Raw genomic sequence first — 72,089 nt, forward strand, 5'->3', positions numbered from 1 at the left:
CCTTTGGGCTGAATAACCGGGTGAGGGTTACCCAACTTAGCGAGCCGATTGCCTTTTACCGCCTTTTCATCATTTGGTACCAACTTTATATCTCTTTTTTTTTCTCAACCAGCCATCATGCAAGTGAATCCGAATTATGCCAGACTGTATCAATAAACTACTCGAGAAGTACTTCTCAGGAGACAAGTACTATGGTGCAAATCTACACGTTAGACTCGTATCTCTTTCAGGGAACCAAGGGTGCTTAAACAAACCTCTTGTCACATTATTCCGCACTTCCTGTCCTCAAACAATCCTCGCTTCATCTCTATATACTATTCCCGATCGCTCTTTAGGATCAAAACTTCTTCAACAAAAATTTAAAATTTCGGTAAAAATTTGGGCAGAATTCACTTTATGGTTTCACATCATACCAATAACATAAAACTAACATAAAAATAAAATGCACAGAGAAGAGCCTCCCCCAAACTTGAACTAAACATTGACCTCAATGTTTCAGAACGAGTTCGAGAGAGGTGACTCACAGAGGGTAATGCACTCTCATGATCACTTCCAAGCTTTCACCAGAGACGTCCTCTTTTATTTCCTGAAAATAAAATAAACAAACAGAGAAATTAATTATTAAAACCGTGGGTTGCCTCCCACGAAGCGCTTCGTTTAACGTCGCATGGCTCGACGGTCCATTACCCTTTATTATGGAGGGTATTTCCTTTTCCAAACATTGTTGCTTGTCACTTTCGCAACCACTAACTCATGAAGACGAAAAGCATTCACCGCTTTTCTCTTTAATTTACTTCCCACATTCTTCTTCTTTCCTTGCTCTTTCTCCTCCACCTTCTTCTTGACTTCCTTAGCTTTCTTAAGATTTTTGACAACTACATAAGATGGTTCCACCCGGGAGGCTATGCTTGACACTTTTTCTTGGAGCTGTTTAGACTTCTTGTTCTTTTCCTCACTTTCTGTCATACCATCAGAAGTTTGATCATTCACAACCGCCCTCTGTCTTTTGACTCCTAACATCTTCAACGTTACTTTTTCATCAAAAGATTTCAGCGTCAGCGTTCCTTTTTCAATGTCGAGGTTGCAGCGGCCTGTCGACAAAAATGGCCTCCCAAGAAGGATAGGAGTTTCTTCGTCTTCCGGAATGTCCATGATGTGGAAGTCAACAGGGAATACAAATTTATCAACTTCCACTAGTACATCTTCAGCTACCCCATATGATTTCTTAACGGTGTGATCGGCGAACCTTAACTGGGTCTTACTTTCACTAATCTTTTCCAACTCAAGCTTTTTGAAAATGGACAAAGGCATTAAACTCACACTAGACCCAGAATCGAGGAGTACCTTCTTAAATGCTATATTCTTGATAGTGCATGGTATCGCCACTGCCCCAGGGTCTTTCCTCTTTATTGGGATCTTCCTTGCTGTTGAGACTATACCACACTTTTCCGTTGCAATTTTTGGTTCTCCTCCTAGTGATCTCTTTTTCCCCAACACCTCCTTCATAAATTTCTTGTACAAAGGCATGTGCTCAAGTGCTTCAAAGAATGGTAGATTTACCTCTAACTTTTTGAACAATTTAGTAAACTTCTCAAAGTCTTTCTCTCTTGAACCCTTCTTTGTCACTCTGGAGGGGAAGGGCAGTTTTATCACAGGTTCAGCGTCTTTCTTATTTTTTTCTTCAATTGGTTTAACCGGCGGTACCACAACTTCTGGCTTTTTTGGATTCTCTCTTATTTCCAAATCCACCTCTATTACCATGGGGTCATCTATTTCCTCTTTTTCTTTTTCCTTTTCAGATTCTGCTACTCTCCTCCTTCTTGTAGTAACCGCATTAATCTTCTCCTGGTCTTTCGGATTTTTCACAGTTGAGCTCGGAAGGGTACCTTGTGCCTGTAGAGTGAGATGCTGTGCTATCTGCCCCACTTGAACTTCCAGATTTTTAATTGAGGCCGAAGTGTTTCTGTGGTTGTTTCTTGTTTCTTCTTGGAACGGAGAACACTGCCCAACTAATCTTTCAATTGCCACTTCCCACTCTGCCTTCTGGGTACCTTGTTGTTGTTGATCTTTCCAAGCAAAATTTGGATGATTCTTCCACCCTGGATTATAGGTGTTAGAATACGGGTTGTTTTGCCTTAGGAATTTGATTTCTTCAATCTGCTTGGGAGTAGCAAAACAGTACACCGTTTGGTGCGGGCCATTACAGATTTCACAGCTGACAGGTTGAGCTTGTTGAACTTGAGCCACCTGTTGTTTACCTATATTCATAGCCTTCAATTTCTTTTCAACTTCTGCGGCTATCGCATCTTCAACCCGAGTTTTAGAAGTCTCCAGCTTGAGATCAATGATTCCTTCCGGTTTGCTAGCACACCTGTCATACAATTCCAAATGCTCATTTGCAGCTATTGCTTCAATGATTTTGATGATTCCTGAGGCTGTTGTGAAATTTGTCGAGCCTCCAGCTGCTGTATCAATTAACTGCTTTGTTTTGATTCTGAGCCCATTGACAAATACTTGCATCTGTTCAGTCTTGTCCATGTTGTGAGTGGGACATGCCACTAGAATTCTTTTGAATCTTTTGTAGGCATCTCCTAAGGGCTCACCCTCCTGCTGCTTGAAATTCAGAATGTCATACCTCTTCCTTATAAATACCGAAGCGGGAAAATACTCATTTAAGAAAGCTTTTTCCATCTCTTCCCATGATGTAATGCTGCCCGCTGGAAGGGAATAAAACCACTCTTCTGCTTCTTCTGCCAAGGTGAATGGAAACATTCTCAGCTTCTTGGCCTCTTCTGTATGACCTTCGATTTTTAAAGTTGTACTCATGGTCAGAAACCTCTGTAAGTGCTTGTTTGCATCTTCATTAACCTTTCCGGTGAAAGGCTTTCTTTCGAGCTGAGTGATGGTGCTTGGGTGCAATTGAAAATTAGGAACATTCACCGGTTGGTTGATAATTGTTTGTCTTCCCCCCGGTGTATTTGCAACTCCATAGTCTCCGAGGAGTCTCTCTGGTGGTGGTACCTCGCCCATGATCTCTTCTTCACTTTCGGTGTCTGAACCAGAATGAACTGTAATTACTTCTTCCTCAGATTCCAGCTTATGATGAGCTTGTCTGCGCCTTGCGTGAAAAGTCCTTTCAATTTCTGCGTCAAAAGGAAATTCTGCTGAGGCCTTGCCTCGCATAAACAGATTAGACAATTATTAGAATGAGGAACAAAAATAATATAAAAATATTTTTTTTTTTTTTTGAAAATAAAATTTTAGTCGCAGAGCAACAAAATTCTAATTGAAATAAAACTAAAAACTCTACAATTTTTGGCAGTCCCCGGCAACGGCGCCAAAAACTTGATCGGAAAAATAGCAAGTGTACTATTTTGCCTCTGTAGTAATAAAGGGAAAATTCCCCGAATATCGATCTCAAGGACTGCGTGATATTATAGAGTTAGTAGCACTTCAATTAAACAAAAAGCCTTGGAGTTTTGGTTTTTGTGATTACAAATTAAATTGCAAATAAACTTAAAAAGGTTGATTTGGCCAAATATGAGTAACATGCCAGGGTAGGTGTGTGCATTAACATGTAACAATTCTGAACCCTTATTTCATTAACAAAGTTCAACTTATCAATTACCGGTTCTTAAGGGTATTTGCTCCTAAGTCCTTAGTGGGCAAACTTTTGAACATTGAAATCCTAATCCCAAAGTCCTTCGAAATTAGTGATCAAATCAAATATTATTATAATCAAGAACACTCCAGTTACTATAGGGTATCCCTAGTCCTAGGTGATATCTACTATAATTTAATGGTATAAAAACCCTAACAATGGAGGTCAATCCTAATTGTCAGTCATAAATCAATCCAGTTGGTCCGACGAGGAAAGCATTAAAAACCTTATACCATTAAATTGACTGTAAAAGAGAAATATGTTATTGAAATTCGGAATTCAAAATCATCACAAATGTTAATCAGGGACACCCCCCTAGCATTGGGGGGTTTAGCTACTCATATCATCCAAAGAAATTACAAAGATATCAAATAAAGACATTACAATAGAGATGATGAACTTTGATCTTCAATGGCTTCCGCTCATGAGAGTTCTCTGTTCTTCTCCAATTGCATAGGCTTCTTCTCTCAATCCTCCAATTCTTCATGTGGCCAAAAAGATCCCCAATTCATCTTGAAAGCTCTCCTAAATAGTGCAGACTCACTTAAGTTGGTTGGAAATACCAAAAACACCCTTGCAGACAGACCACTGAACAAAATCATAAAATTCACTGAAATCAGCGTCAAACCCAACACGGGCCGTGTTGAGCAACACGGGCACCCGTGTTGGTCCCCTGGTATATTTATTTTTATTGATTGGTCCCAGACTTAGCAACACGGGCCGTGTTGAGCAACACGGGCACCCGTGTTGCACCACTGTTTTTCCTTTCTCTCAAACTTTGCTCCCAGCTCTCTTCCTGACACGGCCCGTGTTGGACAACACGGCCACCCGTGTCAGGCCTCCTGTAACATGTTTTCTGAACTTCCTCAAAACTTCCGAGTTTCGCACTGATTTACTCCGATTTCTCCATATGAACCTGAAAACATTAAAACACACAACCAAAGCATAAAATGACGAATAATAACATAAAGCACTAAATAAAATAACTTGAAGATACTTAAAAACAACGGTAAATATATGTGTGAAAACCACTGATCAATGCTTTTCATAACATGATTGGATGTGTTTCAGTGTTATGAATTGATGATGTGTTGGTTGCGTATTTGTTGAATTGTCTGAATATAATACAATTGGGTGATTAATATAACTATGATGTGTTGTTATTTATGATGCAATAATATTTGTTAATTGCGATGAGACTCACCCTTACATGTTGTCATTTTCAGATTGAGAATAACGACTTTTACGACTTGGTGAGGATTATCTCATTAGTCTGTGCGTTTAGTATAGCGTCGGTGTCATGCTCTGATATTGTAACACTGGGGAACGCTAGTCTAGACTCTGTAAGGATACTCTATTCTGTTGTTATTGTATTGACTTGTGGGATATCGCATAGATGATGTTATGCTTATCCGTATGATGAATATTTCGCTGTGTAGAAACATGATTATGATAATGTGATGATTTGTTCCTAAGTGTAGCATGACGAATGACTTATGAATAAAATGGTTTAAATTGAATTGTGTTACCCTTGTTTTTATGTTTCACTCTGAATTTTTATATAATTGTCGCGGGGTTTAGAAGGGTGTTACATGAAGCAATTAATTTCTATTGGTGGAAGACATGTTAGACTATTTTCTATAGATAAGTTTACATTGCATAATCATATATTTAGCTGATAGTTATTCAAATTGTCATTTTAGTTCTCTGCAATGCGATTCTGATTCTTTCTTTTCAGTCTTTGTGGTTAATGATTATTACTTCATAATTGCTATTTAGAACACACATAACTACACTTAGTTACAGTTAACTATGATATTGTTGCATTGTTCACTATTGATATCATTGTCATATGTTACTGGTCCAAATAATGTTTTGTTTGGTGTTAATCATTGTAGGTGAGGGTGCAACTCTTTTGCTTAATTCGTTGATATGTAATAAGTGATTTGTTTGTTATGTAGATTAATCAAACGGATTTCATGTTTTATTTTTTTGGCTTATGGAGTTTGTATCTTTTTTGTTTGCTTATTTTTTAGAATTAATATATGTTGCATCACTTTATGTTATTTAATATAATTAAATTATTATGATAATAGTTTATTTTATAATTAAATACTATCTCATTTTAAATTTATAAATGTTTCTAAATATATTTTATAAAGCATTAAATAAATTTATCCGTGCATGTCACTAGCACCATAATACTTAGTTTTTTTTATGAAGTGATCAAGCCTTATCAAATGAAAGATATGAACGAATTTATATGAACGAATTTTGAAGAGACCGGAAATAAAATACTCAATTTAGCGCTATGTTAAGCTGACTTAGAGTGGATTCATGTAGGAATGACTCTGTAAGTAGCCGGGTAACCGAATTTATGCGCCCAAACGTGTTCTAGAGCACTACAACCTAGAGCGGATGAGAGGATAAGATGAGAGAAAAAACGTTGGTACAGTAGTATAATCCTTTTCCTGATTATGTGGGTAGTGGAAAGAATATTTGCTTTTGTACTAATTGTACTATGCCACATATTCTTTTATCAGTCATTATCTTATAATTAGAGGCTTCGAATATAAATGGATGAAGCCTGAGTAGAGTTCAGAGTCAATCTTTAGAACTGAGATAGTGAGACATCAAAGTCTAATGATGATACAATGATCATGGCACGAGAGCTCATGAAATAGAAATTGTTCAATACTTGAACTACCTCTTGCTCATCTGGGGTAAGGTCATCAAAGTCAAAGCTAATGATGATATTTGGGTCACTCATCTAAGATAGTAGGGGTGTTCGCGGGACATTTTGGCTCAGTTTTGAGAGAATCTAATACCCGAACCGATTAAAATTAAATGGACTGGTTTGGATTGGATCTGCAAATTTTTGCGATAAAGCTCAAACCGAACCAAACCGAGAAATAACGAGTTGGATTTGATTGGATTGATAGGGTAGATAAAAAATGTAAAAATATTTGAATAAAATAACTTATTAACGGAAATTAATTTTTAATAATAATATAAAAAATGTAATATTAATAGTGTTCAATTGTAAATATTAAACAAACAATTTTTTCTTAATAGATTCAAAAATATCTAACATAAAGGCTTTTGAATCTATAACTAGTCACTTGAATTAATATGATAATGAATGTGTTTCATAGATCAATGCTCTCTTACCACATTACACTAACAATTGTCTAATAATAAATTAAAATAACATGGCTTGTCCTCATACGGCATTTCACTTTTTCTTCTTGAAGTTGAATGCTTGGTAGTAATTTTCATGATAATTAATTATGATTAGTTTGGATTGAGTTTGCAGGTAGAAAATTGAAAATTCGATGCCCTAACCAATTGTCATTGGATTTCATTAGTTTGGTTCGAATTTTGCCCGAACTAAAAAAATATCCAACCCAAACGCTATAGTTTGATTCAAATTCTGGTTTGGTTCGGGTTTACCCGAACTAGTGAACACCCCTATAAGATAGGGGAAATAAGGGATCCAATCGTGATCATGAGGCACAATCTCACCCCCTGACCCTCACAGAGTTATCTTTCTAGTCTGTGCAAGGCTTTGAGTGAGGCTTTATGGATTTTTTCTATTAGACCGCACAACAACACCAAGCCATTTTTACGCTAATTTTGTTGCCATAGAAAGATAAGAATACCCATACAATAGGAAAGACTCCCATTTGCCAACATAGAACTCTAAATTCCCTAGCGATACCCCATATGTTAGGCGTAATTTGGGAAGGAGTGGCTCTTGGAGTTGTTAGAAACTCGTCTTTAAACAACATGAAAGGTATAAAAACTCCTAAATCATGAATAATAGGAAGTTGCAGGATGAAGTAGGGGTGGGTGAAGCATCCAAAACGACCATATTGTACCTCTCCCCTTCATAACATATTTCAAAAATCACATTGTCCTCGTGTCCAGTGTTGGAATGACTAATTTTTCATCAAAAAGCAACGATCCTCTCCTCATTAGAATACAGAGACACAAGATCTTGGACGTTGAAACGCTCAACATCTATTTCGGCCATCGATTTCTAGTAAGAGCATGAATACCTATAAAATCACTATCCAAACTATTAGGGCTCTCACGCCTCCAGAGGTCTAATTCACGACTTTAGTGTGCATCCACTCCTTAAACATCCCAAAATCTAATAAATACTGTCAGGAATAGAGAGAGAAAATGAAGAACAAAATATACTTGCAATCACGGTAGAAAACTTCTGAAAAGAATGTATCATGCACCTATAAGAGCTCTTAACTAAATGAATGGAAGTTTGGAAGGAGATAATGAGGAAACGATTAAAGGAGGAAAGCTGGAATCTTTTTATAGGGAGGGGGTATAGTCGTAGGGATACCCTACTACATCCCACTAGGCATCTCAACAGTTAAAAGAAAAGGGAAAGACTCCCCATGTCAGAGATGCGCATAAGGAGTAAGGCCAAAATTAGATTCCCGATGAAAATCATCATTGATCACATTCAATGAAACACACATTTTCCCTCAACCAACATTTGATTTCCTTCAGTCAACTGGTATAGGATTTCTCTTAGCTGATTGACTTATCATGATTCACCTCATTGACACTTGGGGTTTGCCCAAGTTTATACTCACATGGCTCTCCTTGGGCTTGAGGGACTCGTTTAGTACATGGGAGGCTCGTCTTAGGCCTGCCTGAAGGACTAATCCATATTAGGTGAGGAAAGTAAGACTAAATCATTTTGCCCTTTCCAAGCCCTCATACTTGAGGGATTGTGTATTGGTATATTAACAAAGAGGCCATAAGGGGGCAAAGTGAGATGGGAAAGGAATAATGTATCACCTAAACAACTTCTTGGTCACCCGTTTATTAGTTCGATCCCATCATTTGGATGGGACGTCTATTTCTCAAATTGGTCGCCTTCCAAGAGAAATATGAAAGTGACATGTCTTAGTCTACAATAACGCAACGTGGGAGTCAAGGAGAAATCTATCTCGTTGTCTTGAATAATAGGAACTAACTGCCCCATTACCATGTTCTTGGGAGCGATTTCTGTTTGGCTCTCACATGAGATAAACCCCATTTCTCTTAATAACCAAACATGTTTTGGTTATTACTTAACTTTGCTAAAATTAATTATATACCTTTTTTCCTTAGATGAGCAAAGAGAAATATATTCACAAATCATGCAAGTTGTTTAATCCAAAGAAGGTGGTGTTTTTTTTCCTAATATGACTATGGTGGAACAGGTAAAACATTCATGTGGAACACCCTTTATGCTACACTTCATTCTAAAAGATGAATTATTTTAATTGTTGCATCAAGCAAAATTGCAAGTTTATTGTTACTAGGAGGTAGAACAACTCATTTTAAATTCATGATTCTAGTCCCAACTATTGAAACTTCCATTTGTATTATTGACAAGAAATCTAAACTTGTCGAGTTGTTGAAGTTAACAAATCTAATAATATGGGATTAAGCTCCTATGACACATAAGTTTTTCGTTGAAGCACTTGACGAAAGTTTGAAATATATAATGAGTGCTATAAAGAATTCTTCAAACAAGATATTTGGAGGAAATGTTTTTGTGTTTGGTGCTTATTTCAAACATATTCTCCTTGTTATACCAAGAGGTAGTAGAGTTGATATTGCCCATGCAACATTAGATGCTTCATACATTTGAGATCATTGAAAAGTCCTAAGGCTTACAAAAAATATGTGCCTACAAAGTGGTTGCACATCATCAATAACCGAGGAAACCCAAATTTTTTCATATTGGATACTAAATATTGGTAAGGGAAAAATATCTGAGCCAAATAATAGATATGTTGATTTTTCAATTCCAAAAGAGTTTTAATATGTGATTTTACTGATCCAATTAAAACAAGTATTATAAGTACATATCCAGATTTCATTAGCAACGACAAAAATCCTTATTACGTTCAAAGTAGGGCAATTCTAGCTTCATCTATTAAGGTTGTTGGTGATATAAATGATTATGTCACAACTCTTATATCAGGTATTTAGCCGCAATCTCACTAATAATTTTACTATCGTTATTATTGGAAAGACCTATATAATGTTGTTAATAAATTATTTTATTTTCTAAGAGATGAAAAGGAACATCTCAATAGTGATTCAGTTGACCAATCTAAATCTAATGACTTTGATGCTTTTGAATATTTAACATCTGAGTTCTTGAATTGTTTGAAAATTTCTAGGTGCCAAATCATTCAATCAAGTTGAAATTTGACATAACTATTATGTTGTTGTGAAATTTGGATCAATCTGGGGGTTATGTAATGGTACAAGGTTGCCGGTAACTAAACTTGCAAATCATGTAATTGAGGCAAAAATCATTTCTCAAAAAATATTGGGAATATCTATTATATTTCAAGGATGTATATGTTTCCTTAACAATAACCATGACCATTCAAGCTTGTAAGAAGACAATTTTCAATAATTGTCTCATTTGCCATGACCATTAACAAGTTGCAAGGACAAGGCTTAGACTATGTCGGATTATGCTTGTCAAAAGAGGTTTTTAGTCATGATCAACTATATGTTGAATTTTCTAGAGTAAAAAGCAAACAAAGGCTGAAAATCTTATTCACGATAGAAAAAACAATGTTTGGATACAACAAAAAATATTGTATTCAAATAGGTTTTTCACAATATCTAATAAGTAAAAATGTTGTATTCAAATAGGTTTTTCACAACATCTAATTAGCCTTTTGAAATTACTTCTTTGCTGCAAACATGTTTAATATTTATAGCATGTTTGACGAACATACAGTTAGAGTTTACATGCAACTAACATTATATATAACAGAATTTCCATTTCAGTACCAACCGAATAAATAACGATTACCGGGTCACAAAATGAGAAGATTTAAATAAATTACAAGGGCTTAAGCATATTGGCATTACATATTATATGCCATTACATTCATTTGCTCAACCACAAAAAAATTATACAGTTGCTTCTTTCACAAAATATGCCCTTCCACCTTTTCTTATAATACAACCCCTCCTCAATGGCTACGTTCAAACGCTTGGCAGTAATTTCATCTGCAGGAGGAACACGAACTATGAACACAACCCTGTCGCCACCTTTGATATGCCTGTTCCTAACATAATCAAACCATCCACGGCCGACATACCTTTCAACAACCTGGTTTCTTTTCACGTAGTAAAGCTGACAATACGTGGACAACCTGGTTTCTGCATCCTCAAACTTTATGCGCCTATGCCCGGTAAGGAAGCATATTTGAACAATGTCTTCGGGAATTTTCTGCAATACAGATTTACTTATATCAGTTCATTTAATTTCTGCCCATGTTGCTATGTATACTTTACAAACTACTTGCTAAGAAACATACCAGAAGTTTCTTCCTTTCAATCATCCTTGACGAAATCTTCATTTTCCAAACAACAAAGCTAGGTTTAACTACAGAATCTTCATTTGTCACCTCCTCAACACAACTTTCTTCCTCTTGCCCTCATTCAAATAACCAATTTCACACATTATTGATATCACATTTTACAGTTTTATTAGGTTTTCCTGAGTATGTAATGTCTATTTCTGGTAGCATCTCACTCATAACCACAACACACAAAGTTTTATACAAATTTTGCAACAACGAAAAATAACATTTACCTAAAATTGCTAACAAATTTTCTAATAAGCATGCATAGAATATGATACAGACAGGGTTACTAATCATCGTATATCACTTTGGACACATAACTTACCCTTATCTGATGTTACAAGAATTTGTTCACATGACTCATTCCCACTGCACATAATTTCTAAAACACGGTTGGCAACAAAACCTTATTCTATTTATCTATAATTTGCAAAGAACTAAACTATATTCACATTTAAGAAAATAACATATTCATCCCTTCCTCAACATACCTTTCTTCGTTATCTGACAAGGCATTTCTGTTTCCAGCCAACCCGTTGTTATGAACATTCATAACTTCGTCTCGACGAAATTCAACCTCCACAATCCCTTCGCAAGTTGCATCTCCATCTTCTTCCCCTACACCGACTTCCACGCTTTCGATATCATTCTGATTTCCTGGGTCCATATCTCCCGGAGTTACATCTTCTTCGACCTCGCCGAGAAACCTGCAAGATTGCAACAACTGAGTGTTAGCACCGAAACATTACAAGACGAAGAAAACTACATACATCGATTGATGAAGTAATCTCTATGCTCGAAGAACCTTCCACTTTCAGCCATGGTTCTCTCCGTTAGCTCTACGACTCCAACTTTGGCCGTATTCTTTCGCTTGGAACACAATAATTTCTAAACCCTAATTTCTCTCTCAGTCTGTTGTATACGTGCTCCACAATGCCCTTTCCAAATCGTGTGGGCCTGGGTTCCAAAATGGTCCCTTTTTGACTATGTATACATGGCCCAAAGTTCATTTTTGTTGTTTTTGCTAATTATCTTAATTTAATTCATTATCTCCATTTTTTTAATTGGAACCATAAATGTCTACTATTGATTTTAATTTATATTATTTTAAGTACATATTTGTTATTTCAATTAACAAATAATTTTTTTAACACTTTGACTTGATCTTATTTATCAACTACAATGATCCTTTGTTAAATTTTTTTTATTTAATATAAAGATCTATGTAATATAAATTAAAATAACCTATCTTATATAGATCATACATTATGTCGGTATTTTTATTATTTTTTTGTTATTTCCTGCAATCTATTTTATTCCATATTTTATTACAATTTTAATTTCACTTTCAAATATAGTCTAATATCTATTTTTTTTAACATCACACTTTTATTTCCATTCTGGTTTTCTTGTATAAAACAAACTCAGTCCAACCCGCAGCAAAACCCGTGCGGACGCACGGGTTTCCCACTAGTTTTATTTTTAACAAAAATATGAAAGATATTGTGATTGTAATTTATGGTGAAAGAGCGTACAAGCGAGAAGTAGAAAGGAAGACACTGGTTAGACAGGGAAAATGGTTGGTTGGACGGTGAAATTATTGAAGTGAAGTATGAAGTAAAGAAAAAACCAATATGATTGGTATGAAATGTAAAAGATTTTTCTTCAAAAAAATTTTAAAAAAAATGTATGAGAAAATTATTTTTTAAAGAGATAAAAAGACATAGTATAATAAATTAATATTTATATAATTCTTATAATTTATTAACGGATACAGATATCTGCGGGTATGAATATCATTAAATCCGTATCCATATCCATTGCTAAACAGACATTTAAATATCCATTTATTTTATTCACAAATATGGATGGGAATAGGCTATGTCGGCCTACATGGGCTACAACCTAGCTTATTTAAGGCCAGACATCTACTATCTACTATTGTCATACCCCAAAATTTGCCTTCCACATCTCATCCATAGTAATAAAAGGCTCAAGGGCTCCATCAGGGTATGCTCCTAGTCGAGAGCCTCCTAAAGCTAGGGTTTGAGGCTCTCTTGAGGAAATCAGCAAGACAAGATCCCTAATCAAGTTCTCCATGGCCCATGATGATCTAAGATAACTATGACAAAAGTCAAGACCCAACTCCAAAGGTTACTTGTTCAAACAGCTCAAAAGATTCACAGTCAACTGGTTTGACCTAAAAGTCAACCATAATCAAAGCACAGTCAAAACCTCTCAATTTTGGTCAACATCAAGTGTGTGAGAATATATCCATCATTTGATCAAAGGTTGATCATGATCCATCAATAGAAACTCAGAAATGAACAAATGCAAAAAGGTTCAAATTAGGGTTTCTTTAGGAGAAAGTCAACTCAACTTTGACTGGCCATAACTTTCACATGGAACATCATAAATTCCTCACTCAAAGCCTATTTGGAAGGAAATTGGATTCTCTTCAACTTTGTCTCTCACAAGCCAAGGCCAGAAATGCTTCATTTGGGAGATATGATACAAAAGATTACATGTCCTTTTCAAACATCAATCAAAAGCAGTTTTTTGTCAAAGGGCATATGATCAAGATAAAATCTCCAAATTAAAAATATGTTCCAAAGTGTCTTATAGAGGACATATTGAGGTTTTCAAAAAGTCCTAGAACTCATTCATAGCTTAAAAATTGAGTGAGATATGCCTTGTCAAAGTTGGGTAATTTTGGAGGCAAAATGTGAAATAAAAGGGGTTCAAATTGGAAATTTTTGCAAATGGGCCTATCATTTTATGACTTAATCTTGGTCCACAATCTATTCAAGTAATCCAAACCATGTCCTACGAATTATATCATTTTATTTGATTTTTATATAATTTTATTATGATTTAAAGTGATATAATTAAAAGAAAAAATCAAAGATTGGACTTAGGAAATTATATTGACCAATTCCAGTCACATTTATGACAAAAATGCAATATAAATTCGTGACTTATTAATTGGAAAAAGATTGGCACAAGATTGGACAAAAATAGAAGGTTTTGATAAAAGTTCCAAATCAAATCTTCTCAAAACTTCAAGATTGGATACAAGAGATTTTTGGACTTTCTTTTAAAACTAATTCACTCACTATAAGTAGAGGACATAGTACACACGAATAAGGGTTGATTTTTCTGGTCAGAGGCATAAGCGCAAGAACAAGAAAATCTTCAAGAAACTCAGATTCGGTTCTTGCAATTGAGAAGGTTTCAACTGTTAGAACAAGATTTGTTCTGATCAATATTCTTAGTTTTGATGATAACAATGTATATGAATTTTGTATGAGATAATGTGGTATTCTAATACTATGCAATTTCCATTTCAGGAATTATATAAAGAGTATGCACAAAATCAGCGCAAGAAGCACTGACTCAGAAGGTTCAGCATGCAACATCAGAACATGGTCTGGCAAGACATCAGAAGATGGTCAAGCAGAATCAGAACTGTGAATACAAGATTACACTCAAAGATGTTTTTGATTCATGGCAAACTCAATAAGCATTCAAACAACAAAGCGGGAGCAGAAAACTCAAAGAAAAGCAAGCATTGATCACTCATGACAGAACAGGTTGATCTATTATGCATATAGGTCGACTCAACACAAGCAAAACAAGAAGAATGCAGAAAAGCAGCAGTTAGGTCGACCTACTGTCAACCCAGGTCGACCTAAAATGGAGAAAAATCCATATACTTCTGCTAGGTCGACTCACACATCATCTAGGTCGACCTAAATTGAAGAAATTTACATATCAGTCTGCTAGGTCGACCTACACAACAACTAGGTCGACCTAATCTGAGAAAATGTCCCCAAAACACATCTGAAGTGAATTCTGGTCGACCTACTCCTTCAACAGGTCGACCTAACTGGGAGCAAAATTCTGCAAGCTCTGCTAGGTCGACCCAAGCACTACAATAGGTCGACCTAACTGATCAAGAATGCAAAAAATTCTGTTTCTCTCATCTCCAACTATTAAGCTATCATATATATTATCCAAGGTTCAATTATTACAATCAACACCAACGACTGAAAGATACACAAAGGCTTCTCATCTTCGTTCTTCGTCATCTCCAACACAATTACACATAATCATTCTTGCGTTGAGGGTTAGTGATCGAGTTCGATAACGTCCATGGAACGGAATTGAAGATTCCTAGTGGGTGAAGATTTGTGGGGTTTTTGGTGAATAAAATCTGCGGGTTTTGTCCTCCAAGATAGGTGTTTCTTGGGGGTTTTTATCAAGAGGTTTCATCGAGGATCCATCTGAGTGTGAAGATTGAAGAACAAGGGTTCAAGGCAATTCAAGACACTGCAGAAAAGGGATTAAGTGAAGCTCTTGGATAACCTTGATCTGACTCAAGATTAAGGGGGAAGAAGATTCAAAGGATCGACATAATTGGTTTATGGTTTATCGCTTTGTTATCTTCTTTGTATATACTACTTTCAACATTAATGAAAGATTTCCCAATTTCAGTTTGGAATTGGGGGCAGACGTAGTCGTAGCGAGGACGATCGACGAACTGCCTAAACAAATATCGTGTTCTTGTCGCTTTTACCTTTTCATTTACGTTCCGTTCATATTTGGTTATAATAGCAAATTGATCAACGATTCGAGTGTTAAGATTGTGAATTAAGGTTGTTAGAACAAGATTTGTTCTTATCAATTATCTTAGTTTTGATGATAACAATAATATGAATTTTGCTTAAGATAATATGGTACTCTAATCCAATGCAATTTCCCTTTCAGGAAATATATAAAGAGTACGCATAATTCAGCGCTCAGAAGATGTGTCTCAAATGGTTCAGCATGCAACATCAGAACATGGTCTGGCAAGACATCAGAAGATGGTCGAAGCAGAATCAGAACATGGGTCTATGGAAGCATCAGAAGAACGTGAGATCAGAAGCACTGAAAATCAGAAGATGGTATCACGCTCAGAAGCACTTCAAGGTCAGAAGATCAGAAGATGCTGTGCACCAAGCTGTTTGACTCTGATGATATTCAAACGTCGTATTCACAAACATCAGATCAGAAGGAAGTACACGTGGCAGACTACGCTGACTGACAAAAGGAACGTTAAAGCTACTAAAGGCTACGTCAGTAGACACAGCGTGAACAAGGCTCGAGGTAGTTGACAAAAGCGTATAACATTAAATGCAAAGCTGTACGGAACACGCAAAGCATTAAATGCATTCAACGGTCATCTTCTCAACGCCTATAAATATGAAGTTCTGATGAGAAGCAAGGTTAACGATTCTGCACAAAATCAACTTATATCAAACTTGCTGAAACGCTGTTCAAATCTAAACTCAGAATCTTCATCTTCATCAAAGCTCACTACATTGCTGTTGTAATATCTTAGTGAGATTAAGCTTAAACTGTAAGAGAAATATCACAGTTGTGATTATCGCTTTTAAGAAGCATTTGTAAACTCTTGAATAGATTACATTAATTTGTAAGGAACTAGAGTGATCAGTTGATCAGTATACTCTAGGAAGTCTTAGCAGTTGGCTGAGCAGGAAGTCTTGGCAGTTGGCTGAGCAGGAAGTCTTGGCAGTTGGCTGAGCAGAAAGTCTTAGGAGTGAACTAAGCCTAGAGTGATCGTGTTGATCAGTAGACTCTAGAAAAAGTCTTAGGAGTGAACTAAGCCTAGAGTGATCGTGTTGATCAGTAGACTCTAGAAAAAGTCTTAGGAGTGAACTAAGCAGTTGTTCCTGGAGTGATCAGGTTGTGATCAGAAGACTCTGGAAGACTTAGTTGCGGCTAAGTGGAAAACCATTGTAATCCGTGCGATTAGTGGATTAAATCCTCAGTTGAGGTAAATCATCTCTGCGGGGGTGGACTGGAGTAGCTTCGTTAACAGCGAACCAGGATAAAAATATTTGTGCATTTATTTTTATCGTCCAAGATTTAAAGTCACACTTATTCAATCCCCCCCTTTCTAAGTGTTTTTCTATCCTTCAAAGGTTTTATATAAACATCACAATCCATCACACATTGAACTACCATCAATTTGATCATTATCACCAAGTGTTTGTGTTTTTGCTTATTTCACTATTGCTGCATTGCAAACGTCGTTCATCATATAAGAAGTTAATTGATTTTCAATAGAGCGACGTATTGATTCTATAGTGTATTCTCTTATCGTTTATCTCAAGCTGGTTAGTGATTTTAACACATATACAATCGTTTCAATAGTGGTTCGGAATAGACGCGAGTCGATTCAGAATCACTTCCGCTTAAAGTTCAATTAATTCCGCAAAACTGTTTAAGATCTATTCACCCCCCCTCTAGATCCTAAGGCCAGCGTCTAACAAGTGGCATCAAGAGCTCTGGTTTATTCCGTGCTACGTGAAACACTTATTGGAAAGATGGCTTCCGGACCTAAAGGGGCTCACAATAGAGCTCCAGTTTTCAACGGTAAAAACTATGGCTATTGGAAGGATTGTATGTGTGTCCACATCAATGCAATTGATAGGAACATCTGGACAGCTATTGTCAATGGTCCCTTTCAGATCACCATGACAAATGCAGCTGGTGCAGTTGTTCCAAAACCAGAAAATACTTGGGATGCTGAAGATGAAAAGAGATATGCATACGATTGGAAAGCGAGAAACATTCTAATCTCAGCTCTAGGAGTTGATGAATACTATCGCGTTTCCCATTGTAGATCCGCTAAAGCTATGTGGGACACATTGCAAGTTGCCCACGAGGGAACGCATGATGTCAAACTAGCTAGGATCAATACGTTAACTCAAGAGTTCGAACTCTTCCACATGGAAGATGGTGAATCCATCGAAAACATGCAAAAGAGATTCGTTCACCTAAAAAATCGGTTAAATTCTCTTGATAGACCTGTTTCCAATGCAGTTGCTACTAACAAAATCTTAAGATGCTTGAACAGGGAATGGCAACCCAAGGTTACAGCAATAAAGGAAGCAAATGATCTAAACACCTTAGACATTACCACTCTCTTTGGCAAACTAGAGGAACATGAACAACACCTTAAATGCCTTGACATGCATGAGAAAAGGGCAAAGAAAGAAAAGAACATGGAGAAAGAGGTAGAGAAGAAGTCAATAGCTCTAAAAGCTTCAAGCTCCAAGACCTCAAGACAAGAGCTAAAGGATAGTGATACAAGTGATGACGAAGACTCCGATGATGAGGAAATGGGACTGTTTGTGCGAAGATACAACAAATATCTAAAGAAAAATGGAGCAAAACATTCTGACAAAGGCTTGATCAACTATAGAAAGCAATCAAACAAGTTCAAACAAGATGACGACAACAAAGGAAAAATCAAAGGCCTTTGCTTCAATTGTGGGAAAGTCGGTCACTACAAACCGGACTGTCCATACCTTAAGAAAGAAAAAGAGAAGAACCAAAGCAAAGGTCATAACAAATCTAAAAGAGCCTACATAGCATGGGAAAGTGATTCATCTAGTGAAAGCTCATCAAGCGATGAAGAAGAATCAGCAAACCTATGTTTCATGGCTCATCAACACAAGAAAAAGAAAGTTGTAAGTCATCTTAAACCTGAACTCGTAGATAAGGTATCTCATTCTCAACTAAAACTTGCTTTTGAAGAATTACATAGAGATGCAATTAAAGCTTTCAAACTTTTGGCCTCAAATAAGAAAATCTTTTCATATCTTGAATCAAAAGTTGAGAAAACCGAAAAGGATATGGAAGCTTTAAAACAATCTATGCTAGACATTCAAAAGGATAAAGTTGAAATAGATCCTACATCATGGTTTGGTTGTGAGACATGTCACATTTGGCAAAAAGAAGTAAGAGATCTAAAAGCCAAGTTAGACAAGGCTCTACAACCAAAAGTAACTTTTGCCGTTGATCCAAATAAGTTCAAAAGATCGTATACTCCTTTATATAGTAAATACACTTTTGTACCAAAAGTATCAACTAGCAAAACACCATATTCTCATCATATTACCTGTCATTATTGTTGCAAAAAGGGACATACCATTGAAAAATGCAAATTTAGGAGAATTTTAGTTCCTAAAGGAGTATTTAAATGGTTGCCTAAGTGCAACAACTTGTGTACTCACTACCAAGGACCCAATGAAAATTGGGGACCTCCCTCTCTAAATTAATTTTGCAGGAAAAGTGTCTTGACATTGCCGAAAGGTTGTGGTTCCTTGATAGCGGATGTTCAAGACACATGACGGGAGACCTATCTCTTTTCGTTGAGTTTCAAGCAAAGAAAAAGGGGTATGTCACCTATGGAGATAACAATCGGGGAGCCATACTTGGTAAAGGAAGTGTAGGTAACCCTTCTACCACTACTATAACTGATGTGCTGCTAGTAGAAGGTCTTAAACATAATCTTTTAAGTATAAGTCAATTGTGTGACAAAGATTTTAAAGTAATGTTTACAAATTCTGGCTGCACAATAGAACATACTAAGAAAAGAGACATTATGTTTAAGGGCTTAAGAGTAAACAACATCTACATGCTAAACTTGGATGAGGTATCTAAGTCTAGTACCAAGTGTCTAATTGCTCTGGGGGAAGATTCATGGCTTTGGCATAGACGTCTCGCCCACATAAATTTTGACTTACTTAAAAAAGTTGTCTCAAAAGATTTAGTAATCGGCTTACCTAAAATGAAGTTTTCAAAAGATCATCTATGTGATGCTTGTCAAAAGGGAAAGCAAACAAAAATCTCTTTTAAATCAAAGAACGTGGTTTCAACATCACGCCCTCTTGAACTACTTCACATGGATCTCTTTGGCCCTTCAAGGACTAAAAGCATAGGTGGAAACACCTATGGTTTTGTCATTGTCGATGATTACTCTAGATTTTGTTGGACAATCTTTCTACCTAGTAAGGATCAAACTTTTCCAGCTTTCACACAATTTGCAAGATTATGTCAAAACAAAATGAACAACAAAATAGTTGCAATTCGAAGTGATCACGGTGGAGAGTTTGAAAACATTCTTTTTGAAAAATACTGTGATAAACATGGAATTGAGCATAACTTTTCAGCTCCTAGAACACCTCAACAAAACGGAGTAGTTGAACATAAAAATCGGGTTCTAGAGGAGCTGGCAAGAACAATGCTGAATGAGGGTAATCTACCCAAGTATTTCTGGGCTGACGCGATTAGTACCGCATGTTATGTTTTGAATAGGATAATAATACGTCCTATACTGAACAAAACTCCCTATGAATTACTAAAAGGTAGAAAACCAAATGTATCTCATCTCCATGTATTCGGTTGCAAGTGTTTTGTCTTGAACAATGGTAAGGATAATCTTGGTAAATTCGATGCTAAAGCTGATGAGGGCATATTCCTTGGTTACTCACAATCTAGCAAAGCATATCGGGTATATAATAAGAGATTACTTATAGTAGAAGAGTCAGTACACGTGTCTTTTGATGAATCTTATACAAAAAATGTCGAGAAATGTCTTTCGTTTAATGGTGCAGGTCCATCCACTGAAGACATTGTCAAGGATAAGGAAGACGAGAATGAAAGTATTGTAAAGAAAGATGCTGAGAGAGAGAAAGATAAGTCTCATGATGAAAATGAAAAAGAAAGCATCTCAAACAATGAAGAACTTCCCAAGGCCTGGACAAATGTGAAAGACCATCCAATTGACAATATAATAGGAGACATCTCAAGGGGCGTTACAACACGCTCAAAGATAAGTAACTTCTGTCATCATTTTGCTTTTGTTTCACAAGTTGAGCCGAAAAAACGCTAAGGATGCATTACTTGATGAGCATTGGCTAATGGCCATGCAAGAAGAATTAAACCAATTTAAACGGAATGATGTTTGGGACTTAGTCCCTCATCCGGGAGATCATCAAGTAATAGGCACTAGATGGGTTTTTCGTAACAAACTTGATGAAAACGGCGTTATTACTAGAAACAAAGCTAGATTAGTTGCCCAAGGTTATAATCAAGAGGAAGGTATTGATTATGAAGAGACATACGCTCCTGTAGCACGTCTTGAAGCTATTCGTCTCTTACTTGCTTATGCTTGTTCTAAAGACTTCAAACTATTCCAAATGGATGTTAAAAGTGCCTTTCTAAATGGCTATATAAATGAAGAAGTCTATGTTGCTCAGCCACCCGGCTTTGAGAATTACATGTATCCAACTCATGTCTATAAGCTGAAACGTGCTCTATACGGTCTTAAACAAGCCCCTCGGGCTTGGTACGAACGTTTGAGCAAATTTCTCCTTAGTCAAGGGTACTCTAGGGGTAAAGTTGACACTACTCTCTTTATTAAAAGAAAAGATAAAGATATTCTCTTAGTCCAAATTTATGTAGATGATATTATATTTGGGTCGACTAATGCAAAACTTGTCAAAGATTTTTCTAAGCTTATGCAGAGTGAATTTGAGATGAGTCTCATGGGTGAGCTAAATTTCTTCCTTGGCCTACAAATCAAGCAACTCAGTCATGGAACGTTTGTGAATCAAACCAAATACTGTACGGAGCTGCTGAAAAGATTTGGAATGAGTGAAGCAAAGGAAATTGACACACCTATGGCAACAAATACTAATCTAGACAAAGATGAGAAAGGTAAAGAGGTTGACGTGAAATTATACCGAGGTATGATAGGTTCACTATTGTATCTTACTGCCTCAAGACCAGACATTATGTTTAGTGTGTGTATGTGTGCAAGATATCAATCTTGTCCAAAAGAATCTCACTTAAAAGCTGTCAAAAGAATTCTGCGATACTTACGTGGAACTACTACATATGGCCTATGGTATCCAAAGGGAAATGAGTGCCATTTGGTAGGATTCTCCGATTCAGATTTTGCTGGCTGCAAATCCGATAGAAAAAGCACCAGTGGAACATGTCATCTATTCTCAAATTCATTGATAAGTTGGCATAGCAAGAAACAAGTATTGGTTGCATTATCTACTGCTGAGGCAGAATATGTAGCGGCTGGGAGCTGCTGTGCTCAAATATTATGGCTCAAGCAACAACTTCTTGACTTTGGTATTAAGCTTGATCGCATACCTATCATGTGCGACAACACAAGTGCCATAAACTTGAGTAAAAATCCTGTCTTACACTCACGTACCAAGCATATTGAAATAAGACATCACTTTCTACGAGATCATGTAGAGAAAGGAGACGTTACATTTGAACATGTAGAAAGCAAGAAGCAACTAGCTGACATCTTCACCAAACCTCTAGCAACGGAGCAATACTTCAACATTCGTAGGGAATTAGGGATACTCGATATCTCTAATTTGGGCTAATTACGTTTGTTCTCTCTTAATATTATTCCTTTACTTTATATATATTTTTTTCTGCTAACATTTCTCTTAGCGTAAAGGTAGTTCATCATCAAGCCAGGCGTCATTCCACATTGACTAAAGGCTGCCACTAAAGTTGACACCTACATATTGAGAAAGCGGTAACGTAATTTTTGTTCACTTCCAAAAATATTATTGATACTATAATATGCTATCAATTAACATGCTTATAGTGACTTCATGCATATATCGCTCTTGCTCATATATGTGTCTTATCTTTAATACACCTTTAAACATATTTGACTCTCATGCTATCACTATCTACCTTTTATCTACTATACTATGAATGCTAGCATTTTATCTATGTTTCTCTCGTTACTCTTCTACTCTCTTGGTTTCTCTTTTTGATGTTGTCAAAGGGGGAGATAGATGCTGAGTGTACGGGGGAGCCATGTTGAGAGATAGATGCTGAGTGTACAGGGGAGCCATGTTGAGAGATAAATGCTGAATGTACGGGGGAGCTTTGTTGAGAGATAGATGCTGAGTTTGTTGAGTATTTGTCACTTACTACCAAAGCCTCGACTACTGGTTTGCCATCATCAAAAAGGGGGAGAATGTGAATACAAGATTACACTCAAAGATGTTTTTGATTCATGGCAAACTCAATAAGCATTCAAACAACAAAGCGGGAGCAGAAAACTCAAAGAAAAGCAAGCATTGATCACTCATGACAGAACAGGTTGATCTATTATGCATATAGGTCGACTCAACACAAGCAAAACAAGAAGAATGCAGAAAAGCAGCAGTTAGGTCGACCTACTGTCAACCCAGGTCGACCTAAAATGGAGAAAAATCCATATACTTCTGCTAGGTCGACTCACACATCATCTAGGTCGACCTAAATTGAAGAAATTTACATATCAGTCTGCTAGGTCGACCTACACAACAACTAGGTCGACCTAATCTGAGAAAATATCCCCAAAACGCATCTGAAGTGAATTCTGGTCGACCTACTCCTTCAACAGGTCGACCTAACTGGGAGCAAAATTCTGCAAGCTCTGCTAGGTCGACCCAAGCACTACAATAGGTCGACCTAACTGATCAAGAATGCAAAAAATTTTGTTTCTCTCATCTCCAACTATTAAGCTATCATATATATTATCCAAGGTTCAATTATTACAATCAACACCAACGACTGAAAGATACACAAAGGCTTCTCATCTTCGTTCTTCGTCATCTCCAACACAATTACACATAATCATTCTTGCGTTGAGGGTTAGTGATCGAGTTCGATAACGTCCATGGAACGGAATTGAAGATTCCTAGTGGGTGAAGATTTGTGGGGTTTTTGGTGAATAAAATCTGCGGGTTTTGTCCTCCAAGATAGGTGTTTCTTGGGGGTTTTTATCAAGAGGTTTCATCGAGGATCCATCTGAGTGTGAAGATTGAAGAACAAGGGTTCAAGGCAATTCAAGACACTGCAGAAAAGGGATTAAGTGAAGCTCTTGGATAACCTTGATCTGACTCAAGATTAAGGGGGAAGAAGATTCAAAGGATCGACATAATTGGTTTATGGTTTATCGCTTTGTTATCTTCTTTGTATATACTACTTTCAACATTAATGAAAGATTTCCCAATTTCAGTTTGGAATTGGGGGCAGACGTAGTCGTAGCGAGGACGATCGACGAACTGCCTAAACAAATATCGTGTTCTTGTCGCTTTTACCTTTTCATTTACGTTCCGTTCATATTTGGTTATAATAGCAAATTGATCAACGATTCGAGTGTTAAGATTGTGAATTAAGGTCTTATATAAACATCACAATCCATCACACATTGAACTACCATCAATTTGATCATTATCACCAAGTGTTTGTGTTTTTGCTTATTTCACTATTGCTGCATTGCAAAAGTCGTTCATCATATAAGAAGTTAATTGATTTTCAATAGAGCGACGTATTGATTCTATAGTGTATTCTCTTATCGTTTATCTCAAGCTGGTTAGTGATTTTAACACATATACAATCGTTTCAATAGTGGTTCGGAATAGACGCGAGTCGATTCAGAATCACTTCCGCTTAACGTTCAATTAATTCGGCAAAACTGTTTAAGATCTATTCACCCCCCCTCTAGATCCTAAGGCCAGCGTCTAACAAGAACATGGTCTATGGAAGCATCAGAAGGACTTGAGATCAGAAGCAGAAGCACTGAAGTTCTCATGCTATCACGCTAAGAAGCACTTCAAGGTCAGAAGACAAGAAGATGCTCTGCACCAAGCTGTTTGACTCTGATGATATTCAAACGTTGTTTACACAAACATCATATCAGAAGCAAGTACAAGATGGCAGGCTACGCTGACTGACAAAAGGAACGTTAGAAGCTATTAAAGGCAACGTCAGTAGACACAGCGAAAGCAAGGCTCGAGGTAGTTGACAAAAGAGTGAAACATTAAATGCAATGCTGTATGGATTACGCAAAGCATTAAATGCTCCCAACGGTCATCTTCTCAAACGCCTATATATTAAAGTTCTGATGAGAAGCTAAATACAACACTTGTGCAAATATACAGAAACACTGTCAAATTCAAAAAGCTCTCAAACTTCATCTTCAACCTCACTACATTGTTGTTGTAATATTTTAGTGAGATTAAGCTTAAACTTAAGGGAAAATCACAGTTGTGATAATAGCTTTATAAGAAGCATTGTAACTCTTAAAAGAATTTGTTTTACATTTATTTGTAAGAACTAGAGTGATCAGGTTGTTAATCAGAATTCTCTAGAAAGTCTTAGAGGGTATCTAAGCAGTTTGTTCCTAGAGTGATCAGGTTGTGATCAATATACTCTAGAAGACTTAGAAATTGTCTAAGTGGAAAACCATTGTAATCTTGTGTGATTAGTGGATTAAATCCTCAGGTGAGGTAAATCACTCCAAGGGGGTGAACTGGAGTAGTTTAGTTAACAACGAACCAGGATAAAAATCATTGTGCAAATTGTTTTTATCTTACAAGTTTTAAAAGCTACACTTATTCAAACTCCCCCTTTCTAAGTGTTTTTCTATCCTTCATCAACAAGATTGAAAGAGTGCAAAAGCTTCCTTGAAGGTTCCTGAAGGTGACTGGATTGAGACGCTGCAATAACAACCCCAGATTATCCTCCAATAAGCTAAGGTAGGTCACTCTGAATTTTGATTCGATTAGCATGATTTATGCATTCTCATAGTGTTTGATTTGTATATTTTGCTTTACTTGGTTGCTGTGAACAATTCTGGAACGTTAATTGAATTTCTGGGCTTGTTTGATATTGATTGCCATGGTTGACCGTTTAGGGTTTTATAAGGTTTGAATTAGGGCTTTTTATTAGAGGTAAAATTAGGGTTAATAAGTGGTGAAATCAGGTTCGTGACCTCTAGACGAAGAAAAGGGGAGGGTCGCGAAAGATTTATGTGGTTATTTGTGGATTTTGAGATTTGCAGGTTATTAGGCTACGAACCAAACGCTAGCAAAATCGTAGCAAATTTTGCAGAAAAATACAGGTACATTTGGGGAAGACGATGACGTGTCTTCGCGTTACTGGGTCGATTTGAATTTCACGCTTATTTTATGTGTTTTCTTCTTGTCTTTTATATATTATGTTGAGAGCGTGTCTCTAACGCGTGCGTGTCATAGTTGAGTTGGCAAGGGTTGTGTTGGTTGAGTCTGGGGGTGTGGGTTCGAGCCCTCACTCCCACATTTATTTTTTCTGGAATTCCCAATTCTTGATCTCATGCGCCTCTTACTATAGGCCTCACCATAAACCCTCAAAATCTAACCAGTAAATCTCTATTGCCTTAGATCCTACGTACCCAGCCTTGATCCCTATACCATGAACCTTACAGCCTGCCATACTGAATCAGAATCCCTATAAACTAATTTATTTTATTTAATTTATATATTTTAATTAATTCCTTTTAATATTTAATTATATAATAAATTATTTTCTTAAATAAATATATATATATATATATATATAAATATTAAAATTCCAATTTATTGTTCGTCACGATTAAATCCATTAATCGTGATGGGCGATAATCAATTTTCTTAAAATATTTATTTAATTGAAACAATAAATTTTATTTGGCTAAAAGGTTTCAACCATTTTTATTGGTTGCGATGATTAGCTATTTTCTTCATTTTAATTCATTATTATTTTTAATCGAATCAATCGATTACGAGAGGTAATGATACGAATTAAATTATTAAAATTCCTAAAAAATACTTTTATTCGTTATTAGTGATAATTGAATCCATCAATTAAAATTGGTAATGATACAACTACTAATCTTTTAACTATGGTGATCGAATCTATCGATCATTGCGGTTAATAGTACATACTAAAATCAGGGTTGTACGCCAAATCCTAAAACACTTCCCAAAACCTTTTTTTCAAAAAACTACGAATTACCACAACTACGATAGGCCACTCAAAAAGCCTCCAAAACCATATCAAATCAAATTCTAATTCTAAAGGCGTACAACCCTTCCCCGAACTACGTAGACTCTGATCCTCCATAAGGAGGTACGTAGGCACTTGGCAACAAGGCGAGTCCCCTCCCTCATAAATCTCATTTTTCTCCGATTTTATTTCCTTAATCATAAACCTTTAACCTTGATAATTTTGTTATTTACCCTATTAACTGTCTGTTACTTTTCTTTATGTTAGCCATAAACCTAACCTTATAGTGTAAACCTTAGGAAAGGGTTGAGGATGCCTAACACCTTCCCTCGACCTGAATATAGTATCTTATCCTGAATCTCTGTAGTTGTATAAAAGTTTCCTATTCGCCTTGGCAGAATAGGTGGCGACTCTAAAGGTTAATTTTAGGGCAGGTTGCTACAACTATATCTACTATATACAAACATTTACTAAGACATTGACCATTCTACCTAAAGTGCCCTTCTTTAAAAAAAAAATTAACACTACAATTTGGACATTTTAGTATTTAGCAAAATAACCATATCAGCCAATGATAATGAATGCTTTTGCAACGTGTCACTCTTCTATCTTCTCTCTTCACGATTAACCTTCTATATTCTCTCTTCACAATTCAAATTCTCCTTCCCTTTTCTCTCTTCTCTCTCCTCAAACCCTAAATGTCTGTACAAACTCTAATAATGTCGCCGCTTTCACCCACCACCGCACCGCTCTCGCAAAATCCTCAGCTGCGATTCTCACACTATAACCGTACCGCACTCGCAAATTTAAATCCGTTGTTCTGAGGTATCTGCTTAATCCTTATACTAACATTTATGTCTTTCTTCCAATAATTTCAATTATTTTGATATTGTTCCTTTCATTGTATGGATTGATAAGGAAACAAAGATTTGATTTTTGGAAAAACTATCTTTTGCTCAAGGTTATGTGGATTTCGTTTTTGAACTATCACCGTCTCACTCTCTCTGAATCCGTAATTCCAAGGTAAACTTGGTTAAACTATCTTTTGTTCTACATGCATGATAATTTCGTTTTTGAGGGATTTAATTTTTGGTTATGTTTTGGATCTGCTTGGTTATGTTTTGTTTTATTCCAGGGATTTAATGAAGTCAATGGTAGCAAATGCTTGTTGTTCATGTTTAGAAAATTTCTAATATAATTAAGAGTTTTGTAAGATTTTTAAAGCTTTTATTATGATTTGTAAATGGTTGTTGAAACTCAAGTTTGAGCTGTAAACTGAATGTTTGCTTTTGTGAAGAGAGGTTCTAGGTTCTGAGTTCAATGATTTGCTTCCCAAAACAAGATGTATAACTTTCATGTAATGGAGATGATAGGATCCAAACTGGTTTTTGGAGTGCTTTTATAAAACCACAAGTTGTTTGTGCTAAAGTTTCTATTGAACATGTCTTTTCCTTAGTCCTCTTCATGGAAAGTAACTATTTTTGTTTTTAGATTCCCTGCCTACATCTATAAAAAATTAAAGTTCTATTGAGTGTTTATATGATCTTAATTTTTGTTATCCATCATTTTTTATACTGTGAATCATTTGCAAACCTTTGTGATAATATATAGAGAGAGGTTTGATTATTATTCTCAACCATTTAAGTGATTGAAGGATTAAGCACTCAAATTAGATTGATAAATGATGTATGTTTCTAATGTTATTGTTGACGACTTTTATTTGTCAAGTTTGATGTTACATGGTTTATTTACAAAGCTTCTTTTGCAGATATACTGTTATATAGGTTCAAAGAGCTATACATCCCCATCTAGAATAATGGTAAGGTTATGTTTGCTTGATTGATCAATTACACTCTACTTCACTTGTCTTTGTTATTGACATTTTTACTCTTCAATATCTAATGGAAGTTTGATTGAGTAGTAGTAGAATTTTCTTTCCTTTTTCACAAACTACCCATGATTTATTTTTCTACTTTGATAATAGTTTTATTGTCTATGACTTTTTATAATTCTGTTGAAAAAAAACATTCACTGCCATATAGCATTTCAAGCTTTCGGAAACTTGGTGAAACCACGTCTGTGTTTTTGTTTTTTTGTGTGTAACTTTGACAGGAAAAATTCCCTCGAGGCTTTTCAATATCAATATTTGAAATTTCTGGGAGTTGAATTCCCTCGGAAAAATTCTGTGTGTAACTTTTTGGAAAAATTCTCTTTATCAGCTTTAGGTGCCTTAGCAAGAGCCGGTGCATGAGCTATAGCTTCCGGCTTAACAAAATCCAAACGAATAAGAACCTTATCAACATGATATATATCAAGTGTTTTATCAGTATACACACTTCCATTGATGGTTGCATCAAGAACGCCCGTTGATATATTCACACTGTTACCATAAAAGTAAGGAAGTTGAAATAACTTTTTGATGTTTTCTTCTATCAATCAAGATTTGTTAACTGTTCATTGGTCTGGACCTGTTAATTGTTTGTTCATTGTCGTTGTTTTTGCAGTTGAAGAAAAAATGTCTCACAGAAAGTTTGAGCATCCGAGACACGGTTCTTTAAGTTGCTTTGTTGTGTTTTCAATTTCACTTGATTTCGTTTTTAAATCCACTGCCTTTTCTCAAATATAATAAACTTATATCTTACAAAATTAATAGTTATTTTTCGACTTTGTTTTCAACTTCTTCTCAATCAACACGATATCCTTAACAAAGGATGTTGCTAACACTTGTATGAACTATGAAGTCAAATCTTTTATAAAACCTGCTTTTTGTTGTTGCAATCACGTATCAGGGGTGTTTAAAGTCTGCAACATTCTGTTGAGTAGAAGGTGATGTTAAATACCTAGCACTGGTTTGACAGTTACAAATTTTATATTTTACTATAATGAACTCATGTGATTGTACATCACCGTTTTGATACTTAGAGTTCTTTGTAGATTAATGGTTTTTATGTACATTATATAGTTTCTGTCTTCAAACATTTATCATAGCTTCTGTCTTCAAACTATGCTGCATTTCTCTTAATTGTAATTACATATAAATAGTTTACATACAAAATACAAAGCATATTTTCTTAATTGTAATCCTTTGTCAACTTATTTTCCTTTGGTTGTTACATATCATGACTTTTTATAATCCCAGTTCCGGTTTGATACATGCTTTTGTTCCAAAACAGAATTTTCCTTTTTGAATAACTTTTATAGATTCTGGCTATAGGTTGCTGATATGTTTCATCTTATGTTCAATGACATCCTTTGTAAGCCATTGAAGTTGATCCAACAATGGTAAATTGAATGATTGGAATTATGCTATATGTGACTGCTATGAAGTTCATTCTTATTATGAACTACTGTCGAAGATTTAAAATTGAAATTGTCTGAGCTTATGTACAAGATCATCTTTTCGATGTCACTACTAATTCTGTTTGATTAGCTGCTGTTGTTATAGTTGTCAAGTACGTATGGTGGATCGATCCAGCTGGAGCTATTGTTATTGCATTGTATACAAAAAACACATGAACAAAGACATATTGAAAATGTTCAGTCACTCATTGAAAGAACAACACTGCCCAATTTCTTAGCAAAGCTAACATACCTTGGGTGGAAGTTGACATTATTTTGACATTAACAAATCAGTATGGTTATGGAATAGAAGATAGTTATTTTTACTTTGCTAATGAGACAAAGAGACATAATTTTTTATTTATCAATATATTTATAGTTGCCACATGAGACTGTTTTTCTTTTTGTCATGTGGTATACTAATATTTATGGTTAAGTTTACTTAAAAAAACACTTTCATTTAAGTATGTTGGGGACTATGAGCAGATCCGTTTTATATTTGACACATGATGAAAAGATTGTTTGCTCCATGCTGTTGAAATATAATTTAAATTGGCTATGGTAAATTGCTCATATACTCTATTTTCCCGTTTGATATTGTTTAATGCTCCTTATAATTTATTTTATCTAAATTTGTTTTGACCTAAATTTTTTAATTTGTTTTGACCTAAATTTGTTTTATCTAAATTTGTTTTGACCTAAATTTGTTATAATTCATTTAATTTGTTTTGACCTAAATTTTTTATAAATGAAATGCATGTTACAATTTTGACCTAAGTTTTGCCTATTTCAATTTTCAAGTTTGATTAAGATTAATAAATCGTTAGGGTTTTCTTATACTGAGTTTTTTTGATTTGTAAATGATAATAAAGCTCGATTAGGTTTTCTTATACTGTTCTAAATAAAGTTGGGCTTCTGTTGTTGGGTTTTGTTACAGTTTACTATTATATTATTGTTTAATTCTTTGTATTTTCTTCCATGTCGTTTCAAGATTCATCATTGACTCCTCCAACAATGGTGGATGATCTTATTGATATTGAGTTGTTGCTTGGTGACATCGGGGAAGAGGAGACAACGGATGGAGGTAATTTAGAGATTGGTGAGTTGATGGATATGGAGGTTCCAGTTCTGAGTGATACAACTACTCAAACCAACCCCACTGATAATACTACTACTCAGACCCCTACTCAAAATACTACAAACACAAACACTGATGCTTCAACCCCTCAAGTTGCCCAAGCTCAGAGTTCCCAGAGTCAGAGAAATGCTGATGGTAGAGCTCCTCGTCCCAAAAAATCTGTTGTTCATTCTGAAATGGTGCTGATTGTAGGTCCAGATGGCATTAAGAAGTGGAAGTGCAGATGGTGTGGAAAGCTTTACACATATGATTCAAAGTGGAAGAGTACCTCTAATGGTAAGAAACATTTAGATGCTTGTATTCAGAGAAGGTTAAGGTTGAAAGGAAATAATGAGAAAGAGTTTGCTCAATCTAGATTAAACATAGGTGATAATACTCCTAGTTTAGCTACTTGGACATATAATCATGCTAGGGTTAGAGAAATTGCAGCACACATGATTCTAGGTCATGAATTTCCTTTTTCTGTTATGGAAGGTGTTATTTTTAATGAATTTCTAAAAGAGATTTATCCATGGTACAAAAAGATTACTAGGCAACAGGTTAAGTTTGATTGTGAGACATTTTATGAGGCTGAGAGAATTAAAATGAAAAGGTCTATGGCTTTGATTAATAGGGTCAGTCTCACCACTGACTTGTGGTGGTCTGGTGAACAGAGGATAGGCTATATGACTGTGACTGGTCATTTCATTGATTCAAAATGGCAGCTTCATAAAAGAGTTTTATCTTTTAAGAATGTGCCACCACCACATTCTGGAGAGGTTTTGTGCAGGGAATTGATAAAGGTAATGGATGATTGGGGAATAAGGGATAAGGTAGCATCTATTTCTGTTGATAATGCCAGTGCCAATGATAATTGCATTGCTAGGTTGAAGAGGGATTATTCTGGTAGGAGAAATTTACCCTTAGGTGGTAAGTTATTTCATGTAAGGTGTTGTGCACACATCTTAAATCTGTTGGTGCAGGATGGGCTTGATATGATTAAGGTGTCTGTTGATAAGATAAGAAATGGTGTCAAATACTTGCTCAATTCTGAAACAAGATGCAAATCATTCAAAAAGATTGTTGATGAGTTGCAAATTGAAGGCAGAATGCAAGTGTTGGATACAAAGACTAGGTGGAACTCAACTTGGTTGATGTTGTCTACTGCATACCATTACAGAGAAGTGTGGCCTAGATATGCTGAGGAAAATGGTGCATTTCTCAGTTTTTTGCCTGATGCAAATGATTGGGAAGATGTTCATGATATTTGCAAGTTTTTGGAGGTTTTTGCTGATGTGACATCAATTATTAGTGGCACATCTTACCCTACTGCTAATCTGTTTTTGTCTGAGCTTTACAGAGTGAAGGTTTTACTTGATAATCCTTCAAGAATCTCACATAATCCTCAGTTGCAGGCCCTTGCTAGTGAAATGAAGTTGAAATATGACAAGTATTGGTCAGAGTCCAATACATTGATTTCTATTGGTGCAGTTCTTGATCCAAGGTATGAACATCTTAGCATATGATGTATGATTATTATCTGAGGCATGATTAAAATTCTCTGATCTTGATATGAATGATTATTATCTGATGCATGATTGGTATCCTGTTATTGATATGTATAGTAGTGAGTTGTGACTTAATTATGTCTTATTAAGTTGCCTTGCTGCTGGTTGTGGTTTAATAGTGCCTACTGCCTGCCTATGATGTAATCTTTTCTGGAATTGTATGAATTATTTATGATTACCTGAGGCATATGATGGATCCTGTAATCCTGTTCTTGATAGGCTCATTTAAGTTGCCTTGCTGGTTGTGGACTTGTGGTTTAATAGTGCCTATGATGAAATCTTTTCTTGAATTGTATGAATTATGAATTATGATTACCTGAGGCCTATGATGGATTGTTTTGTTGATATGCATATTAGTGAGTTGTGACTTAATAGTGCCTATTTTCTCATTTAAGTTGCCTTGCTAGTTGTGGTTTAATAGTGCCTATGATGACATGTTTTCTTGATCTGTATTATTAGAATTCAAGATTCTGAGGCCTATTCTGTTACCTCTTGGTGACTTTAGTTGGGTTTGTGGCCTATTCTGTTACCTCATTAGTTGTTAATGCTGCCAATGATGAACAATAATTCTGAGGTCATTAATTGTTAATGTTGCCTTTCCTAATGAATTATTCTGAGGCCATTTGTAACACCCCAATTCTACCCAAAGCATTCAGGCAAGAAAATATCAGAGTATTAAAATTTCATACAACACAATTAGGATGTTACACTAAGTAACCAAACAAACACCTTGAAAACAAACGGACATCACCGATGCCAAAAGCATACACACCTGCCAATAACATGATACATAACACACGGAAGATATGAACATATATATATATACGTATAGCTCTCACTCTCAAAGAGGAGTTTTCCAAAATAAAGTGTTTACAATACACATCAACACATTATCACATATACATGTTCAAAGAGTCATATATAAATAAATAACAACAGACTCCCGACTCCCCGGTGTTACGTATCAGAGCGACCGACAAGACCAACTGGAGAACTACCTCTTCCAAAAGACTTCCAAAGCGGCTAATCTGCAGGATGCCACTCAAGCATCAAATCAGCAGAAGGGTGAGAATATAATTCATAATGAAAGCATGACAATTATAGTAATGCCAACAAGTATCATCAAGAATCATAAAACAAAGTAATCCACTCATTCAACCACGATCAATATATAAGTAATGTGACACATGAATGATAACATAATTATAAAGACAGACAATGATGAATGAGACTCAACTATGCATATGCATGTGGTACCAAATTCGGAGTAAAACTCCCTTGTCATTATGACAAATACACCTTTGCCGAGCATTATGCTGGGACTTCTTTCCCTCAGGAAAATACACCTTTGTCGAGCATCAAGCTACGACTAAACGTCATCGAGCTTTTAGCCCCCACTGATGACCTCTTGCCACTAGGGCAAATACACCTTTTTACCGAGCATTAAGCCCCCACTGGTAATAATTGCCAATACAGGCCACCTGCTAATAGCATTCCGCCATTAACGTAATGAAATGTTATGCTGTGCAAATATATGACTCTATTACACGACAACAACATCATCAACAATATAACACGGTCACATACCCACGTTACACCGTTTATATTCTATCCAAAAGGATACATCACCAATTAATAACATCGTTATCAATCACATCACACCATAATTACCACACAGGCATTAATAAGCACACATTCACCGTTCAAACATACTGGCCACATCGGCATAGATGAACGTATAACACACTTATACACATCAAATTAATATTGGCCATCGGCCCACAACTTCATCAATACATCATCAACAAGTTGTAATAACAACAATTCAACAATGATAATACATCATTCTCATAACAACATTTACTTGCCATAAGGCCACACATCATGTTAATAACAAACAACCAAACATCGTCTCACATCAAGAACGAACATTCATTAATACATAACACATATGAACATGATCTCATGTTATCGACAACTAATCACATACCTCGTACCAATACGATAAGATTCACACAACACATCATCATGATTTATCATGTACTAGTTCACAAAACCATTTATGAAAATCAACCAACCACTACTACATCCTACATCATTAACAATTACAACCAAGCACTATGATTATTTACCAATCATATCGCGCATATAAACAATTAATAACAAGCTAACCAAGCCTATACTATCATATAGAACATCCAACTAGCTTCCTAACACTTCGAACGGCGTACGAAACGGAGCTACGAATCAAAAGTTACAAGGTTTCAAAGTTCGGATAATTGAACATACTACACAATTCATCACTTGATCCTAATAAAAATAATGGAATACTTCATCCTATGAATCATTTAATTAGATAATAATATAGTTCATTGCGTTAGCTTTCCAACGCTTCGAACGGCGACAAAATCGGAGTTACGGTTCAGGAGTTACGAAGTTTCAAAGTTTTGGAAAAATAAAATAAAATATGCTGTTGGCCGCTCAGCGGGCTGCTTTAGGCCGCTAAGCGGTAATTCCAGAAACGGACCATCGAAAACTCCGCTCAGCGGACCTGAGGCCGCTTAGCGGACCTGCGAAAAACCAGAAAAAACCCAGCACGAACAGAACTGTCTCAAGCCCCTCATACCCACCAAAACCACTCCAAAACATCATTATAACACCAATACAACACATACATACCATATAAACAACATAACATCAAGCTTTTCATGGTTGATTCATCAATCTATCTCAAAACCTAACATTTTATCCAAACTCAATCAAGCCATAGAAATGGAAAAGAAAGCATGATCAATCACCATAACACAACAAGGATATCATTTAATCATCATACAATCATTCTCAAACAAACTTAAATCAAACAAAGACCACACAAGAAAATTGTGGAAATTGGAACAAGAAGAACAAGAACAAGAACAAGAACAAGACTATAAGAATCATACATCCAAGATAAATTAGATTCACCCCCTTACCTTGCTATAGCAACGATCGGAACTCGATTCGGTTGAGAATCCTCCATTTTCCACTTTTTCCTCTTTTCCTCTTCTTCTTCTTCTCTTCTCTTTCTTTCTCTTCTTTCTTTCCTTTTTCTTTCCTTTCTTTTTCTTTCTATCTTTTTCCTTTATAAAGAAAATATCTTCCTCGCGGAAATGACCAAAATGCCCCTACGCTCAAATATCGTTCAAACGCCCCAAAACGCGGAATATTACCTTAATAATATTTCCGGTACCAAAAATATGAAAACCTTCAATTAAATATTAGTCCTCCATCCCGAACTAATACCGACTGAAACAACTCCAAAAACGGTAAAATTCCAATAAACGTCACAAACGTCCAAATCAAGTATATACTTATTTTCCGGGCGTTACAACTCTCCCCCACTTAGAAGATTTCCGTCCTCGGAAATATCCCAAACACAAACAAACTTGGATACGCTCTCGCATCCGACTAACCAACTATCAAGCCACGGAAGCAACGACACAATCAGCACCAACAACGAATCACTCCAGCTAAAAGCCAAACAACCAAAACACAACAACGACAACGAGAGGCAATGCCCATACAATGCACTCATCGACTAACACCAAAACACAAGAAATAACCAAGACACAGACAACAACCCGGTCGCACAACATCCAAATAACCATGCCAAGACATAGGAGTCAAACATGTAACCAAAACATCTGGTGGTCTTATAATTCCTACCACATCCACTGTCCATAATTTGAACTCTAACAATTCATACACATACGAACCGCGTCATTTCACGCTCCCGATGCGCACTCTGATTTCCCACAATAAACAGATTTACCAATTCCATAACCATCTTCCAGCTCCTTCTAGTATTCACCAGAAACTCATTGTTCTCTCTTAACATACTCAACCTCTTAATATGCTGTGTCAGCTTGCACACCAGACAAAAGTCTTTGTATTATCCAATTCAAAGGTAAAAGCTAATCCAAACACATCCTTGTTTCACAACACAAGCCCTCATAGATCCTTAAGTGACCAAACCGTCCTCTCAGTCTGACCATCCGTTTGAGGACGATACGCCAAATTCAACCGCAACTTCGTACCCAAAGTACCTTGCGAACCTTCTCAAAATTTCAGAAATAAACCTCGGATCTCAATCTGAACAATACCTTCCGAAACACCATGCAAACAAACAAACCAACAAACAATTTTATCAACATACCACTCGCCAGTACTTCCATCGGTTAATCCATTCTTATCGAAATAACGTGAGCAGATTTCGTCAATATATCCACAATGACCCAAATCGCCTCACAATTACTCGACGTCCTCGGCAAACCAGAAACAGAATCCATAGAAATGCTATTCCACTTCTACTCAGGAATGGATAACAGTTACATGAAACCAGACGACTCCTGACAAGTCAAACCCAAATAAACAAATCCCTTCATATCCTTCTTCATTACCTTGCCACTAAAAATGACCTTCTCAAATCTTGATATCTCTTAGTAGCATCAGGATGAATACTCAAATCACTATGACACACTTCATCCAAAGTCCTCTTTTCAAATCCGAACATTAGGAATACCAACTTGACCATGACATCCCATGACATTGCTCTTATCAATCCGAAGATCACCATCTTTATCTTTGACTAATAAATGTCATCTTATCAACCCATTCAAATCCGATTTCTGACCTTTTCTAATCTCATCAAGAATATCATAAGTAATCTTTCACATAAAAGCTCAATACCTGAAGAAGTCTCTTTACACACCCAACTCAAATCTCACAACTGTTTCAACAATCACAATACTCGAATCATCCACATAGACGTATGCAATGGTTTCTCATATTCAACTCGTCCTGATCAAATGAATACTTCAAACTCTTGTAGTCACGTACACACACAAATCTTGATCCGAAAAATTAGTGCCTTTAAATTTCCCAAACAGAAATAACAACTGGCAACTCTAAATCTTGTGACAGATAAATCCTTTCAAAAATCTTAACTTGTATAAAAGCATAAACCTCCACTTACCCCTTGAACATTCACTTCACTCAACCAAAAACTCACACAAGGAAACTTAGCAAACAACTCCTTCTTAACCAACAAAACACGTGTACTCTACGACGACACACTTGAACGAACAAACCTCTTCTCAAGAAAATCCTTAAGTTGACTCCTCAACTCTTTCATCTCAGAAGTTGGCATCCGATACGGAACCCTCGACACAACAATAGTTCTAGGAACTAAATCTGTCAAAATAGAACTCCAAGACAAAATTCCCCTTTTTCTACGACGAATCACTTAAACCTTCAAGAAACACTTATACAAATGCACAACTATCCGCAATTCTCACCATTGCTCTTTCTCAAGGACATCCAAAGTCGTCGACAACATAAACAACGTCGTACCACCTTGCACCGACTCATTCACTTCCCATATTATCAAACTAGCTAGATAAGCCTATCACGTCCAATACGATCTCGTCTACTATCAACAAGAGATTAAGGGTGATCAAGTCCTCAATTTGTCAATAGGTAGCCGACAATCATAATAGAATATAAACTATCAGTACTAACATTAATAATATTCTTTTCCAACTTTTTCTCATAGCTCAGAAGCACTATGATTCCATAATTCATAAATCTCCCAAGATTATCTGAACCAGCTAACACCGACGTCTTGCAGCTACGTACCAAGACACTTCTAACCAATATCTCAAAACAAAATACCTGAGATCCTACTCATCTCTTCGTACTCCTAATTCTTACTCGAGTTCCAAAACGTTTCCAACAACCTCAATAACTCCTACAACAAAGTCTACCACAATAATTTCCTAAATCACTGATCCAACAAAGACACCTCACACAAGGCTACTCAAACAACAACTTCATAGTCCATCAGTAGCGTTAGAGCATCACAACTCTCTAAATTCCATCCTTTAGAATTAACCAACATCTACTCCGTGACACTCCAACTTGATTAACAACCAAAGTCTTAAGTCCAAGTCGCCTTCACTTCCGAAAACAACAAAGTCCAACAACACTAGTACTGCTACCCTCAATAGCATACTAACATCTTGCAACTGAAACATATCCGAGAAGCATATCTTCTCCCCCACTTAGCTTCAAACCATTCTTGCACACAACCGGCTAGAGGCACAACAAGTACTGACAGTGCTCCACACACTTATCACATACTGAGGAATTAAACAACATTAGACAACACTGGCCGGACAGACCAACCTGCTCTGATACCACTAATGTAACACCCCAATTCTACCCAAAGCATTCAGGCAAGAAAATATCAGAGTATTAAAATTTCATACAACACAATTAGGATGTTACACTAAGTAACCAAACAAACACCTTGAAAACAAACGGACATCACCGATGCCAAAAGCATACACACCTGCCAATAACATGATACATAACACACGGAAGATATGAACATATATATATATACGTATAGCTCTCACTCTCAAAGAGGAGTTTTCCAAAATAAAGTGTTTACAATACACATCAACACATTATCACATATACATGTTCAAAGAGTCATATATAAATAAATAACAACAGACTCCCGACTCCCCGGTGTTACGTATCAGAGCGACCGACAAGACCAACTGGAGAACTACCTCTTCCAAAAGACTTCCAAAGCGGCTAATCTGCAGGATGCCACTCAAGCATCAAATCAGCAGAAGGGTGAGAATATAATTCATAATGAAAGCATGACAATTATAGTAATGCCAACAAGTATCATCAAGAATCATAAAACAAAGTAATCCACTCATTCAACCACGATCAATATATAAGTAATGTGACACATGAATGATAACATAATTATAAAGACAGACAATGATGAATGAGACTCAACTATGCATATGCATGTGGTACCAAATCCGGAGTAAAACTCCCTTGTCATTATGACAAATACACCTTTGCCGAGCATTATGCTGGGACTTCTTTCCCTCAGGAAAATACACCTTTGTCGAGCATCAAGCTACGACTAAACGTCATCGAGCTTTTAGCCCCCACTGATGACCTCTTGCCACTAGGGCAAATACACCTTTTTACCGAGCATTAAGCCCCCACTGGTAATAATTGCCAATACAGGCCACCTGCTAATAGCATTCCGCCATTAACGTAATGAAATGTTATGCTGTGCAAATATATGACTCTATTACACGACAACAACATCATCAACAATATAACACGGTCACATACCCACGTTACACCGTTTATATTCTATCCAAAAGGATACATCACCAATTAATAACATCGTTATCAATCACATCACACCATAATTACCACACAGGTATTAATAAGCACACATTCACCGTTCAAACATACTGGCCACATCGGCATAGATGAACGTATAACACACTTATACACATCAAATTAATATTGGCCATCGGCCCACAACTTCATCAATACATCATCAACAAGTTGTAATAACAACAATTCAACAATGATAATACATCATTCTCATAACAACATTTACTTGCCATAAGGCCACACATCATGTTAATAACAAACAACCAAACATCGTCTCACATCAAGAACGAACATTCATTAATACATAACACATATGAACATGATCTCATGTTATCGACAACTAATCACATACCTCGTACCAATACGATAAGATTCACACAACACATCATCATGATTTATCATGTACTAGTTCACAAAACCATTTATGAAAATCAACCAACCACTACTACATCCTACATCATTAACAATTACAACCAAGCACTATGATTATTTACCAATCATATCGCGCATATAAACAATTAATAACAAGCTAACCAAGCCTATACTATCATATAGAACATCCAACTAGCTTCCTAACACTTCGAACGGCGTACGAAACGGAGCTACGAATCAAAAGTTACAAGGTTTCAAAGTTCGGATAATTGAACATACTACACAATTCATCACTTGATCCTAATAAAAATAATGGAATACTTCATCCTATGAATCATTTAATTAGATAATAATATAGTTCATTGCGTTAGCTTTCCAACGCTTCGAACGGCGACAAAATCGGAGTTACGGTTCAGGAGTTACGAAGTTTCAAAGTTTTGGAAAAATAAAATAAAATATGCTGTTGGCCGCTCAGCGGGCTGCTTTAGGCCGCTAAGCGGTAATTCCAGAAACGGACCATCGAAAACTCCGCTCAGCAGACCTGAGGCCGCTTAGCGGACCTGCGAAAAACCAGAAAAAACCCAGCACGAACAGAACTGTCTCAAGCCCCTCATACCCACCAAAACCACTCCAAAACATCATTATAACACCAATACAACACATACATACCATATAAACAACATAACATCAAGCTTTTCATGGTTGATTCATCAATCTATCTCAAAACCTAACATTTTATCCAAACTCAATCAAGCCATAGAAATGGAAAAGAAAGCATGATCAATCACCATAACACAACAAGGATATCATTTAATCATCATACAATCATTCTCAAACAAACTTAAATCAAACAAAGACCACACAAGAAAATTGTGGAAATTGGAACAAGAAGAACAAGAACAAGAACAAGAACAAGACTATAAGAATCATACATCCAAGATAAATTAGATTCACCCCCTTACCTTGCTATAGCAACGATCGGAACTCGATTCGGTTGAGAATCCTCCATTTTCCACTTTTTCCTCTTTTCCTCTTCTTCTTCTTCTCTTCTCTTTCTTTCTCTTCTTTCTTTCCTTTTTCTTTCCTTTCTTTTTCTTTCTATCTTTTTCCTTTATAAAGAAAATATCTTCCTCGCGGAAATGACCAAAATGCCCCTACGCTCAAATATCGTTCAAACGCCCCAAAACGCGGAATATTACCTTAATAATATTTCCGGTACCAAAAATATGAAAACCTTCAATTAAATATTAGTCCTCCATCCCGAACTAATACCGACTGAAACAACTCCAAAAACGGTAAAATTCCAATAAACGTCACAAACGTCCAAATCAAGTATATACTTATTTTCCGGGCGTTACACCATTGTTGTTACCTTATACTTTATTTTATGCAATAGGTATAAGATGATCTTCATCAAATGGGTATACCCCTTTTTGTATCCAAATCCCACTCAATCAGATACATATCAACAACAGTTGTCTGAAAATTTAAGTACCCTCTTCCAATTGTATCAAGATTCCTATGGAACCAATGATGCAACTACCCCTACTGCTGCATCTGAATCTCCAGAAGTAGGATCTACTTCTGGATTGGGAAGGAGGAACTTTGAAATGTTTTTAGAAACTGTTGTGGGTAATAATTCCAAATCTGACCTTGAATTATATTTTGAGGAGCCTCCTTTGAAAGTTCCCCCTAATGCTAAATTTGATGTTTTAACTTGGTGGATGGGAAATGAGGCCAAATATCCTGTTCTTAGTAAATTGGCAAAGGATATCCTAACTGTTCCAGTTACTACTGTTGCTTCAGAAGCAACTTTAAGTGCTGGGAAAAGGATTATTGATCCTAAAAGATCTTCTATGAAAACTAAGACAGTTGAAATGGTGGTTTGTGGAGGTGATTGGGTGAAGGAGAAATATGGAATAAAGAAGGGGTGCACTGCTTCTATTGTAAGTTTATTTTTCATGTCTTCTTTCAATTCTAACTAATAGATGTTTATTATCATCAAATCTTAACTAATACTTTTCAAATTTGTGTTGTAGCTTGAGGAGCCACAAGATGAACCTTTGACATATCATTTTGGTGAAGATTTGGGTGTTTCATTTACTGCTGCTGCAACTTGAAGTTGAATACAATGCCAATGATGAGATTGTTCTGAGGCATTATTATGAAATGTAATGATCTTTTGAGTTTCTTTTGACTTATCATTTTGAAATGCTGCTGCTGGTTGTCATTTTGAAACCTCATGTATTTTTGATACAATTATCTTTGGTAGCCTCTTACCAAAACATCAATATTTATCTTGGTATATTATATAAGTTTGAATATTATATGAGTGAATAGTGATTATGAAATGCTGCTGCTTGTTAATTTCACATGTAAAATTATTAGTTTCATTTCATGTACAGTTTGGAAACCCATAAATAAACATGAAATTTCATTATTTATTTTTTGTGTATCGGGTGGTCCGGTTACCCGATCAACAACAACGGTCCGGTTTCGGTTATTTTATTAAAAAAGATCTAATTCGGTTCGGTCTTCGGTTACCCGAAATTGTTGGATCGGTTTCGGTCCAAAAATTTAACCATCACTGTGCTGGACCGGTCCCGGTTTATCCGGATAAATTTTCGGTCCATGAAGCGGGATATCATTTATCCGGACCGAACCGGACCGATAACAGCCCTACTCAGGGGCACTGGATAAGGAACATTAAATGAACTTTAATTATATTTTGATTTTTTAAAAGTAAATAGTACATAAAATATATTTAATTATTACCTGAATTTTTCTTTCATACACTGCATATTTGATACACATAAAATTAAATGAAATTTAGAGTTTAAATATTATAACTTTATTTAAATATGAGAACTTAATTTACTAAAAATAAAATAAACTAAACAAAAAACATTAAAAAACTCACAAAAAATTAACAATAAAATATTGTAAGAAAAAATAATAACTAGAAATAAAAATTTATATCAAATTTAAATATTTAAATGTTTTGATAGAATAAATAAAAAATAGAAGAAAAAAATACTTTATCTACAATATCATTCTTTAAACTACATATAAAATGAAAACGTAATGTTTTTTTAAATTAAAAAGTCAGTAGGCGATTAAGAATTAAATATGCAAATACAATAAGAGTAAATGAAATTGGAAAGGTTGAGTAATATTACATAACGGTTTCTAAAAATTTCAATTCGTGGTCTTAAATAACACCATTTTTATAACAATCATAAATAACACTTTTAACAATAAGCTCTTTTTTTAATGATCATTAATGGATCCATGATGTAATTAATTAATAAGTCTTAACGAGTGCCTCTGGGGCACTGGTTAGCATTGCCCATATTTAATTATGGAGACAATAAATTGGTTTAAAAAAATAAGAATCAAGTGATTTAAATATTGGAGTGGCTTTGTATTTTTAAGTTCTATGTTTAAATGATATGGACCTCTAATATGTAAAAATAAGAATCATATAGTAAACCAATAATACATATACCTGCTACGCACTAAATTAGCACATGAATACGATAATAAAATGTGTAATCTTACGAACCATTTTCAATACAATGCCTATTTTATTTTAATCAACAATGACTTTTATTTGAAAACTAAAATCTTTATTTTTAAATTTCAAGAAAAAGTTCTTTCTCCATTTCATTAGCTTTCCATCTCACAAGTCACTATCTACATAATATTTATTTTATTTCAATCATCAATACTTGACCCTATTCTGCTATTGTGTTCTTGATCTATTTTAAATCTTTTTGTAGATTATTATTTTTACTTAGAACCTCATTTTTATACTACTATTATCCTATTAGTAATTTTTTTAAATGGTTAATTTCATTTTATATTTGCAATTTGGTTAAACTTCTTTACACCACAAATAATGCACCCGGGCGACAGCACAGGTCTCTGACTAGTATTTTATAAAAAAGCCAAATTTAGGCTTTTTTAAAAGTCTGTTTAATTACATAGGCTAGACTTAAACTATTAAAAAAACCCATGAAACCTCTGGCCTATATTTTCATATATATTAAAAATAGTCTAAATATGTTGGCCTATATATGAATATATATTAGAAAAAAAATGTTAAATAGGTTGGTCTATATATGCATATATATTAGAAAAATGTTAAATAGACCGACTTAAATATTCATATATAGGCCGACTTATAAAACTTCTTAAGTAATACGACTTAATTGAAAACCTTAATGAAAAAGAGTCTTTTAAATAGACTTTCTAGTCAGGCCAGACTTTTAAAAAAGTCAGGTCAGACTGAAAAAAAAAAACTTATAGTAAGCCATAGACCACTCTCAAGCCATGTAAGTTTATCGTAGGCTAGACTCAGGCCTGATAAAACCTAACCTAACCTATTCCCACCCCTATTCACAAATATCTCTTAAATTACATGTTCCGTACCTGTGAAGGATTTTATCCGCAATTATCTACATGTATGGATTCTCTTGCCATTCCTAATTTTCACTTGACTTTTTAATTTCTGAAAACGGTAAAAATGTGTAGATGTAAATTATGAGAATAGCATTATTGGACATTTAAAAATTATAGCGGTGTTAGGTTGAATTGGGGGTGCAAGATTGAATTCTCCAGGCTTACGTGTATATTTATGGGCTGGTTGGCCCAATTTCTTAACCGCTTAACCAATTAAGTGACTGCCTCATCCGGGCACTCAAAAAACCCTAATTTCTGTCTTCCTTTATCTCAGTCGCCGTGACGCGAACGAAGACACTGAGATCCGAATCCACACTTCAGCATGAAGGTTCTGCTCTCAAACCCTAAGAATTTCTTTCTACTTTGATTTCTTTCTCTTGTCACTGAACCATTTTCAATTCGTTTTTGCAGTTCAATGTTGCGAATCCCACCACTGGATGCCAGAAGAAGCTGGAAATCGACGATGACATGAAGCTGTAATCTCTTCACCTATTTCAATTTTTATGCTGTTTCTATTCACTCGATTTGTTCTTATGTTAACGTAATTGTGTTGTTAATTGCAGTCGTGCTTTTTGGGACAAGAGGATCTCTCAGGAGGTTAATGGCGATGCTTTGGGAGAGGTATGGTTCAATCTAGGAACTTTGATGAAATTTGTATTGATTATTGTTACTAATTATCCTTTGTATATGATTGTGTTACTAATAGGAATTCAAAGGCTATGTTTTCAAAATTACTGGAGGGTGTGACAAACAAGGTTTTCCAATGAAGCAAGGAGTGTTAACTCCCGGTCGTGTTCGCCTCTTGCTTCACCGAGGTATAACTCTAGGGTTTTCTACTTTTCTGTATCCGATTACTTATTTTTCAAGCAATGGTGTATATATTATATGCCTATTATGTTCAGACTTTATTGTTGAGTTTAATTTAATGTTTATTTGAGCAGGAACTCCTTGTTTCCGAGGACACGGAAGGCGTACTGGAGAGCGAAGGAGGAAGTCTGTCCGTGGGTGCATTGTCAGTCCAGATCTATCTGTTCTGAACTTGGTGATTGTGAAGAAGGGGGAGAATGATTTGCCTGGCTTGACAGATATTGAAAAGCCAAGAATGAGGGGTCCCAAGAGAGCTTCCAAGATCCGTAAGCTCTTCAATTTGTCCAAGGAGGATGATGTTAGGAAGTATGTCAACACCTACCGTCGTACTTTCACAACCAAAGCTGGTAAGTTTCTTTTTGATACTCTCTGAGTGACATTATGTTATTTTGCTTTGTTCTTTAGTTTAGAATATGGGGCTGTAGGGAAAGTGAAATTTGGTTCTGAAAATAGTCTTGTTGGAGAATAACCTATTTAGTATTTTAGTTTCACTTAAATAATTGTTTCCTATTTTGAAGTTTGATTTTTTCAAATTCATTTGTTTTGAGCCCAATACATGGCTGAGTATGTGGAGCAAAATGGTACTCTGATTATATTGTGTTTCCCTTGATAACATTCCATGAAAAATTGAAAGAAGCTAGGTCATGTTGCCTGAAAAGCCTGATTCTATCCCTTCACGCTCAACTTGAAACCCCTGTTATGCATATTAATGTCACGGGTATTGTTAGAATTTTAGAATAGGGAATGATAGAGCAAAGTGACATATCAATCTAGTCTATATGAAAGAAGCAACTCAAAAAAGAAAGGGCTGTTATAACTGAGTGATGTGATAACTGTCAGTCAGTTGGTGCAAGAAGTTTATTGAATAGTAGTATGTTAATAGCAAATTGTATGGTAGTCAAGTCAACGTTTCAGCTCTTCTATTTAATTTTGATTCCAGTTCCTCGATCTAAATCCGAGTTTTCTTTTGTTAAATAGCATTGTTGAGAAATTTCAGGTTTCTCGAATAACCTAAGGGATTATTATTAAGTATTAGATTTAGTGAGATATTCCTTGTTGCTACTTAGTTCTTGTATCTAATTCAGATTACAGTTCCAATAAACTTAGCATAGATCTAATATCAGTTGATGATACTGGTTGATAGGAATTGGAATCTAAATTCGATACAAGAACTAAGTTGCAATCAAGGAAATCTCCCCTCCCCCCTAAAAATTTATTTTTTGGAAACTAAGAATCCCCAAAAATGATTACTTATCACACTTTACTATCATTAGACTACTTTTTAACTAACTTCCTACTTTTAACTGAATAATAAAGAAAGTTGTGACTATTGTCTGTTTTAATATATTTCAATTCTGCCCTTTGTTGGGCTCCTCATTATCTAATATGAGATTTATGGTCCTTACCATTCAACTATAATTTGTGATTGTATATATATGCTCACTGAGTAACATGTCTCTGTCTGTGTAGGGAAAAAGCAGAGCAAAGCACCAAAGATTCAGCGCCTGGTCACTCCCTTGACACTTCAAAGGAAGAGGGCTAGAATTGCTGATAAGAAGAAAAGGATTGCTAAAGCAAAATCTGAGGCTGCAGATTACCAAAAGCTTCTTGCCTCGAGATTGAAGGAGCAGAGGGACCACCGTAGTGAGAGTTTGGCTAAGAAGAGATCAAGGCTCTCTACCGCCAAGCCCGTTGCAGCATAGGCTTCTTTTGCACAAATGAAGTTCATACTTCACATGAGTTTTTGTTAGTATTATTTTTTGTTGCTGCTTTTGATATGTTATTTTGCAATTCAACCATGTTGTTTTAATACTTTTTTGTCTTCAATGGATTTAAAATAGAATTTAACTTCACTTTGATGCATTTAGTTGGCCTCTTTATATATTTTGGTATCTGTGGACTAGTGTAGTTCTGACCACACGACACACATGTCTACCTATTAAACTGAGTCGTTTTCACATTGTGACCATCCTGATTGTGATTTTGATGCGATAAACATCTTGTTACAGCATAATTAAAACCCTTGTTAGACTCACAGATTTTTATTGAAACAGCAAAATTTTAGTTTCTAATTATTAAAATTATTGATCTGTTTTAAATTGTAAATTTGTTTGTAACTCTTAGTTTACTATTTTTTAATAATTGAGTTGAGCATAAATTAGCATTCCGTTTAAATTTGTAAAAGGGTAGAATATAGTTGAGTATGCTTCTTTAAGATGTTGGTTTGATAACTTTGAATCGATTATTTTTTAAAAGTCAACCAAACCAAATCGCATGTTTTTTTTTTGCATGTTTTTTTTTTTTTTCGATATGGAAGGAAAAGTTTTTGAAAATGATGTTTTTTTTAAAAAAGAAAAATATTTGACAAGGAAAAATTTTTGAAAATGATTTTTTTTAAAAAAAATTATTCGACCGTTTAAAAAGAGTTTTTTTTTTTATATAAAACTATAAAATAGTATTACTATTACTGTATTTTAATTTTAGTTATTACTGTATTTTAATTTTGATTAAATATTTTTTTAGTTTCTATAAATTACTAAATTTTGTTTTATGCACGTAACTTTAGTCTATATTATAAAAGTAATGTGTATTTTTGAATAATTATTTTATGAGAGGTGCTATCTTTCCAACATAAGAATACAACATCAGCATGTGTTGGTGTGTCAGAGAAAAGACAAAAAAATTATTAAAAAAAAGGAAAGGAGAGCATGAAACCGTATATACATACGGTGTTGGTGTAGCTTTTAGTGTACATCTATCATTTCCGTTATTTTATAGATATGTTTAGAACGATATAAATAGTTTCTTGAAAAGAAAAATTTAAAATGTATTTAAAATGTATTTTTGAATAAATATTTTATAGATATGTTTAGAACGTTATGAATAGTTTCCTGAAAAGAAAAATTTAAAATTTAATTTTTAAATTAAATTTTTTATTATTTTTATCATTATTTTTTAAAATTAAAAAATTTATATTAAATTCTACTCATTTTAAAAATTATAAAATCTAGTAAATAAATATTTTATAATATTTTAGTTATGTATGAAAAAATTATTCAAAAATTTAAAGTTAAAGTGTAATTAAATAATTTTTAAAATTTTAGAAATTAAAATATGTATGTATAAAAATTTAGTAGAATTTAAAATATTTCAATTTTTAATAGCAACTACAAATAAAATTTAAAATATTTATAAGAATTTTTTTAACTGTTAATTTTTAAAATATTATAATAATATAAAAAATATCTAAAGAATTTATGGAAGTTTTTCAAAACACTTTTTAAATATAAATTTAAATTCTCTTAATTTAGAAATTGTATTGTAAAAAAATCTTCTCAATCAAAATCTTTAATTCAATTTTTATCGAGTTGTGGATTGTTAACCATGACTTTTAGATATTACTAAGTCATATACGAAGTCACACTTTTCCTGTTTCCTATCCACGTTGATTGATTGATACTAGCATCGAGATATTCATTTGTTGATATAAATTTGAAATATTCAATTGCACTTAGAGGGTAATGTGAAATAAACTTTGTTAGTCATACTCTATACTTCCTCCAGTCTCATAGACAAGCAATTTTACAAAAGAAAATCCACCGTTTAAGAAATATATCTAAGTACATTTAAGTGTTACACTTTTTTTTAATATTATTTCTATTTTCTACTTTGACTTTAGAAATCGTTAAAAATATAAAAATGTGAAAACTAATAGGGATATATTTAAAATAGTAAGAATGAATGTAATAATTATAAATAATATTTGCTTCTATTTAAGATCATTGTTTTTTTTGGTTGTTTATATTTGAGACTGGAGGGAGTAAGTATCATTATTATTATTAGAGTTGTCTCAGATTTTTTAAAGTCGGGTCATAAAAATTAAAATTAAAACTAAATAATATTTATTTTAAATATAATAAAAGCTATAATATTTTAAAGATAATTTAGTTTTAAGTATTATATTATTTTTAAAATATAATATAAAATTATGAAGTAAAATATAAAATAATTAAATATTAATTTTATTATATTAATGTATAATATTTAAAAGAGAGGTATTAAATATAATAGTGATACATTTTAGTAAGGTGATAAAATCATGTTTTGAAGTGAGGTAATATAATTATTAACATAATTCTTAAAATTTATGATGATGCGGACCTAATCGTCAATCATACGGGTTAGTAGTCTTTTTTAGATCGAGCTAAAAAAACTCTGAAAAATATGAACTCTATTTTTAAAATTTAGACTCTATGATTTATCGAATTTGGCGCATTGATCCATATGAACTATTCCTTTTTGACGAATCTAACTATTAGATTGATTCTAGTTGGTAATGCTGGGTAAATTTGAAAATGATCATTTTTTAAATTATAAATACTTCAAATATTCATTAGTTATTTTATATTTTGAAACTCTCTCTAGACGCTTAACTACCAAAATTTCCATTGTACACAAAAGACTACATTTTATTATTGTGTAGAAAACTAAAACTAACTATCTCAATTAATATTATACTCAAATTTTATTTTCTTTTTACTACCCAACTAGTAACAAACCCGTGCGTTCGCACGGGTTCTGGTACGTGACGCGCATTTGTTTCATATTAATATTTTTTAATAGAAAAATATTTGATTATCCATGAAAAAATAATAATTAAATATATAATTAATAAAAAAATATTTTGATCAGTAACTTCATGTCCCGTTAATAATTAATATTTTGATCAATAACTTCAAAGTGTCGTGTAGGAATATTAGTTTGATCAATAACTTCCTGACCCCGTATACCTTAACAAATATTTTGATCAGTAACTTCATTTCCCGTTAATAATTAATATTTTGATCAGTAACTTCATGTCCCCGTATATAAAAGATTTAGTAAAACATAATCTTATTTTTTCATCACATTTTATATATTAAAACTAACTTAAAAATATTATTAATTTTATTTTAGAAGCATAAATCTATAATATAAGAAAATTTGATATTATGGAGCAATTAATTCTACCCAATATTTTTTTTGCCACCAGTATAAAATGAGGGAAAATTGTGTCTATAATTTTAAAAATGTAACTTCATGACTCACCAATTACAATTATAACACCAAGTTTAATTTTTTACAATTTTTTCTCTTCTTTTAGATTTTTTGTTGGTTGGTACAAAATCTAATTTATAACATATTTTTTTTTGGCTTTTTTGATATGTCACATCTAGTCTTTTCTTCTCTTTTCTCCCATGTCTCATCTCTTCTCTTTTTTTCTCTCACATATCAAATCAAATATTTTCTTCTCTTTTCTCTCATGTCTCATTTCTTCTCTTTTTCCTCTCACTTATGATTTCTAATTTTTCAAATTCATCTTCTCTTACTTTTCACTTCCCTCTTCTCTCACTTTAATATTTCATTTCCCTCTTCTTTTTCAATTATTTCACATATTTGTTCCATGGGTCATGATGTTTTAGTAAACAGTTGCCACATACATGGGGCAAGATAAGGTAATATACTGACACAATATTTTAAAATGTTACTCTAATCATATTTTGCAGATATGCAAAATAATCATCTTACTTCAAGCCTTACTGCTATAATAATAATACAACTTTATCCCATTTTATCGCTACTTAAAAGGTGTGTGACAATATCATTATGACGTTTTAGTATATTCTTATGCCCATCATATATATTTAATATTTTTTCACATGGACAAAATTATTAACTCTTTCCAATTTATACATTCCTACATAAAATAAGGATTACCACATAACTTTTTAATTTTTTTCAAGAAGACACCAACTCAAGTCAAAACAAATACGATGAGATTGTGTAAAAAAAAAGAATGATGAGAAGTTAGTATTATTTTATACCATTTATAATATTCATTACAATAATAATTATTAATATTTGTATAATTGATGCAAATACAAAAAATATTTGTACAATTAATATATATATAATTATTAATATTTGTATAATTGATGCAAATAAATATACAACAATATATATAAGTAATATAATTAATTGTAAAATAAAAATTAAAAAATTAAAAAATATATTTTTATATTATATTATTAATATGAAATGTTTTTAAATATGAGCATTTTTGTCATTTCATAAAATTATTGTAAATCTCTCTTCTCTATTTCTCACTTCTTTTTCATATTCCAAACAATACATCAAATCTTCTATATTTCTCACTTATTTCTCTCTTCTCACACTCTCTCTCACCTATTTCTCTGTTCTCAACTTCTTCTCTCAATCAAACACACCCTGCAAGATAAAACATTTTCTCCACTAAATATGTCAATAATGGTGTTATACAGTGATAATAAAGAATATGTAAATATATAATAAAAAATGATAAGTCAAAATTTAAAATTATTAAATATAATTCTTTAAATATTGTAGTTTAGAATTTAAATGATATAAATGTTTTAAAAATTTAAATAAATAAATACAAATTATTTAACTGCAAAAAAAAAGAAATTTAATTACAGAACAGAACACAAAAAGACACAAAGATTGCATTAAAAATTACAAAACAAGAAGAAATGAAAAATGCATAAAAAATCAAAATTGTAAAGAAATATATATTAAATTAAAGATAAGATAAATGTCAAATCAATAAAGATTTTGTGTATCAATTAGATGTTGTGATCAAGATTTTGTGTATAAGTAGAGTGTATTGTGATCATAAATAAATAATATAACCACAATGTGATAAGAAATTATACAAAGAGAGAAACAAATAAACCATTCATTAGCCTAGTATATTAATTATATCATAGGTGTATTTCTCAAATGGTTGAACATATTCTTTTAAAAATATTCATAAAATAAAATGCTAAAGAAATTATTTTCTTAGACATATTCTTTTAAAATATTCATAAAATGCTAAAGAAATTTTTTTATGAATTTTTTGTTGATTAGTAAAAAAAAAATTCATTTACTGTTCTATATGATATCGAATGATGAAAGAAAAAAATAAATTATAATTATTTCCATACTTTTGTGAAGAGGATAACAAATAATTTTACTTAGTTTTTGTTGAAATTAAAAGAATTGTTTAACCTGCACAAAGAAAACAAATAAAATTTGAAATATTCACTTGATGAAAGATATATTGTTGAAGACAGAGAATATATAGAGAAACAAACTTGAATTTGGAGTAATAACTTTTTTACATGATGAAAGATATATTGTTAAAGAAGTGAATATATAGAGATACAATTTTGAATTTGAAATAAGAAAAGAGTGAGAAAAAAATATAATAATAATTAAATGGTTGGAGTGTGTTGAAGACATGATCTGACGAAAAGTTAATGCATAGCAGTAAAAAAGAATCATGTGATGAGAAAGTGGGTGTTTATCAAAAACATAAAAGAAAGAATAATATATCAAAAAGGTAAAAGGAAGAATAAAGAAGTAATGCTGGAAGCTTAGTTAGTCCACGTGGATAGCCTCAATGGTTAGTATTGGTTAAAAGGGTAAATTAGGAATTTCATGAACATCTATCTTTCTTATATGATAGATGTGGGGTTTGGATGAACATACTATGACCAAATAAATCTTCCATTCATCAAAGTCTTGCATATCTTCACTTTGTCTTCAACTTCAACTTCATCTTCACAATGATCATTATATTTATAGTGATTAGCCACATATATAAAATTATTACTCTTCATTCTTTTTGTCTTCTTCCTCCTTTCATTAGAATTTTTTGTTACTCTTCTTTTTTCGTTTGGTCAAAATTTTTGTGATTCTTCCTTCCTCCTTTGACCACAACCTTAGCTCTGACACCAGTGTTAGGACCACAAGAGAGGGAGACACCAAACATCAACGCAAATGGTGTCTCTTTCACTTGTGTGTTGCTCTTGACCCAATGTGGTTGCTCATCATGATGATCCAATTGTGATATTAGAGCCGTGGTTCGGTTTGGTGGGGAAGCGGGAGCTGGATTCAGTGTTGAATCTGTTATAGGAAGTGAAGGACTAACATTCGTGGCGGAGATTGTTGAGTGCAAGCGTGAGTGGTTAAAAGTCCCATACTGCCTATGAATAGGTGGAGTGTTGGATTTATAAGTGAGATGACTCATTTACCTAACACGTTAATATTTTGGGTGAATATGTGGTGTCTCTTTTACTTGGGTGTTGCTCTTGATCCAATGTGGATGCTCCTCATGATGATCCAACAGTGGTATCTGAGTATGGTTCAATTAAGAGACCAACTCCTTGTATCGAAAGTCGTCTTGACTCAGTGATGGTCAGGCGATGCGTCCTGTTGAAGTGTCTGCAACAACGGTACAAATATGTGGATGAAAGAGATTTCGCTTGAGGAGAACACAGTTGATGGACTCACATTTGAGGAGGAGATTGAGATGATCTACACACTTATTATCTTAAAGTTTTGAGTGAATATGTGGTGTCTCTTTCATTTGTGTGTTGCTCTTGACCCAATGTAAATGCTCCTCATGAAGATCCAACAATATTTTTTTGTTGTCTATCATTTTTCTTCTCACAAGTGATTTTGAAGACTAAAATTCTAACATGGAATGTAAAGAACTTTGCTATTAGTAAGAGCCTCTGACATGTATGAGAAATTCTAAAGCGTTTCAAGTATGATGTGGCCATTTTTTTGTGAAATTCATACAAAATTTGATTCTTCTAAGATTTTAGGAGAGGGAATTTTATATAGTTGTTGACGTAATGGAGGTCGACTCGACACTCATATGGTCTACGAGTCCTGAATTATGGCTCTGAATAATATTCCTTTTTGGTAAATATAAAATGTGTATTACTTTTAAAGTGATCTTAGGTAATATGTCTTGAGTTTACTCAAAATTTCATGATAGCTTCACTTTTTTTGGTGAAAGGGTACATGCGTGCCTACATTTGTTATTTGAATACTTATTATTCGAACGTGAATTTTATTGAGTGACTTCTATGATATTTTAATCTCGAGTAATGATATGATGACACTGGATTTTTACATCTGTATTCTACACCGTATATTCATGTGAGTGGTAATATTAAATTGTGTACAAATCCAAATTTTGAGGAATAATTAAAATATTAAAAAATTATAAAGTAGTAGTTTTATACGGTGTAGTGTCATTATATGGTGTACAAATAGCAATGCTGTTTAATCTCTTCTTCTAATTTTCGCAACCTAGGATAGATAAGTTTGGTGACATGATAGTCAAACATAACTTGTTGGATTGGTTTTGTTTTGAAAGCATATTCACAAGATTGTCATAATTGAATTTTTATCCTGATTCATTTTATCTAGGTAAAATCGAAACGTAAATTATAGAGTTTACTTTATATTAAAATTATATTTAATATATATTTAGGATGTATCAAATATAAATATTTTTTAAATTCTAACAATTGAATTAAATATTTGTTCTTGATGAACATTTGGATTAGAGAAAAAAAATAATGACATATAATCTCCACCATTTATTTTAAAATCTAATGGTTCAGATTCATTATCATGTTCTCATATAAAAAGTGTCATTCTCATATGATACGTTATATATATAAATATATATATATATATATATATATATATATATATATATATATATATATATATATATATATATATATATATATATATATATATATATATATAAAGGAGGGATCAAATTACACCCGAAAAGTTACACCACGAGTTACACTCGTTCAATAACTATATCTCGAATTAATATTTTTTAAATTCAACCGTTGGATTGAAACATAATATCATATAGATCATACATATAAAGTTTGAGCTTAATCTATAATGATTTACTATGTCATTGAATTACATCAAAATTAACGTTATATGAAATCTCATTTTGACGTTAATCTTTGGATATCTTGATGTTATAGTAAATCATTATAGATTAAACCCAAACTTTATAGGTATGATCTATATGATATTACGTTTCAATCCAACGGTTGAATTTAAAAAAATATTAATTCGAGATATAGTTATTGAACGAGTGTAACTCGTGGTGTAACTCTTCGGGTGTAATTTGATCCCTCCTCATATATATATATATATATATATATATATATATATATATATATATATATATATATATATATATATATATATATATATATATATATATACTCCCTCCGTCCCAAATTATAAGAGAAAAAAAGACATTTTTCTTGTCCCAAAATATAAGAGAAAAAAATTAAATTTCATATTTTCAAGGTGGAATTAAATGCAAATTGTATTTAATTTATTTTCTCTCTCATTTTTTCTATAAGCAACCACCAATTAGAATTGTTTTTACATATTTCCAAGACAATTATTACAAGAAAATTATAAAAAATCATTATTTAAATTATTGTGTTTTTACTTTTTCTTAATAAGTGTGTTTTTTGTTTTTTCTCTTATATTTTGGGACGGAGGGAGTATATATATAAAAGAAAATATCAAATTACACCCGAAGAGTTACACTCGCTCGTAACTTTATTTCAAATAAATATTTTTTAAAATCAACCGTTGGATTGAAACATACTATCATATAGATTATACCTATAAAGTTTGAGATTAATGTATAATGATTTACTTTACCATCAAGATATCCAAAAATTAACGTCAAAATAAACTTTCATGTAACGTTAATTTTGATGTAATTCAATGACATAGTAAATCATTATAGATTAATCTCAAATTTTATAGATATGATCTATATGATAGTATGTTTCAATTCAACGATTGGTTTTAAAAAATATTTATTCGAAATGAAGTTACGAGCGAGTGTAACTTGTGGTGTAACTCTTTGGGTGTAATTTGATCACTCCCCTCTCTCTCTCTCTCTCTCTCTCTCTCTCTATATATATATATATATATATATATATATATATATATATATATATATATATATATATATATATATATATATATATATATATATATATATATATTCTAAATACATTAGTTATATCAATTTTAACTACATTATAAATAAAAAATATACTATATCATAATAAAGTGTAATATTCACAAACTTGTATCAAACTACATAAATTATTCAGCAAATCATAAAAAGTAACATCCAAAAGATTAAAAAAAAAATAGTTTCATAAATTTTTCAAGTTCAAAAAAACAAATCTTTTCATCTTCATCCTCAACTTAATAAAAAATTCAATTATTCTACATCATCATCTTCATTAGCACATTCATATTCAACTTGATTAAACCCATATCCAAATGTTAAAGATCCTTTAATATTATAACCAAGACATGAATGTGAATAAAATTAAAAATCCATAGAGAAAATTTTATGGGCCAAAATATAAAATGTGATTTATAAATTTTGACAAAAAAATAAAGTAAAATCGGGTCAAAGAGTAAAATCTAACGATTTTACATAATTTCACCGATTTCAGAATGTTTTAAATCACTTAAAATCGTTCCGGAATACAATTTTACATAACAAAGTTTTTAATTGCGATTTAACACGAAACTAGTAGAAGACCCGTGCGTCCGCACGGGTAAGTTTATTCGTATCTTAGATCATTCGATAAGAGTTGATTGTTGTTGATATATAATTGTTATTATAAAATCACTAATAACTACAAATATTTAAAAATAAATATGTAGCAAATTAACTCAATGATAAATTCAATATGTCTAATAATTATAAATATTTACATAGTGACCCGTAGAAATAGTGAGTTTCAATGCAAAAATTAACAGGAATTAGTAAAATTTATAAATATCACACTCATTATTTGTTAGAACAAGATTTGTTCTGATCAATATTCTTAGTTTTGATGATAACAAGGATATGAATTTTGTGTGAGATAATGTGGTACTCTAATACATTGCAATTTTCCTTTCAGGAAATATATAAAGAGTATGCACAAATCAGCGCTCAGAAGCTTTGTCTCAGAAGGTTCAGCATGCAACATCAGAACATGGTCTGACAAGACATCAGAAGATGGTCAAGGCAGAATCAGAACATGGGTCTATGGAAGCATCAGAAGAACTTGAGATCAGAAGCAGAAGCACTGAAGTTCTCATGGTATCACGCTCAGAAGCACTTCAAGGTCAGAAGACAAGAAGATGCTATGCACCAAGCTGTTTGACTCTGATGATATTCAAATATTATATTCACAAACATCAGATCAGAAGAAAGTATAAGTGGCAGGCTACGCTGACTGACAAAAGGAACATTGGAAGCTATTAAAGGCAACGTCAGTAGACACAGCGTGAACAAGGCTCGAGGTAGTTGACAAAAGCGTGAAACATTAAATGCAAAGCTGTATGGAATACGCAAAGCATTAAATGCGCCCAACGGTCATCTTCTCAAACGCCTATAAATATGAAGTTCTGATGAGAAGCAAGGTTAACAACTCTGAACCAAATTCTGTGAATATTAACTTCCTGAAACGCTGATCAAATTAAAAGCTCAGAAACTTCATCTTCATCAAAGCTCACTACATTGCTGTTGTAATATATTAGTGAGATTAAGCTTAAACGTTAAGAGAAATATCACTGTTGTGATTATAGCTTTTCAGAAGCATTTGTAATACTCTTAGAATTGATTACATTAATTTGTAAGTAACTAGAGTGATCAAGTGTTGATCAGGATACTCTAGGAAGTCTTAGCTTGTGTCTAAGCAGTTGTAATTAGAGTGATCACGTGGTGGTCAGGATACTCTAAGAAAGTCTTAGCTTGTGTCTAAGCATTTGTTCCTGGAGTGATCAGGTTGTGATCAGGATACTCTAGAAGACTTAGTCGCGGACTAAGTGGAAAACCATTGTAATCTGTTGCGATTAGTGGATTAAATCCTCAGGTGAGGTAAATCACTCCGTGGGGGTGGACTGGAGTAGTTTAGTTAACAACGAACCAGGATAAAAATAACTGTGCATATTGTTTTTATCGTTCAAGTTTTTAGACTACACTTATTCAAACCCCCCCTTTCTAAGTGTTTTTCTATCCTTCAATTGGCATCAGAGCGCCGGTTCTAAGGTGCAAGCACTTAACCGTGTTTAGAAAAGATTCAGGAAGAGAAAAACGCTTCAGTAAAAGATGGCTGGTGAATCTCAATCAAATCCAACTGCATCTACATCTGGCCCTGCTGAGCAATACAATGGTAACAATGGTTATACTAGACCACCAATATTCGATGGTGAAAACTTTGAATATTGGAAAGATAAACTGGAAAGTTACTTTCTTGGTCTAGATGCTGATCTATGGGATCTTCTGTTGGATGGTTACAAACATCCTGTTAAAGCTACTGGTGTAAGGCTCACGAGAAGCGAAATGAATGATGATCAAAAGAAAGATTTCAAGAATCATCACAAATGCAGGACTGTTTTGCTGAATGCTATCTCTCATGCTGAGTATGAGAAGATATCTAACAGGGAAACGGCCCATGACATATATGAGTCCTTGAAGATGACTCATGAAGGAAATGCTCAAGTCAAGGAGACCAAAGCTCTTGCACTAATCCAGAAGTATGAAGCCTTCAAGATGGAGGATGATGAAGACATTGAAAAGATGTTTTCAAGATTTCAAACTCTGACTGCTGGATTGAGAGTTCTCGACAAAGGCTACACCAAGGCTGATCATGTAAAGAAGATCATCAGAAGTTTGCCCAGAAGATGGGGCCCAATGGTGACTGCATTCAAGATTGCGAAGAATCTGAATGAAGTTTCTTTGGAAGAGCTGATCAGTGCCCCGAGGAGTCATGAGATTGAACTTGACGCTAATGAACCTCAGAAGAAAGGTAAGTCTATTGCATTAAAATCTAATATTAAAAAATGCACTAACGCTTTTCAGGCTAGAGAAGAAGATCCTGAAGAATCAGAATCTGAAGAAGAAGATGAACTGTCCATGATCTCCAGAAGAGTAAACCAACTCTGGAAGAGCGAGCAAAGGAAGTTCAGAGGCTTCAGAAGTTCAAAGAAATTTGAACGAGGAGAATCTTCTGGTGACAGAAGATCTGACAAGAAGAAGGCTGTCTGCTATGAGTGTAATGAGCCTGGACATTACAAGAATGAGTGTCCGAAACTTCAGAAGGAGAATCCCAAGAAAAAGTTTCATAAGAAGAAAGGTCTTATGGCAACATGGGATGATTCTGAATCAGAATCAGGATCAGACTCTGAAGGAGAGCAGACAAACTTTGCGCTGATGGCGACAGAAGATGATGGATCAGAATCTACATCAGAATCAGATTCTGAAGAGGTATTTTCTGAACTATCTAGAGAAGAGTTAGTTTCCAGTCTAACAGAGCTTCTTGAATTAAAAGCTCATCTTAGTATCAAATACAAAAAGCTGAAAAAGCAATTTGAATTTGAAACTAAGAAGCTTGAGTTGGAAAATTCTGAATTAAAAGAAAAAGTTTTAAAATTATCCAATAATGTTGGATCTCCTTCTGATTCAGAAAAATCCACTCCCAGTCTGAATCATATTCTGAGAGAATATGATTTAAGTTTCAGGAAGTTCTTATCTAGAAGTATTGGCAGAAGTCAGCTAGCTTCTATGATATATGCTGTGTCTGGGAACAAGAGAGTTGGCATTGGTTATGAGGGTGAAATCCCATACAAGCTTGAATCTGTGGATGATATGAAAATATCATACAAGCCTCTGTATAACCAATTTAAATTTGGCCACTCCCATGATATTAAGCACACATCACATGCACAAAGTTTTCACATAACACACACCAAGAAGCATGTGACACAACCTAAGAAATATCATGGAACTCAGAATAAGAAGTATCATACTGTTCCTCCTGTTAAATATTTTGCTAAACCCAAGTTCAATCAGAACTTGAGGAGAACTAACAAGAAAGGACCCAAGAAGATGTGGGTACCTAAGGAAAAGATTATTCCTATTGCAGATATCCTTGGCTGCAAAGAAAGAAAAGCACAACATGTCATGGTACCTGGACTCTGGGTGCTCGCGACACATGACGGGAAGAAGGTCTACATTCCAAGACCTGGTGCTTAAACCAGGTGGAGAAGTCAAGTTTGGAGGAGATCAGAAGGGCAAAATCATTGGCTCTGGAACCATAAGTCTTGGTAACTCTCCTTCCATAACTAATGTACTTCTTGTAGAAGGATTAGCGCATAACTTATTGTCCATAAGTCAATTAAGTGACAATGGTTATGATATAATCTTCAATCAAAAGTCTTGCAAGGCTGTAAGTCAGAAGGATGGCTCAATCCTATTTACAGGCAAGAGGAAGAGCAACATTTATAAGATTGATCTTTCTGATCTTGAGAAGCAGAAGGTGACTTGTCTTATGTCTGTTTCTAAAGAGCAATGGGTCTGGCACAGAATATTAGGACATGCTAGTTTGAGAAAGATTTCTCAGATTAACAAACTAAATCTGGTCAGGGGACTCCCAAATCTGAAATACAAATCAGATGCTCTTTGTGAAGCATGTCAGAAGGGCAAGTTCTCCAGACCTGCATTCAAGTCTAAGAATGTTGTTTCTACCTCAAGGCCGTTAGAACTCTTACACATTGATCTGTTTGGCCCAGTCAAAACAGCATCTGTCAGAGGGAAGAAATATGGATTAGTCATTGTTGATGATTATAGCCGCTGGACGTGGGTAAAGTTCTTAAAACACAAGGATGAGTCTCATTCAGTGTTCTTTGAATTCTGCACTCAGATTCAATGTGAGAAAGAGTGTAAAATCATAAAGGTCAGAAGTGATCATGGTGGCGAATTTGAGAACAAATTCTTTGAGGAGTTCTTCAAAGAAAATGGTATTGCCCATGATTTCTCTTGTCCTAGAACTCCACAGCAAAATGGAGTTGTAGAGCGAAAGAATCGGACTCTACAAGAAATGGCCAGAACCATGATCAATGAAACCAATATGGCTAAGCATTTCTGGGCAGAAGCAATTAACACTGCATGCTATATTCAGAATAGAATCTCTATCAGACCTTTTCTAAATAAGACTCCTTATGAATTGTGGAAGAACAGAAAACCCAACATTTCATATTTCCATCCTTTTGGATGTGTATGTTTTATTCTGAATACTAAAGATCATCTTGGTAAGTTTGATTCCAAAGCACAAAAATGTTTCCTTCTTGGATATTCTGAACGCTCTAAAGGCTACAGAGTATACAATACTGAAACATTGATTGTAGAAGAATCAATCAATATCAGGTTTGATGATAAGCTTGGTCTTGAAAAACCAAAGCAGTTTGAGAATTTTGCAGATTTTGATATTGATATATCAGAAGTTGAAGAATCAAGAAGCAAAGCTGCAGAAGCTGGCAGTCTCAGAAGCAATGGATCAGAAGATCAAGTTGCTGCATCTTTAGAGAATCTTAGGATTTCTGAAGAACCAACTATCAGAAGATCACCTAGACTTGCCTCAGCTCATTCCGAAGATGTGATCCTTGGAAAGAAAGATGATCCCATCAGAACAAGGGCATTCCTTAAGAACAATGCAGAAAGTCAATTAGGTCTTGTTTCTTTGATCGAGCCAACTTCTGTCGATCAAGCTCTAGAAGATCCAGACTGGATAATTGCCATGCAAGAAGAACTAAATCAGTTTATAAGGAATGATGTATGGGACTTGGTTCCTAGACCAAAAGGATTTAACATCATCGGTACTTAGTGGGTTTTCAGAAACAAGCTAAGTGAGAAAGGTGAAGTGGTAAGAAACAAAGCCAGACTGGTTGCTCAGGGTTATAGTCAGCAAGAAGGGATTGATTATACAGAAACCTTTGCACCAGTGGCCAGGTTAGAATCTATTCGTCTATTAATTTCTTTTGCCACTCAACACAACATCACTCTTTATCAGATGGATGTCAAGAGTGCCTTCTTAAATGGTTATATAGATAAAGAAGTTTATGTTCACCAACCTCCTGGTTTTGAAGACTCCATGTCTCCAAATCATGTTTTCAAATTAAAGAAATCATTATACGGATTGAAACAAGCTCCCAGGGCTTGGTATGAACGTTTGAGTTCTTTCCTTCTGGAAAATGATTTCACTAGAGGAAAAGTGGACACTACTCTCTTTTGTAAAACATTTAAAAAGGATATTTTAATTTGTCAAATATATGTTGATGATATTATCTTTGGAACATCTAATGCTACACTTGGAAAGGAGTTTGCTGAGTCTATGCAGGCTGAATTCGAAATGAGCATGATGGGAGAACTCAAGTATTTCCTTGGGATTCAAATCAACCAAACTTCCGTTGGAACCTATGTTCATCAAACGAAGTATGTGAAAGAACTTCTGAGGAAGTTTAATCTTTCTGAAAGCAAAGAAGCCAAAACTCCTATGCATCCAACTTGTGTACTGGGTAAGGATGAGGTAAGTAAGAAGGTAGATCAGAAGTTGTATAGAGGTATGATTGGATCTCTTCTATATCTAACTGCTTCTAGACCTGACATTCTCTTTAGTGTTTGTTTGTGTGCTCGATTCCAATCAGATCCAAGAGAATCTCATTTAACAGCAGTTAAAAGAATTCTAAGGTATCTGAAAGGTACTACTAATGTTGGTTTAGTTTACAGAAGATCTAAAGATTACAACTTAGTAGGATTCTGTGATGCTGACTATGATGGAGATAGAATAGAAAGAAAGATCACTTCTGGAAGTTGTCAATTTCTTGGAAGTCATCTGATCTTATGGTACAGCAAGAAGCAAGCTACTATTGCCCTCTCAACAACAGAAGCAGAATATGTTGCTGCTGCTGGTTGTAGCACACAAATGCTCTGGATGAGAAGTCAGCTGGAAGATTATCAGATATATGAGAGTAACATTCCTATTTTCTGTGATAATACTTCTGCTATATGTTTATCTAAGAATCCTATTTTACATTCAAAAGCTAAACATATTGAGATTAAACATCATTTCATAAGGGACTATGTTCAGAAGGGTGTTATATCTTTAAACTTTGTGGATACAGACCATCAATGGGCTGATATCTTTACAAAACCCCTTGCTGAAGATAGGTTTAAGTTCATTATGAAGAATATCAGTATGGATTTATGCCCAGAATGAGAAGATGAGAAGATCTTATGTATGAGTATCTTCTGAAATGAAATTGATTTTTTTATAAGAAGTTCTGATTGAAATCAATTAGAAATTGTGATTCAGTTATTACTAACGTTTCATTGTCTAAGTTGATTCAGAATCTCTTTAAAAGCAAAACAGCTGTAACTGGCTATCCAGATGGTAAACACGTGTTCACTATTTCAGGACAAGCGTGCGTGCAGTTGAGGGGACGTCTACTTAGGTAACTGTGCAAATCTCGTCTTTTGTCATTATTATCTCTCCTCACGTCATGTTACATTAAATGCTATTCATCATTTCTTTTATTGTCCTTCTTTTCTTTTTTTTATATTCCTCGAACGTTTCCCTCTTCTTTTCCCTCTATTTATTCCTTCATTTCGTTGCATTTTTTCAATAAGTCTTGGCTCTCTTTCTCTTTCTTTTTCTCTCTTGTCCACTAAAGTTTTTCTTTGACATAAACCCTAGTTCATTCATCTTCAACCTAGCGTTCATCATGAATCCTTTCAACTCAATGAGAACGGATGGAAGGGTTAATCAGTTACAGGATGTGAAGCATATCTTGGGATGGCGCTCCAAGTCTCTTTCAAGACAGATCTCTTCTTCAATGCTGTTATCAACATTTATCCAAAGGAAGAAGACCTTCTTGAGTCACTGGAGCCCGTTTGCAACATTAGCTCCCTGTCTATGAACTGTCCCTCACTTCCTCTTTGGTCTCTTGGATCTCTCATACAGTGGAGGTTCTAGTCTGGACATGCATGAAGAGTTTTCAAGCTTTCATGGCTGAACAAACTGAAGACCAGAGGGTTCTTGAGTTGTTTGCGCAGTCTTTGCGTAGGATAGAGTCTTAGGCCTTAAGTCTTTGTAGTTTTCTTTCCTTGTTGCATCTGTTTTCCTGCATTCCTCCTTTGTAATCCTTGTTGAAATCAATGAAAAGTTATTTATGTTTCTTTCCTTTTGTCTCTTGCTTTACATCTGAATCTTTTATGCTTTTTGATGTTATGACAAAAAGGGGGAGAAATATATGATAAATGATCTGATTAATATTATCAGTTACTGAGTAAAAAGGCTCCACATTTTCTAACAGAACTTGCAAAGTTCTATGTTTTTAAGTTGTGTTGTTGCAGGAATCAAAGATTCAAGATCAACATAAGAAGCAACAAAATGAATCAAGCTCTTGGATTCTTGAAGCAAGCTGAGTGCTAGGAAGCTTCAGAATCAGAAGCAAGAAGGAAGAAGGATCAGAAATAGCTCTTGGATTCTTGAAGCAAGCTGAGTGCTAAGAAGCTTCAGAATCAGAAGGAAGAATGATCAGAAATTCTGATAATAGAATATGATCCAAATCATTGTCTATTTGCTCTGATACATTGTTTATTGGATCTGATATATTCTATATGGCTTATATGGCTCTGATACATATTTTGTGTTCTGATACACATTCTATGTTCTAACTCATTCATGCTGACTTTTGTCGTTTAGTTTTGTTCTGTAACATTTCAGGATGTAGAGATGCTCTGATGATGCTCTGGTACATTCAACAATGTTCTGATACAATCTAGCATGAAGTGATGTAAGAAGAAATTCAAAGCTCTGAAGCTATCCGAGGGAAGCAGAAATCAGAAGCTGTGAATGTTCTAAAGATCCAGAAAACTCAAGTTCTGAAGCTGTCCTAAATGGAAGCATGAATCAGAAGCTGTGAATGTTCTGAAGATCAAAGAAATTCAAGTTCTGAAGCTGTCCTAAATGGAAGCAGGAATCAGAAGCTTTGAATGTTCTGAAGATCAAAGAAATTCAAGTTCTGAAGCTGTCCTAAATGGAAGCAGGAATCAGAAGCTGTGAGTGTTCTAGGGATCTAAAGAAATTCAAGTTCTGAAGCTGTCCAATGGAAGCAGAAGTCAGAAGCTATGAATTATCAGAAGACAAAAGCTTATGTGATTGTCTCTACCGATATAATCAGGGAAGTCTTTTATTATTAAAGTTATTCGAGTATTTATTTCAGGGGGAGATTATTCATCTCAGGGGGAGATTGTTAATCTCAGGGGGAGACATATTCACATGCTTATGCTATAGCTGTGTAATTTGTCTTTAGCCGTCTGCTCTTTCTGATCGCAAATTTATATCATTTATATATGTTTTTGTCATCATCAAAAAGGGGGAGATTGTTAGAACAAGATTTGTTCTGATCAATATTCTTAGTTTTGATGATAACAAGGATATGAATTTTGTGTGAGATAATGTGGTACTCTAATACATTGCAATTTCCCTTTCAGGAAATATATAAAGAGTATGCACAAATCAGCGCTCAGAAGCTTTGTCTCAGAAGGTTCAGCATGCAACATCAGAACATGGTCTGGCAAGACATCAGAAGATGGTCAAGGCAGAATCAGAACATGGGTCTATGGAAGCATCAGAAGAACTTGAGATCAGAAGCAGAAGCACTGAAGTTCTCATGGTATCACGCTCAGAAGCACTTCAAGGTCAGAAGACAAGAAGATGCTATGCACCAAGCTGTTTGACTCTGATGATATTCAAATATTATATTCACAAACATCAGATCAGAAGAAAGTACAAGTGGCAGGCTACGCTGACTGACAAAAGGAACATTGGAAGCTATTAAAGGCAACGTCAGTAGACACAGCGTGAACAAGGCTCGAGGTAGTTGACAAAAGCGTGAAACATTAAATGCAAAGCTGTACGGAATACGCAAAGCATTAAATGCGCCCAACGGTCATCTTCTCAAACGCCTATAAATATGAAGTTCTGATGAGAAGCAAGGTTAACAACTCTGAACCAAATTCTGTGAATATTAACTTGCTGAAACGCTGATCAAATTAAAAGCTCAGAAACTTCATCTTCATCAAAGCTCACTACATTGCTGTTGTAATATATTAGTGAGATTAAGCTTAAACGTTAAGAGAAATATCACTGTTGTGATTATAGCTTTTCAGAAGCATTTGTAATACTCTTAGAATTGATTACATTAATTTGTAAGTAACTAGAGTGATCAAGTGTTGATCAGGATACTCTAGGAAGTCTTAGCTTGTGTCTAAGCAGTTGTAATTAGAGTGATCACGTGGTGGTCAGGATACTCTAAGAAAGTCTTAGCTTGTGTCTAAGCATTTGTTCCTGGAGTGATCAGGTTGTGATCAGGATACTCTAGAAGACTTAGTCGCGGACTAAGTGGAAAACCATTGTAATCTGTTGCGATTAGTGAATTAAATCCTCAGGTGAGGTAAATCACTCCGTGGGGGTGGACTGGAGTAGTTTAGTTAACAACGAACCAGGATAAAAATAACTGTGCATATTGTTTTTATCGTTCAAGTTTTTAGACTACACTTATTCAAACCCCCCCTTTCTAAGTGTTTTTCTATCCTTCATTATTTCCCTAAAAATAAAGATTTTGTGTCTCAAATAAAAAGAATTGTTGATTAAAATAAATAGGTATTACGTTGATAGTGACGCGTAAAATAAAAAAATTAGTTATCTGCACAAGTTTTTGAATATTATGCAATTTAATAAATTAAATTTTTTAATTATATTAAAATTAAGAAATAGGTTAATTATTATTTTTAGTAATAATAAATATTCAAGAGTAATTCAATATTTAGAAGATGAGCATCGAAAGTTCTGATGTGGGCTGATCTTCTGATAGTTACTCAGAAGATAGTGTTGACCAGAAGTTCTACCTTCTAGGTCCTGATAGTTTAGCTATTTAGTTAGTAAGGGTACTTTAGTACTTTGTAGTACTGTACTGTTTGTACCTTAAACTTGTTCACTAAGTTTAAGCTGTTAGGGCTTAGGTGGCAATTTTCTTTTGTATAAATAGCCTTGTAGTAGCTATCATTTAATAACAACGCAAGTAGAATATACAACTTCATTCTCTCATTAATCATTGCACCGTTATTCTCTTTGTCATCATCTTTATTCTTTGTGCACCAACAATTGGTATCTAGAGCTCCGGTTCCAAACATAGGGAAACACGAGTGAACGTGAGTTTGTGTGACTGTGTGATTAATTTTGTTTCAGGGAAACAAAGTTGTGTTGAATCACATTTTTCTTGGTTGTTTTTGGGTTGGGAAACAATGTGTGAGTGTGAGTGAAATCTCTTTTGTCTGCACAAGTTTAAAGATGAGTGGAAGCAACTTGAATACCAAACTTCCAGTTCTTGATGGTAAAAACTGGAATAGATGGATGATTCAAATGCGTGTATTATTTGGTGCTCAAGATGTTCTAGATCTTGTCACTGGAGGATATGTTCCGGTTGTAGCGGATGCAAAGGAAGAACAAAGAGAAGCGCAGAGAGAGACGAAGAAGAGAGATCAAAAGGCATTGTTCTTCATCCATCAGTGCGTGGATGTGAATGTGTTTGAGAAGATTGCTGATTCTATAACGTCAAAGAAGGCGTGGGATATACTGGTCAGGTGTTACGGTGGTGACGCATTAGTGAAGAAGGTGAAGCTTCAATCCCTGAGAAAACAATATGCGAATCTAAACATGAAGAACAATGAGAAAGTCCCTGAGTATATTTCTAGAGTGATTTTGATCACTAATGAGATGAAGGCTTGTGGAGAAACCCTTTATGAACAAGTAATCATAGAGAAGATATTGAGGTCACTTACTCCTCAATTTGATTATATTGTTATATCTATTGAACATTCTAAAGATCTGGAAACCATGAGAATAGAAGAGTTGCAAAGCAGTTTAGAAGCACAAGAGTTGCGTCTGACTGAGAGAACTTCTGAAAGAGAAGTTGAGCAAGCTCTGAAGGCCTCTTTTGTCAAGAAGGACCAGAAGCATAGACGTGGTGATAGATTCCAGAAGGAAGCCTCAACTTCTGATGAGAAGAGATATCAGAAGGGAAAGGATAAGAAGAAAGTTCAATGTTACTGTTGCAAACAGTTTGACCATTTTGCTAGAGACTGTTTGGCAAACAAAGGAAGGAGATCAGAAGAAGCAAATATAGCCAGAGGAGGTTCAGATGATGAACCTGTGCTATTGATGGCTTCAGAGTCTGACGAAAGATGTTCGTCAGAGTGGTGGTATATGGACACTGGGTGTTCAAATCACTTGACTGGAAACAAACAATGGCTGATAGATTTTGACTCTGAAAGGAGGACAAAAATCAGATGTGCTGATGATAAGTATCTTTATGCAGAAGGTATGGGAAATGTCGAAGTCAGAGTGAAGAATGAGAAGAATGTTCTGATCAAAGATGTTTGGTATGTTCCTGGAATCAAAAGCAATCTGATGAGTGTTGGTCAGCTCATTGAAAAAGGTTTCTCAATTGTTATGAAGAACAACCTCTTGAAGTTGTATGATTCCAATCAGAAGTTTATTATACAATCTGAACAGGGAAGCAATAGAACATTCAAGGTGAATGTAGAAACAACTGAAACAGAGTGTGAGAGTGCAGAAGGCTCAGAAGGTGATAGTAAGCTGTGGCATAAGAGGTTGGGGCATATGAACTTTAGAAGTCTGGGACATCTAAGTTCTAAGAAGCTTGTACATGGCATTCCTAAGATTGTGAAGCCTGAAAAGTCATGTGAGGTATGCATGAAAGGCAAACAACCCAGATTGCCATTTGTATCAGAAGTTGCTCCAAGAGCAAAACATGCTCTGGGAGTAGTGCACTCTGATGTGTGTGTACCATTTCCAGAACCTTCACTTGGAGGAAATAGGTATTTTGTGTCTTTTGTGGATGAGTTCACAAGAATGACGTGGGTAACACTTATCAAGTTTAAGACTGAGGTGTTCACATAATTCCAGAAGTTCAAGGTGAAGGCTGAGAAGCAGAGTAGTCAGAAGATAAAGATCCTCAGAACGGATGGTGGAGGTGAGTATAACTCCACAGAATTCTAGAAGTTTTGTGATGATAATGGAATTGAGCATGAGGTTACTGCTCCTTATACTCCTCAACACAATGGTCTTGCTGAACATAGAAATCGTACTTTGCTTGATATGATGCCAAGTATGCTAAAAGAGAAGAAGCTTCCTCATAATCTATGGGGAAAAGCTGTTGCTACTGCAGCATATGTGCTCAACAGGTGTCCAACGAAGAGGCTGAAGGAAATTGTTCCTTTAGAGAAGTGGACTAACAAGAAGCAAAGTGTTAGTCATCTGAAGGTTTTTAGCTCTGTGTGTTACAAACACGTTCCAGAAGCTAGAAGGAAGAAGCTGGATGATAGGAGTAGAGTGATGTTATTGGTGGGGTACCACAGTACAGGTGCATACAAGCTCTATTGTCCAGAGACTAACAAAGTTGAAGTCAGCAGAGACGTCATTGTGAAAGAATCAGAAGTTTGGGATTGGACAGAGTCTCAACCAACTTCTGATGTAGAGATAACTTTTGAAGAAGAGTTAGAGTCAGAAGATGAAGAATCTTCTGAAGATGAGTCAGATGGTGAATCTGATTCTGATCCAGATTCTGATAATGATCCAGAATCTGGTGGTAGTCATGATTCTGGAAGGGAAAACTCTGAAGATATAGAGTTTGGAGGACAAGCTTCTGGAGATGATCATGAAGGTGGTGACTCTGGAGGGGGTGATTCTGGAGTAGCTAACTCTGAAGTAGCTCAGCGACCACAAAGAGTCAGAACTATACCAAGAAGGTTTGCAGATTTTGACATGTTGCAAGACACAGAAGTTGACTCAGAAGGAGAGGTGATTCAGTGTGCAATGTTAGTAGATTCTGAACCAGTGGGTATTGAAGAAACGCTCAAGAAGAAAGTCTGGCTGAATGCCATGAAAGAAGAACTTGAGGCTATAGAAAGAAACAAGACTTGGAAGCTGACAGAACTTCCAAATAAGAAGAAAGCCATCAGCGTCAAATGGGTTTTCAAGGTAAAGCTGAAGCCAGATGGATCAGTTGGTAAACACAAAGCGAGGCTAGTGGCAAGAGGTTTTTTTCAGAAACCTGGGCTAGATTACTTTGAGGTGTTTGCTCCTGTAGCTAGACATGAAACAATCAGACTGGTGATTGCGTTAGCTGCAAACAGAGGTTGGTCCTTGATGCATCTGGATGTAAAGTCTGCATTTCTGAACGGTCCATTACAAGAGGAGGTATACGTATCACAACCCCCTGGCTTTGTGAAAAAGAATCAGGAAGGGATGGTGTACAAATTACACAAAGCTCTGTATGGATTGAAGCAAGCACCCAGAGCTTGGAATTTGAAAATTGATTCATTTTTCAAGAAGCAAGGGTTTCAGAAGTGTGAGATGGAATATGGAGTCTATGTACAACATTCTGGAAGCAATATGAGTCTGTTGTGTCTTTATGTTGATGACATATTGCTTACAGGGAGTTGTCCAGAAGATCTGATGTAGTTCAAGAAGGTGCTGATGAATGAGTTTGAGATTACAAACCTTGGGAAAATGTCATATTTTCTAGGGATGGAGATTCTGTACTCAGAAGATGGTATCATTCTGCATCAGCTGAAGTATGAGTTAAAACTTCTGAAGAAATTCAAGCTGGAGAATTGCAAAGCTGCTGTTACACCGTCAGAAACGAATCAGAAGTTGGACTCTGGCTCTGAAGGTGAAGATGTTGATGCTACGATCTTCAAACAGCTGGTGGGTTCTCTGAGGTATTTGTGTAATATCAGGCCTGATATATGCTATGCAGTTGGATTGGTTAGTAGGTCCATGAGTAAACCTAAGTGGTCCCATTACCAAGCTGCTGTCAGAATCTTGAGGTATGTCAAGGGAACTCTGAAGTTTGGCATATTGTTTCCTTTTGGGAGAAAGGAAGAATCAGAGTTATTGAGTTACTCTGACTCTGATTGGTGTGGAGACAGAGTTGATAGAAGGAGTACTTCTGGATATTTGTTTATGTTTCTGGGAGGTCCTATTTCTTGGAGTTCCAAGAAGCAAGCTGTTGTTGCTCTATCAACCTGTGAAGCTGAGTACATTGCAGGCGCTGTAGCTGCATGTCAAGCTGTGTGGCTTCTGAACTTATTAGAAGATCTGAAGATTAAAGTGAAGAAGCCTCTGAAGTTGATGATTGATAACAAGTGCAGAATGGAACATTAGAAGTCGTGCACTGTAGCACCCAGAAGCAGATGGCAGATGTTCTGACGAAGGTGATCAAGACGGATCAATTTTTGCTCTTAAGGAATGGAATTGGCGTTGTCAGCTTTGATTGAAGAATATGAATTAAGGGATGGTATTGAAGAGTAATTCAATATTCAGAAGATGAGCATCAGAAGTTCTAATGTGGGCTGATCTTCTGATGGTTACTCAGAAGATAGTGTTGACCAGAAGTTCTACCTTCTGGGTCCTGATAGTTTAGCTATTTAGTTAGTAAAGGTACTTTAGTACTTTGTAGTACTGTACTGTTTG

The 72,089-nt window shown here is 34.7% G+C and overlaps 2 protein-coding genes and 1 long non-coding RNA gene across 6 annotated transcripts; all 3 read left to right on the forward strand.

Annotated features, from left to right (window-relative positions):
• Window positions 1-27,457: 27,457 nt before the first annotated feature.
• Window positions 27,458-29,732, forward strand: LOC131623507 (uncharacterized). Of its 4 annotated transcripts, none has more exons than XR_009290247.1 (5): window positions 27,458-27,600; window positions 27,694-27,798; window positions 28,544-28,594; window positions 28,888-29,169; window positions 29,280-29,732. It is a non-coding gene; the product is annotated as an uncharacterized LOC131623507 (long non-coding RNA). The 4 variants fall into 4 exon arrangements; XR_009290242.1 differs by having other exon boundaries at window positions 28,995-29,169; XR_009290241.1 differs by having other exon boundaries at window positions 28,544-29,169.
• A 1,360-nt stretch (window positions 29,733-31,092) lies between these two features.
• On the forward strand, window positions 31,093-32,757 carry LOC131596389 (zinc finger BED domain-containing protein RICESLEEPER 2-like). The gene has a single exon (XM_058869028.1). It carries the CDS (start codon window positions 31,093-31,095, stop codon window positions 32,755-32,757), a length of 1,665 nt encoding a protein of 554 aa, XP_058725011.1.
• A 12,346-nt stretch (window positions 32,758-45,103) lies between these two features.
• On the forward strand, window positions 45,104-47,612 carry LOC131623523 (small ribosomal subunit protein eS6y-like). Its single transcript, XM_058894538.1, has 6 exons — window positions 45,104-45,220; window positions 45,304-45,368; window positions 45,456-45,513; window positions 45,599-45,707; window positions 45,834-46,106; window positions 47,230-47,612. The coding sequence occupies exons 1-6, from the start codon at window positions 45,215-45,217 to the stop codon at window positions 47,460-47,462; spliced, it is 744 nt and encodes a 247-aa protein (XP_058750521.1). The 5' UTR covers window positions 45,104-45,214; the 3' UTR covers window positions 47,463-47,612.
• Window positions 47,613-72,089: the final 24,477 nt, after the last annotated feature.

Source organism: Vicia villosa, linkage group LG1 (assembly GCF_029867415.1).
Source record: "Vicia villosa cultivar HV-30 ecotype Madison, WI linkage group LG1, Vvil1.0, whole genome shotgun sequence".
Classification (NCBI taxonomy): Eukaryota; Viridiplantae; Streptophyta; class Magnoliopsida; order Fabales; family Fabaceae; genus Vicia; species Vicia villosa.

Coding starts and splice junctions, on each gene's coding strand:
- LOC131596389 (XM_058869028.1), top strand. CDS start 31,093: ATGTCGTTTCAAGATTCATCATTGACTCCTCCAACAATGGTGGATGAT.
- LOC131623523 (XM_058894538.1), top strand. Junction 45,514..45,598: donor ATGGCGATGCTTTGGGAGAG/GTATGGTTCAAT, acceptor TGTTACTAATAG/GAATTCAAAGGCTATGTTTT. Junction 45,708..45,833: donor TCGCCTCTTGCTTCACCGAG/GTATAACTCTAG, acceptor TTATTTGAGCAG/GAACTCCTTGTTTCCGAGGA.